The 71,499-nt window shown below is 43.6% G+C and overlaps 1 protein-coding gene across 1 annotated transcript; it reads right to left on the bottom strand.

Moving 5' to 3' along the window:
* Positions 1-35,239: 35,239 nt before the first annotated feature.
* Positions 35,240-41,629, bottom strand: lipt1 (lipoyltransferase 1; the record flags this gene model as incomplete). Its single annotated transcript, XM_080720140.1, has 5 exons — positions 35,240-35,697; positions 36,768-36,989; positions 38,660-38,888; positions 39,934-40,115; positions 41,533-41,629. The coding sequence occupies 5 exons, from the start codon at positions 41,627-41,629 to the stop codon at positions 35,240-35,242; spliced, it is 1,188 nt and encodes a 395-aa protein (XP_080576266.1).
* Positions 41,630-71,499: the final 29,870 nt, after the last annotated feature.

Below are 71,499 nucleotides of genomic sequence, written 5' to 3'. Positions count from 1 at the left end.
CTGCTGACAAGAAATTAAGACAAAAAAAAGGTTTTGATACTATGGTGTCTCAGTGCGGGAACGACCGCCAGGTAGGCACGTCACCAGAGAGAGAGGTGGAGGGTAGAGCGAGCCCAAGAGGACCGCACCTCCACCTAGGGAGTGTCATCAAGGGACGGTCCTGCGGTGCCCACATTCCTCCTTCATCAGCCTGATGCATCCACACCTGCGCTTACCGGCTAGAATGGTGGCCCGGGCCGGATCTAAGCAGGCGCGTCACCACCATTCATTGTGAGTACGACGGGAAACCCCCACTTTCATAAAAACGTGATCTCATCCCCCCCACCTTTTTTGCCGGCCGGGGTGTTTTTTTTTCTCCCCTCCCCTGCGCTGCAAGCTGGCTCTCACCAACACAAACGTAACCTCTCAGTGGCATGTAGGGGCTATAAAGGCGGGCATAAAGGAATATAAACGGAACACCAAGACAAGACCATGTAGGCGAAAGGCATTAAACATCGTCCTGCTCGTCTCATCGTCACTCAGTCAGCAATTGGTGAGTCGTGGCTGTGGCTATATTAGAGTTTGTGGACACTTTGTATGGGTCCTGAAAATAGCCGATCTAGAAGTTCACAACGCAGCGCGAAGCGACTCGTTGTGAGCTTGTAGATCGGCTATTTTCACAACTACTTGTTAGGGTTTAGTTTCTCTTGGTTCACGGGCTAAAACGTTTGGGAACCATCATGCTTGCTGTAGTAGACAGAGTGGTGTAAAATTAAGTAGATTAAATGAAAAGCTTTTGGAACTGAATGATTATATGATACTGGTGTTGTCTGTCTGTTGGAGTGTTGGTACCAAAAAATCCATCTGATCTACTATAACTATAGACTATCTTGCTGGCTGGTGCATGTGGAGAGAGGCAAAGGGAAGGTGTAGTGTGCGTTCCCGATTGTTTAGCAAAGAAATAAACCGTGGAAACCCGAATAAAACACGTTCAAAACTGCAAAAAAGTGTGCGCGTGCATGAGAACGCGGCATGTCATACCCCCCACTATTCAGACGTTATAACGCCCCTGGATCTAAGCATAGGCAAGGGGGGGGGCAATGCCCCACTAAATGCCCTGACTGCCCCACCAAACAAGATGGCATAAAAAAAAAATAATAATAATCAAATATATATAAAACTATTTTAAATATTATGCTATAGCTGTCGCACCACCATTCATTATACATTTTAAAAACTCTGATCGCCATCTCTCTCCCTCTCTGCAGCTCAAAACAAGCTCCGGCAGCTCCGCCCTGATTTTCGTAGCGACGAGGAGCGAATAGAAGTCAAGCAGTCTCTCGTCTGTCTAACCCTCTTAGTCAGGAAATAGTAATAATAGGGCCTATCCCGTGTGTGTGCCTGCTTGCTTTACAGAAGATCAGCCCATTTCACAGAAATGGGTGTGCATGCACGTGTGCGTGTGTGCGTGCATGCAAGCGTGTACGCGCACACTCCGCAACCGCAACCCAGCTTCGATAAACCCTCTTCGACAGGAAGTGTTCGTATACGGGGCCTGTCCTGTTTTCCATGTGATATGACACTACAGCTGATAAATCAAACGGCATACGTGCAGCCCACACATGGTCTCACAAAGAAGCTGAGCTATGCAGACTAATATCCCTATAATCATTAAAAAGCCCATGCAGTCGAGCGTCAATTCCTTGATCGTGACCAATCACGGCACTGAAGAACAGAGCAATGTTCTTCCCCCCTCCCCCCAAATAAAAAACAGCCAGGCATGCTGTCCATGGTAACTAAGGTGGGATAACTTTCATGAAACCGAGTTCAGGCTTAACATATCCAGGTTAACTGGCGAGGCTAATCTGCCAAGGTAATTCAGCTTTCATGAAACCGATTGAGCTCTGACTCAGGCTTACTAAAGCCAGGATAGCTGATAAAGCCAGGCTTTATCCCTAATCTAGGTTTCGTGAAACGGGCCCCAGGTCTTTTGTGGGTATGTAAGTAAATAAATAATACATAACAAATTGATAGAACACAAGAATACACTGAATTGATGTAGTGGAGTAGAAGTAAACATATTGAAAATACTCAAGTAAAGTACAAATACCTCCAAATTGTAGTACAGTACTTAAAGGGATATTCCACTTTCAAAAAAACTTTTTGTCATTGTATGGTCTAATCAGGCTTGTATGAACACCCTGAACAGTTTTTAATTTTCTTCATTCAGTATTTAGATATTTGATGTAAATGTTACTAGGCCCTCCGGCAGGCACAGGCCCCAGGGCCTCTCCCCACACACACTCATTGTAACTTCAAACTCCATTTTAACCATGATAGATTCATTAAAAACACCCATTATTTTTTCTGGTGACTCATACTACCCTCCTAATACGTGAGCAGGCCGTGTTTTTTCCATAACGTTTTTCGTGTATTTTTAATAATTCTTTGGGAAAATGGAAACAATTAAATGCAATAAAAATATATAAAAAATACGCGAAAAACGTTATGGAAAAAACATGGCCTGCTCACGTATTAGGAGGGTAGTATGAGTCAGCAGAAAAAATAATGGGTGTTTTTAATGAATCTATCATGGTTAAAATGGAGTTTGAAGTTACAATGAGTGTGTGTGGGGAGAGGCCCTTGGCCTGGAGGGCCTGGTAACATTTACATCAAATATCTAAATACTGAATGAAGCAAATTAAAAACTGTTCAGGGTGTTCATACAAGCCTGATTAGACCATACAATGACAAAAAGTTTTTTTGAAAGTGAAATATCCCTTTAAGTAAATTTACTTAGTTACTTTCCACCGCTGCGGCTGCGGCGGCGGCGGCGCGGGGGGGGGGGGCAATTGGCCAAAACCTGAGGGCAAGTAGAACATGACCTGTACTTGTGCCTCTGAGACCTTAGTGTCAACCCCTGACATGTACAGTATATGTTGCAACATATTTGTTTTTGAAGGCTAAATTCCTAAATGGAATAATTATATTATTTATCATTGCCGTTTTCAGCGCTCCGCATGCTCTGTAGCGTGCGGAGCGCCCGACTTTGCATTGCGCGATATCCATATTTGGCTTATGCATACGTTCTATGACAGTCTCGTGCTCTTATACGGAGACTCAACTGAGCTTGGACTCCATATTAGGAAGATAGATTATTCACTGTGACCTCATCTTGATGAGCTTTAATCTATAAAAATGTAGGCGAAACCCCATCTTTGAGTTCTTCAAATTTATAACTTAACCGTGAATTTTAGCCAACTCAATCATTCAACAATGTTGAGGCTAATGCTAATCCGTGTCATTGACACATGGTTTGTAAACGTACAGGGCGGTCAAAGTACCCCTAGACGTGAGCAACAAGTAACGTTACCATACAGAATTAACGACGGTAGCTCATTGGATGATGTGTTTAACCATTGCGATCAGGTTGCCAGACGACCTGTTCCTCAGGTCATCATCAACGCAGGCACAGTTCCAATGCAGATTTTCTATGAGACAGTTGCTGATTTCCAGGCTGGGACCCCCATGTATTCTGTACCAGGAGGTTTGGGAGGTGTCGTTGTAGGAGGAAACATTGCTGTAGACAATCTCCATGCAATAGCCTTGTTGGATCACCGTGTTGTGAAACGATGGTGGAACACTGCGAACACTGCGATTTGACCACAAAGGGTTCCAGAGGGGTTCGCGGCGTGATGTGATGTGACGGAGCCCCGCCGTCTCAGGCGCCGATGAACCCCGTGAGACGCCGCCGAGTGAGCGGTAGCGACCGATTCGCCGCGGCGAACGGTGTGAACCTGTCTGCTGACAAGAAATTAAGACAAAAAAAAGGTTTTGATACTATGGTGTCTCAGTGCGGGAACGACCGCCAGGTAGGCACGTCACCAGAGAGAGAGGTGGAGGGTAGAGCGAGCCCAAGAGGACCGCACCTCCACCTAGGGAGTGTCATCAAGGGACGGTCCTGCGGTGCCCACATTCCTCCTTCATCAGCCTGATGCATCCACACCTGCGCTTACCGGCTAGAATGGTGGCCCGGGCCGGATCTAAGCAGGCGCGTCACCACCATTCATTGTGAGTACGACGGGAAACCCCCACTTTCATAAAAACGTGATCTCATCCCCCCCACCTTTTTTGCCGGCCGGGGTGTTTTTTTTTCTCCCCTCCCCTGCGCTGCAAGCTGGCTCTCACCAACACAAACGTAACCTCTCAGTGGCATGTAGGGGCTATAAAGGCGGGCATAAAGGAATATAAACGGAACACCAAGACAAGACCATGTAGGCGAAAGGCATTAAACATCGTCCTGCTCGTCTCATCGTCACTCAGTCAGCAATTGGTGAGTCGTGGCTGTGGCTATATTAGAGTTTGTGGACACTTTGTATGGGTCCTGAAAATAGCCGATCTAGAAGTTCACAACGCAGCGCGAAGCGACTCGTTGTGAGCTTGTAGATCGGCTATTTTCACAACTACTTGTTAGGGTTTAGTTTCTCTTGGTTCACGGGCTAAAACGTTTGGGAACCATCATGCTTGCTGTAGTAGACAGAGTGGTGTAAAATTAAGTAGATTAAATGAAAAGCTTTTGGAACTGAATGATTATATGATACTGGTGTTGTCTGTCTGTTGGAGTGTTGGTACCAAGAAATCCATCTGATCTACTATAACTATAGACTATCTTGCTGGCTGGTGCATGTGGAGAGAGGCAAAGGGAAGGTGTAGTGTGCGTTCCCGATTGTTTAGCAAAGAAATAAACCGTGGAAACCCGAATAAAACACGTTCAAAACTGCAAAAAAGTGTGCGCGTGCATGAGAACGCGGCATGTCATACCCCCCACTATTCAGACGTTATAACGCCCCTGGATCTAAGCATAGGCAAGGGGGGGGGCAATGCCCCACTAAATGCCCTGACTGCCCCACCAAACAAGATGGCATAAAAAAAAAATAATAATAATCAAATATATATAAAACTATTTTAAATATTATGCTATAGCTGTCGCACCACCATTCATTATACATTTTAAAAACTCTGATCGCCATCTCTCTCCCTCTCTGCAGCTCAAAACAAGCTCCGGCAGCTCCGCCCTGATTTTCGTAGCGACGAGGAGCGAATAGAAGTCAAGCAGTCTCTCGTCTGTCTAACCCTCTTAGTCAGGAAATAGTAATAATAGGGCCTATCCCGTTTGTGTGCCTGCTTGCTTTACAGAAGATCAGCCCATTTCACAGAAATGGGTGTGCATGCACGTGTGCGTGTGTGCGTGCATGCAAGCGTGTACGCGCACACTCCGCAACCGCAACCCAGCTTCGATAAACCCTCTTCGACAGGAAGTGTTCGTATACGGGGCCTGTCCTGTTTTCCATGTGATATGACACTACAGCTGATAAATCAAACGGCATACGTGCAGCCCACACATGGTCTCACAAAGAAGCTGAGCTATGCAGACTAATATCCCTATAATCATTAAAAAGCCCATGCAGTCGAGCGTCAATTCCTTGATCGTGACCAATCACGGCACTGAAGAACAGAGCAATGTTCTTCCCCCCTCCCCCCAAATAAAAAACAGCCAGGCATGCTGTCCATGGTAACTAAGGTGGGATAACTTTCATGAAACCGAGTTCAGGCTTAACATATCCAGGTTAACTGGCGAGGCTAATCTGCCAAGGTAATTCAGCTTTCATGAAACCGATTGAGCTCTGACTCAGGCTTACTAAAGCCAGGATAGCTGATAAAGCCAGGCTTTATCCCTAATCTAGGTTTCGTGAAACGGGCCCCAGGTCTTTTGTGGGTATGTAAGTAAATAAATAATACATAACAAATTGATAGAACACAAGAATACACTGAATTGATGTAGTGGAGTAGAAGTAAACATATTGAAAATACTCAAGTAAAGTACAAATACCTCCAAATTGTAGTACAGTACTTAAAGGGATATTCCACTTTCAAAAAAACTTTTTGTCATTGTATGGTCTAATCAGGCTTGTATGAACACCCTGAACAGTTTTTAATTTTCTTCATTCAGTATTTAGATATTTGATGTAAATGTTACTAGGCCCTCCGGCAGGCACAGGCCCCAGGGCCTCTCCCCACACACACTCATTGTAACTTCAAACTCCATTTTAACCATGATAGATTCATTAAAAACACCCATTATTTTTTCTGGTGACTCATACTACCCTCCTAATACGTGAGCAAGCCGTGTTTTTTCCATAACGTTTTTCGTGTATTTTTAATAATTCTTTGGGAAAATGGAAACAATTAAATGCAATAAAAATATATAAAAAATACACGAAAAACGTTATGGAAAAAACATGGCCTGCTCACGTATTAGGAGGGTAGTATGAGTCAGCAGAAAAAATAATGGGTGTTTTTAATGAATCTATCATGGTTAAAATGGAGTTTGAAGTTACAATGAGTGTGTGTGGGGAGAGGCCCTTGGCCTGGAGGGCCTGGTAACATTTACATCAAATATCTAAATACTGAATGAAGCAAATTAAAAACTGTTCAGGGTGTTCATACAAGCCTGATTAGACCATACAATGACAAAAAGTTTTTTTGAAAGTGAAATATCCCTTTAAGTAAATTTACTTAGTTACTTTCCACCGCTGCGGCTGCGGCTGCGGCGGCGGCGGCGCGGGGGGGGGGGCAATTGGCCAAAACCTGAGGGCAAGTAGAACATGACCTGTACTTGTGCCTCTGAGACCTTAGTGTCAACCCCTGACATGTACAGTATATGTTGCAACATATTTGTTTTTGAAGGCTAAATTCCTAAATGGAATAATTATATTATTTATCATTGCCGTTTTCAGCGCTCCGCATGCTCTGTAGCGTGCGGAGCGCCCGACTTTGCATTGCGCGATATCCATATTTGGCTTATGCATACGTTCTATGACAGTCTCGTGCTCTTATACGGAGACTCAACTGAGCTTGGACTCCATATTAGGAAGATAGATTATTCACTGTGACCTCATCTTGATGAGCTTTAATCTATAAAAATGTAGGCGAAACCCCATCTTTGAGTTCTTCAAATTTATAACTTAACCGTGAATTTTAGCCAACTCAATCATTCAACAATGTTGAGGCTAATGCTAATCCGTGTCATTGACACATGGTTTGTAAACGTACAGGGCGGTCAAATTACCCCTAGACGTGAGCAACAAGTAACGTTACCATACAGAATTAACGACGGTAGCTCATTGGATGATGTGTTTAACCATTGCGATCAGGTTGCCAGACGACCTGTTCCTCAGGTCATCATCAACGCAGGCACAGTTCCAATGCAGATTTTCTATGAGACAGTTGCTGATTTCCAGGCTGGGACCCCCATGTATTCTGTACCAGGAGGTTTGGGAGGTGTCGTTGTAGGAGGAAACATTGCTGTAGACAATCTCCATGCAATAGCCTTGTTGGATCACCGTGTTGTGAAACGATGGTGGAACACTGCGAACACTGCGATTTGACCACAAAGGGTTCCAGAGGGGTTCGCGGCGTGATGTGATGTGACGGAGCCCCGCCGTCTCAGGCGCCGATGAACCCCGTGAGACGCCGCCGAGTGAGCGGTAGCGACCGATTCGCCGCGGCGAACGGTGTGAACCTGTCTGCTGACAAGAAATTAAGACAAAAAAAAGGTTTTGATACTATGGTGTCTCAGTGCGGGAACGACCGCCAGGTAGGCACGTCACCAGAGAGAGAGGTGGAGGGTAGAGCGAGCCCAAGAGGACCGCACCTCCACCTAGGGAGTGTCATCAAGGGACGGTCCTGCGGTGCCCACATTCCTCCTTCATCAGCCTGATGCATCCACACCTGCGCTTACCGGCTAGAATGGTGGCCCGGGCCGGATCTTAGCAGGCGCGTCACCACCATTCATTGTGAGTACGACGGGAAACCCCCACTTTCATAAAAACGTGATCTCATCCCCCCCACCTTTTTTGCCGGCCGGGGTGTTTTTTTTTCTCCCCTCCCCTGCGCTGCAAGCTGGCTCTCACCAACACAAACGTAACCTCTCAGTGGCATGTAGGGGCTATAAAGGCGGGCATAAAGGAATATAAACGGAACACCAAGACAAGACCATGTAGGCGAAAGGCATTAAACATCGTCCTGCTCGTCTCATCGTCACTCAGTCAGCAATTGGTGAGTCGTGGCTGTGGCTATATTAGAGTTTGTGGACACTTTGTATGGGTCCTGAAAATAGCCGATCTAGAAGTTCACAACGCAGCGCGAAGCGACTCGTTGTGAGCTTGTAGATCGGCTATTTTCACAACTACTTGTTAGGGTTTAGTTTCTCTTGGTTCACGGGCTAAAACGTTTGGGAACCATCATGCTTGCTGTAGTAGACAGAGTGGTGTAAAATTAAGTAGATTAAATGAAAAGCTTTTGGAACTGAATGATTATATGATACTGGTGTTGTCTGTCTGTTGGAGTGTTGGTACCAAGAAATCCATCTGATCTACTATAACTATAGACTATCTTGCTGGCTGGTGCATGTGGAGAGAGGCAAAGGGAAGGTGTAGTGTGCGTTCCCGATTGTTTAGCAAAGAAATAAACCGTGGAAACCCGAATAAAACACGTTCAAAACTGCAAAAAAGTGTGCGCGTGCATGAGAACGCGGCATGTCATACCCCCCACTATTCAGACGTTATAACGCCCCTGGATCTAAGCATAGGCAAGGGGGGGGGCAATGCCCCACTAAATGCCCTGACTGCCCCACCAAACAAGATGGCATAAAAAAATAATAATAATAATCAAATATATATAAAACTATTTTAAATATTATGCTATAGCTGTCGCACCACCATTCATTATACATTTTAAAAACTCTGATCGCCATCTCTCTCCCTCTCTGCAGCTCAAAACAAGCTCCGGCAGCTCCGCCCTGATTTTCGTAGCGACGAGGAGCGAATAGAAGTCAAGCAGTCTCTCGTCTGTCTAACCCTCTTAGTCAGGAAATAGTAATAATAGGGCCTATCCCGTTTGTGTGCCTGCTTGCTTTACAGAAGATCAGCCCATTTCACAGAAATGGGTGTGCATGCACGTGTGCGTGTGTGCGTGCATGCAAGCGTGTACGCGCACACTCCGCAACCGCAACCCAGCTTCGATAAACCCTCTTCGACAGGAAGTGTTCGTATACGGGGCCTGTCCTGTTTTCCATGTGATATGACACTACAGCTGATAAATCAAACGGCATACGTGCAGCCCACACATGGTCTCACAAAGAAGCTGAGCTATGCAGACTAATATCCCTATAATCATTAAAAAGCCCATGCAGTCGAGCGTCAATTCCTTGATCGTGACCAATCACGGCACTGAAGAACAGAGCAATGTTCTTCCCCCCTCCCCCCAAATAAAAAACAGCCAGGCATGCTGTCCATGGTAACTAAGGTGGGATAACTTTCATGAAACCGAGTTCAGGCTTAACATATCCAGGTTAACTGGCGAGGCTAATCTGCCAAGGTAATTCAGCTTTCATGAAACCGATTGAGCTCTGACTCAGGCTTACTAAAGCCAGGATAGCTGATAAAGCCAGGCTTTATCCCTAATCTAGGTTTCGTGAAACGGGCCCCAGGTCTTTTGTGGGTATGTAAGTAAATAAATAATACATAACAAATTGATAGAACACAAGAATACACTGAATTGATGTAGTGGAGTAGAAGTAAACATATTGAAAATACTCAAGTAAAGTACAAATACCTCCAAATTGTAGTACAGTACTTAAAGGGATATTCCACTTTCAAAAAAACTTTTTGTCATTGTATGGTCTAATCAGGCTTGTATGAACACCCTGAACAGTTTTTAATTTTCTTCATTCAGTATTTAGATATTTGATGTAAATGTTACTAGGCCCTCCGGCAGGCACAGGCCCCAGGGCCTCTCCCCACACACACTCATTGTAACTTCAAACTCCATTTTAACCATGATAGATTCATTAAAAACACCCATTATTTTTTCTGGTGACTCATACTACCCTCCTAATACGTGAGCAGGCCGTGTTTTTTCCATAACGTTTTTCGTGTATTTTTAATAATTCTTTGGGAAAATGGAAACAATTAAATGCAATAAAAATATATAAAAAATACACGAAAAACGTTATGGAAAAAACATGGCCTGCTCACGTATTAGGAGGGTAGTATGAGTCAGCAGAAAAAATAATGGGTGTTTTTAATGAATCTATCATGGTTAAAATGGAGTTTGAAGTTACAATGAGTGTGTGTGGGGAGAGGCCCTTGGCCTGGAGGGCCTGGTAACATTTACATCAAATATCTAAATACTGAATGAAGCAAATTAAAAACTGTTCAGGGTGTTCATACAAGCCTGATTAGACCATACAATGACAAAAAGTTTTTTTGAAAGTGAAATATCCCTTTAAGTAAATTTACTTAGTTACTTTCCACCGCTGCGGCTGCGGCGGCGGCGGCGCGGGGGGGGGGGGCAATTGGCCAAAACCTGAGGGCAAGTAGAACATGACCTGTACTTGTGCCTCTGAGACCTTAGTGTCAACCCCTGACATGTACAGTATATGTTGCAACATATTTGTTTTTGAAGGCTAAATTCCTAAATGGAATAATTATATTATTTATCATTGCCGTTTTCAGCGCTCCGCATGCTCTGTAGCGTGCGGAGCGCCCGACTTTGCATTGCGCGATATCCATATTTGGCTTATGCATACGTTCTATGACAGTCTCGTGCTCTTATACGGAGACTCAACTGAGCTTGGACTCCATATTAGGAAGATAGATTATTCACTGTGACCTCATCTTGATGAGCTTTAATCTATAAAAATGTAGGCGAAACCCCATCTTTGAGTTCTTCAAATTTATAACTTAACCGTGAATTTTAGCCAACTCAATCATTCAACAATGTTGAGGCTAATGCTAATCCGTGTCATTGACACATGGTTTGTAAACGTACAGGGCGGTCAAAGTACCCCTAGACGTGAGCAACAAGTAACGTTACCATACAGAATTAACGACGGTAGCTCATTGGATGATGTGTTTAACCATTGCGATCAGGTTGCCAGACGACCTGTTCCTCAGGTCATCATCAACGCAGGCACAGTTCCAATGCAGATTTTCTATGAGACAGTTGCTGATTTCCAGGCTGGGACCCCCATGTATTCTGTACCAGGAGGTTTGGGAGGTGTCGTTGTAGGAGGAAACATTGCTGTAGACAATCTCCATGCAATAGCCTTGTTGGATCACCGTGTTGTGAAACGATGGTGGAACACTGCGAACACTGCGATTTGACCACAAAGGGTTCCAGAGGGGTTCGCGGCGTGATGTGATGTGACGGAGCCCCGCCGTCTCAGGCGCCGATGAACCCCGTGAGACGCCGCCGAGTGAGCGGTAGCGACCGATTCGCCGCGGCGAACGGTGTGAACCTGTCTGCTGACAAGAAATTAAGACAAAAAAAAGGTTTTGATACTATGGTGTCTCAGTGCGGGAACGACCGCCAGGTAGGCACGTCACCAGAGAGAGAGGTGGAGGGTAGAGCGAGCCCAAGAGGACCGCACCTCCACCTAGGGAGTGTCATCAAGGGACGGTCCTGCGGTGCCCACATTCCTCCTTCATCAGCCTGATGCATCCACACCTGCGCTTACCGGCTAGAATGGTGGCCCGGGCCGGATCTAAGCAGGCGCGTCACCACCATTCATTGTGAGTACGACGGGAAACCCCCACTTTCATAAAAACGTGATCTCATCCCCCCCACCTTTTTTGCCGGCCGGGGTGTTTTTTTTTCTCCCCTCCCCTGCGCTGCAAGCTGGCTCTCACCAACACAAACGTAACCTCTCAGTGGCATGTAGGGGCTATAAAGGCGGGCATAAAGGAATATAAACGGAACACCAAGACAAGACCATGTAGGCGAAAGGCATTAAACATCGTCCTGCTCGTCTCATCGTCACTCAGTCAGCAATTGGTGAGTCGTGGCTGTGGCTATATTAGAGTTTGTGGACACTTTGTATGGGTCCTGAAAATAGCCGATCTAGAAGTTCACAACGCAGCGCGAAGCGACTCGTTGTGAGCTTGTAGATCGGCTATTTTCACAACTACTTGTTAGGGTTTAGTTTCTCTTGGTTCACGGGCTAAAACGTTTGGGAACCATCATGCTTGCTGTAGTAGACAGAGTGGTGTAAAATTAAGTAGATTAAATGAAAAGCTTTTGGAACTGAATGATTATATGATACTGGTGTTGTCTGTCTGTTGGAGTGTTGGTACCAAGAAATCCATCTGATCTACTATAACTATAGACTATCTTGCTGGCTGGTGCATGTGGAGAGAGGCAAAGGGAAGGTGTAGTGTGCGTTCCCGATTGTTTAGCAAAGAAATAAACCGTGGAAACCCGAATAAAACACGTTCAAAACTGCAAAAAAGTGTGCGCGTGCATGAGAACGCGGCATGTCATACCCCCCACTATTCAGACGTTATAACGCCCCTGGATCTAAGCATAGGCAAGGGGGGGGGCAATGCCCCACTAAATGCCCTGACTGCCCCACCAAACAAGATGGCATAAAAAAAAAATAATAATAATCAAATATATATAAAACTATTTTAAATATTATGCTATAGCTGTCGCACCACCATTCATTATACATTTTAAAAACTCTGATCGCCATCTCTCTCCCTCTCTGCAGCTCAAAACAAGCTCCGGCAGCTCCGCCCTGATTTTCGTAGCGACGAGGAGCGAATAGAAGTCAAGCAGTCTCTCGTCTGTCTAACCCTCTTAGTCAGGAAATAGTAATAATAGGGCCTATCCCGTTTGTGTGCCTGCTTGCTTTACAGAAGATCAGCCCATTTCACAGAAATGGGTGTGCATGCACGTGTGCGTGTGTGCGTGCATGCAAGCGTGTACGCGCACACTCCGCAACCGCAACCCAGCTTCGATAAACCCTCTTCGACAGGAAGTGTTCGTATACGGGGCCTGTCCTGTTTTCCATGTGATATGACACTACAGCTGATAAATCAAACGGCATACGTGCAGCCCACACATGGTCTCACAAAGAAGCTGAGCTATGCAGACTAATATCCCTATAATCATTAAAAAGCCCATGCAGTCGAGCGTCAATTCCTTGATCGTGACCAATCACGGCACTGAAGAACAGAGCAATGTTCTTCCCCCCTCCCCCCAAATAAAAAACAGCCAGGCATGCTGTCCATGGTAACTAAGGTGGGATAACTTTCATGAAACCGAGTTCAGGCTTAACATATCCAGGTTAACTGGCGAGGCTAATCTGCCAAGGTAATTCAGCTTTCATGAAACCGATTGAGCTCTGACTCAGGCTTACTAAAGCCAGGATAGCTGATAAAGCCAGGCTTTATCCCTAATCTAGGTTTCGTGAAACGGGCCCCAGGTCTTTTGTGGGTATGTAAGTAAATAAATAATACATAACAAATTGATAGAACACAAGAATACACTGAATTGATGTAGTGGAGTAGAAGTAAACATATTGAAAATACTCAAGTAAAGTACAAATACCTCCAAATTGTAGTACAGTACTTAAAGGGATATTCCACTTTCAAAAAAACTTTTTGTCATTGTATGGTCTAATCAGGCTTGTATGAACACCCTGAACAGTTTTTAATTTTCTTCATTCAGTATTTAGATATTTGATGTAAATGTTACTAGGCCCTCCGGCAGGCACAGGCCCCAGGGCCTCTCCCCACACACACTCATTGTAACTTCAAACTCCATTTTAACCATGATAGATTCATTAAAAACACCCATTATTTTTTCTGGTGACTCATACTACCCTCCTAATACGTGAGCAAGCCGTGTTTTTTCCATAACGTTTTTCGTGTATTTTTAATAATTCTTTGGGAAAATGGAAACAATTAAATGCAATAAAAATATATAAAAAATACACGAAAAACGTTATGGAAAAAACATGGCCTGCTCACGTATTAGGAGGGTAGTATGAGTCAGCAGAAAAAATAATGGGTGTTTTTAATGAATCTATCATGGTTAAAATGGAGTTTGAAGTTACAATGAGTGTGTGTGGGGAGAGGCCCTTGGCCTGGAGGGCCTGGTAACATTTACATCAAATATCTAAATACTGAATGAAGCAAATTAAAAACTGTTCAGGGTGTTCATACAAGCCTGATTAGACCATACAATGACAAAAAGTTTTTTTGAAAGTGAAATATCCCTTTAAGTAAATTTACTTAGTTACTTTCCACCGCTGCGGCTGCGGCGGCGGCGGCGCGGGGGGGGGGGCAATTGGCCAAAACCTGAGGGCAAGTAGAACATGACCTGTACTTGTGCCTCTGAGACCTTAGTGTCAACCCCTGACATGTACAGTATATGTTGCAACATATTTGTTTTTGAAGGCTAAATTCCTAAATGGAATAATTATATTATTTATCATTGCCGTTTTCAGCGCTCCGCATGCTCTGTAGCGTGCGGAGCGCCCGACTTTGCATTGCGCGATATCCATATTTGGCTTATGCATACGTTCTATGACAGTCTCGTGCTCTTATACGGAGACTCAACTGAGCTTGGACTCCATATTAGGAAGATAGATTATTCACTGTGACCTCATCTTGATGAGCTTTAATCTATAAAAATGTAGGCGAAACCCCATCTTTGAGTTCTTCAAATTTATAACTTAACCGTGAATTTTAGCCAACTCAATCATTCAACAATGTTGAGGCTAATGCTAATCCGTGTCATTGACACATGGTTTGTAAACGTACAGGGCGGTCAAAGTACCCCTAGACGTGAGCAACAAGTAACGTTACCATACAGAATTAACGACGGTAGCTCATTGGATGATGTGTTTAACCATTGCGATCAGGTTGCCAGACGACCTGTTCCTCAGGTCATCATCAACGCAGGCACAGTTCCAATGCAGATTTTCTATGAGACAGTTGCTGATTTCCAGGCTGGGACCCCCATGTATTCTGTACCAGGAGGTTTGGGAGGTGTCGTTGTAGGAGGAAACATTGCTGTAGACAATCTCCATGCAATAGCCTTGTTGGATCACCGTGTTGTGAAACGATGGTGGAACACTGCGAACACTGCGATTTGACCACAAAGGGTTCCAGAGGGGTTCGCGGCGTGATGTGATGTGACGGAGCCCCGCCGTCTCAGGCGCCGATGAACCCCGTGAGACGCCGCCGAGTGAGCGGTAGCGACCGATTCGCCGCGGCGAACGGTGTGAACCTGTCTGCTGACAAGAAATTAAGACAAAAAAAAGGTTTTGATACTATGGTGTCTCAGTGCGGGAACGACCGCCAGGTAGGCACGTCACCAGAGAGAGAGGTGGAGGGTAGAGCGAGCCCAAGAGGACCGCACCTCCACCTAGGGAGTGTCATCAAGGGACGGTCCTGCGGTGCCCACATTCCTCCTTCATCAGCCTGATGCATCCACACCTGCGCTTACCGGCTAGAATGGTGGCCCGGGCCGGATCTAAGCAGGCGCGTCACCACCATTCATTGTGAGTACGACGGGAAACCCCCACTTTCATAAAAACGTGATCTCATCCCCCCCACCTTTTTTGCCGGCCGGGGTGTTTTTTTTTCTCCCCTCCCCTGCGCTGCAAGCTGGCTCTCACCAACACAAACGTAACCTCTCAGTGGCATGTAGGGGCTATAAAGGCGGGCATAAAGGAATATAAACGGAACACCAAGACAAGACCATGTAGGCGAAAGGCATTAAACATCGTCCTGCTCGTCTCATCGTCACTCAGTCAGCAATTGGTGAGTCGTGGCTGTGGCTATATTAGAGTTTGTGGACACTTTGTATGGGTCCTGAAAATAGCCGATCTAGAAGTTCACAACGCAGCGCGAAGCGACTCGTTGTGAGCTTGTAGATCGGCTATTTTCACAACTACTTGTTAGGGTTTAGTTTCTCTTGGTTCACGGGCTAAAACGTTTGGGAACCATCATGCTTGCTGTAGTAGACAGAGTGGTGTAAAATTAAGTAGATTAAATGAAAAGCTTTTGGAACTGAATGATTATATGATACTGGTGTTGTCTGTCTGTTGGAGTGTTGGTACCAAGAAATCCATCTGATCTACTATAACTATAGACTATCTTGCTGGCTGGTGCATGTGGAGAGAGGCAAAGGGAAGGTGTAGTGTGCGTTCCCGATTGTTTAGCAAAGAAATAAACCGTGGAAACCCGAATAAAACACGTTCAAAACTGCAAAAAAGTGTGCGCGTGCATGAGAACGCGGCATGTCATACCCCCCACTATTCAGACGTTATAACGCCCCTGGATCTAAGCATAGGCAAGGGGGGGGGGCAATGCCCCACTAAATGCCCTGACTGCCCCACCAAACAAGATGGCATAAAAAAATAATAATAATAATCAAATATATATAAAACTATTTTAAATATTATGCTATAGCTGTCGCACCACCATTCATTATACATTTTAAAAACTCTGATCGCCATCTCTCTCCCTCTCTGCAGCTCAAAACAAGCTCCGGCAGCTCCGCCCTGATTTTCGTAGCGACGAGGAGCGAATAGAAGTCAAGCAGTCTCTCGTCTGTCTAACCCTCTTAGTCAGTAAATAGTAATAATAGGGCCTATCCCGTTTGTGTGCCTGCTTGCTTTACAGAAGATCAGCCCATTTCACAGAAATGGGTGTGCATGCACGTGTGCGTGTGTGCGTGCATGCAAGCGTGTACGCGCACACTCCGCAACCGCAACCCAGCTTCGATAAACCCTCTTCGACAGGAAGTGTTCGTATACGGGGCCTGTCCTGTTTTCCATGTGATATGACACTACAGCTGATAAATCAAACGGCATACGTGCAGCCCACACATGGTCTCACAAAGAAGCTGAGCTATGCAGACTAATATCCCTATAATCATTAAAAAGCCCATGCAGTCGAGCGTCAATTCCTTGATCGTGACCAATCACGGCACTGAAGAACAGAGCAATGTTCTTCCCCCCTCCCCCCAAATAAAAAACAGCCAGGCATGCTGTCCATGGTAACTAAGGTGGGATAACTTTCATGAAACCGAGTTCAGGCTTAACATATCCAGGTTAACTGGCGAGGCTAATCTGCCAAGGTAATTCAGCTTTCATGAAACCGATTGAGCTCTGACTCAGGCTTACTAAAGCCAGGATAGCTGATAAAGCCAGGCTTTATCCCTAATCTAGGTTTCGTGAAACGGGCCCCAGGTCTTTTGTGGGTATGTAAGTAAATAAATAATACATAACAAATTGATAGAACACAAGAATACACTGAATTGATGTAGTGGAGTAGAAGTAAACATATTGAAAATACTCAAGTAAAGTACAAATACCTCCAAATTGTAGTACAGTACTTAAAGGGATATTCCACTTTCAAAAAAACTTTTTGTCATTGTATGGTCTAATCAGGCTTGTATGAACACCCTGAACAGTTTTTAATTTTCTTCATTCAGTATTTAGATATTTGATGTAAATGTTACTAGGCCCTCCGGCAGGCACAGGCCCCAGGGCCTCTCCCCACACACACTCATTGTAACTTCAAACTCCATTTTAACCATGATAGATTCATTAAAAACACCCATTATTTTTTCTGGTGACTCATACTACCCTCCTAATACGTGAGCAGGCCGTGTTTTTTCCATAACGTTTTTCGTGTATTTTTAATAATTCTTTGGGAAAATGGAAACAATTAAATGCAATAAAAATATATAAAAAATACACGAAAAACGTTATGGAAAAAACATGGCCTGCTCACGTATTAGGAGGGTAGTATGAGTCAGCAGAAAAAATAATGGGTGTTTTTAATGAATCTATCATGGTTAAAATGGAGTTTGAAGTTACAATGAGTGTGTGTGGGGAGAGGCCCTTGGCCTGGAGGGCCTGGTAACATTTACATCAAATATCTAAATACTGAATGAAGCAAATTAAAAACTGTTCAGGGTGTTCATACAAGCCTGATTAGACCATACAATGACAAAAAGTTTTTTTGAAAGTGAAATATCCCTTTAAGTAAATTTACTTAGTTACTTTCCACCGCTGCGGCTGCGGCGGCGGCGGCGCGGGGGGGGGGGGCAATTGGCCAAAACCTGAGGGCAAGTAGAACATGACCTGTACTTGTGCCTCTGATACCTTAGTGTCAACCCCTGACATGTACAGTATATGTTGCAACATATTTGTTTTTGAAGGCTAAATTCCTAAATGGAATAATTATATTATTTATCATTGCCGTTTTCAGCGCTCCGCATGCTCTGTAGCGTGCGGAGCGCCCGACTTTGCATTGCGCGATATCCATATTTGGCTTATGCATACGTTCTATGACAGTCTCGTGCTCTTATACGGAGACTCAACTGAGCTTGGACTCCATATTAGGAAGATAGATTATTCACTGTGACCTCATCTTGATGAGCTTTAATCTATAAAAATGTAGGCGAAACCCCATCTTTGAGTTCTTCAAATTTATAACTTAACCGTGAATTTTAGCCAACTCAATCATTCAACAATGTTGAGGCTAATGCTAATCCGTGTCATTGACACATGGTTTGTAAACGTACAGGGCGGTCAAAGTACCCCTAGACGTGAGCAACAAGTAACGTTACCATACAGAATTAACGACGGTAGCTCATTGGATGATGTGTTTAACCATTGCGATCAGGTTGCCAGACGACCTGTTCCTCAGGTCATCATCAACGCAGGCACAGTTCCAATGCAGATTTTCTATGAGACAGTTGCTGATTTCCAGGCTGGGACCCCCATGTATTCTGTACCAGGAGGTTTGGGAGGTGTCGTTGTAGGAGGAAACATTGCTGTAGACAATCTCCATGCAATAGCCTTGTTGGATCACCGTGTTGTGAAACGATGGTGGAACACTGCGAACACTGCGATTTGACCACAAAGGGTTCCAGAGGGGTTCGCGGCGTGATGTGATGTGACGGAGCCCCGCCGTCTCAGGCGCCGATGAACCCCGTGAGACGCCGCCGAGTGAGCGGTAGCGACCGATTCGCCGCGGCGAACGGTGTGAACCTGTCTGCTGACAAGAAATTAAGACAAAAAAAAGGTTTTGATACTATGGTGTCTCAGTGCGGGAACGACCGCCAGGTAGGCACGTCACCAGAGAGAGAGGTGGAGGGTAGAGCGAGCCCAAGAGGACCGCACCTCCACCTAGGGAGTGTCATCAAGGGACGGTCCTGCGGTGCCCACATTCCTCCTTCATCAGCCTGATGCATCCACACCTGCGCTTACCGGCTAGAATGGTGGCCCGGGCCGGATCTAAGCAGGCGCGTCACCACCATTCATTGTGAGTACGACGGGAAACCCCCACTTTCATAAAAACGTGATCTCATCCCCCCCACCTTTTTTGCCGGCCGGGGTGTTTTTTTTTTCTCCCCTCCCCTGCGCTGCAAGCTGGCTCTCACCAACACAAACGTAACCTCTCAGTGGCATGTAGGGGCTATAAAGGCGGGCATAAAGGAATATAAACGGAACACCAAGACAAGACCATGTAGGCGAAAGGCATTAAACATCGTCCTGCTCGTCTCATCGTCACTCAGTCAGCAATTGGTGAGTCGTGGCTGTGGCTATATTAGAGTTTGTGGACACTTTGTATGGGTCCTGAAAATAGCCGATCTAGAAGTTCACAACGCAGCGCGAAGCGACTCGTTGTGAGCTTGTAGATCGGCTATTTTCACAACTACTTGTTAGGGTTTAGTTTCTCTTGGTTCACGGGCTAAAACGTTTGGGAACCATCATGCTTGCTGTAGTAGACAGAGTGGTGTAAAATTAAGTAGATTAAATGAAAAGCTTTTGGAACTGAATGATTATATGATACTGGTGTTGTCTGTCTGTTGGAGTGTTGGTACCAAGAAATCCATCTGATCTACTATAACTATAGACTATCTTGCTGGCTGGTGCATGTGGAGAGAGGCAAAGGGAAGGTGTAGTGTGCGTTCCCGATTGTTTAGCAAAGAAATAAACCGTGGAAACCCGAATAAAACACGTTCAAAACTGCAAAAAAGTGTGCGCGTGCATGAGAACGCGGCATGTCATACCCCCCACTATTCAGACGTTATGACGCCCCTGGATCTAAGCATAGGCAAGGGGGGGGGCAATGCCCCACTAAATGCCCTGACTGCCCCACCAAACAAGATGGCATAAAAAAATAATAATAATAATCAAATATATATAAAACTATTTTAAATATTATGCTATAGCTGTCGCACCACCATTCATTATACATTTTAAAAACTCTGATCGCCATCTCTCTCCCTCTCTGCAGCTCAAAACAAGCTCCGGCAGCTCCGCCCTGATTTTCGTAGCGACGAGGAGCGAATAGAAGTCAAGCAGTCTCTCGTCTGTCTAACCCTCTTAGTCAGGAAATAGTAATAATAGGGCCTATCCCGTTTGTGTGCCTGCTTGCTTTACAGAAGATCAGCCCATTTCACAGAAATGGGTGTGCATGCACGTGTGCGTGTGTGCGTGCATGCAAGCGTGTACGCGCACACTCCGCAACCGCAACCCAGCTTCGATAAACCCTCTTCGACAGGAAGTGTTCGTATACGGGGCCTGTCCTGTTTTCCATGTGATATGACACTACAGCTGATAAATCAAACGGCATACGTGCAGCCCACACATGGTCTCACAAAGAAGCTGAGCTATGCAGACTAATATCCCTATAATCATTAAAAAGCCCATGCAGTCGAGCGTCAATTCCTTGATCGTGACCAATCACGGCACTGAAGAACAGAGCAATGTTCTTCCCCCCTCCCCCCAAATAAAAAACAGCCAGGCATGCTGTCCATGGTAACTAAGGTGGGATAACTTTCATGAAACCGAGTTCAGGCTTAACATATCCAGGTTAACTGGCGAGGCTAATCTGCCAAGGTAATTCAGCTTTCATGAAACCGATTGAGCTCTGACTCAGGCTTACTAAAGCCAGGATAGCTGATAAAGCCAGGCTTTATCCCTAATCTAGGTTTCGTGAAACGGGCCCCAGGTCTTTTGTGGGTATGTAAGTAAATAAATAATACATAACAAATTGATAGAACACAAGAATACACTGAATTGATGTAGTGGAGTAGAAGTAAACATATTGAAAATACTCAAGTAAAGTACAAATACCTCCAAATTGTAGTACAGTACTTAAAGGGATATTCCACTTTCAAAAAAACTTTTTGTCATTGTATGGTCTAATCAGGCTTGTATGAACACCCTGAACAGTTTTTAATTTTCTTCATTCAGTATTTAGATATTTGATGTAAATGTTACTAGGCCCTCCGGCAGGCACAGGCCCCAGGGTCTCTCCCCACACACACTCATTGTAACTTCAAACTCCATTTTAACCATGATAGATTCATTAAAAACACCCATTATTTTTTCTGGTGACTCATACTACCCTCCTAATACGTGAGCAGGCCGTGTTTTTTCCATAACGTTTTTCGTGTATTTTTAATAATTCTTTGGGAAAATGGAAACAATTAAATGCAATAAAAATATATAAAAAATACACGAAAAACGTTATGGAAAAAACATGGCCTGCTCACGTATTAGGAGGGTAGTATGAGTCAGCAGAAAAAATAATGGGTGTTTTTAATGAATCTATCATGGTTAAAATGGAGTTTGAAGTTACAATGAGTGTGTGTGGGGAGAGGCCCTTGGCCTGGAGGGCCTGGTAACATTTACATCAAATATCTAAATACTGAATGAAGCAAATTAAAAACTGTTCAGGGTGTTCATACAAGCCTGATTAGACCATACAATGACAAAAAGTTTTTTTGAAAGTGAAATATCCCTTTAAGTAAATTTACTTAGTTACTTTCCACCGCTGCGGCGGCGGCGGCGGCGGCGCGGGGGGGGGGGCAATTGGCCAAAACCTGAGGGCAAGTAGAACATGACCTGTACTTGTGCCTCTGAGACCTTAGTGTCAACCCCTGACATGTACAGTATATGTTGCAACATATTTGTTTTTGAAGGCTAAATTCCTAAATGGAATAATTATATTATTTATCATTGCCGTTTTCAGCGCTCCGCATGCTCTGTAGCGTGCGGAGCGCCCGACTTTGCATTGCGCGATATCCATATTTGGCTTATGCATACGTTCTATGACAGTCTCGTGCTCTTATACGGAGACTCAACTGAGCTTGGACTCCATATTAGGAAGATAGATTATTCACTGTGACCTCATCTTGATGAGCTTTAATCTATAAAAATGTAGGCGAAACCCCATCTTTGAGTTCTTCAAATTTATAACTTAACCGTGAATTTTAGCCAACTCAATCATTCAACAATGTTGAGGCTAATGCTAATCCGTGTCATTGACACATGGTTTGTAAACGTACAGGGCGGTCAAAGTACCCCTAGACGTGAGCAACAAGTAACGTTACCATACAGAATTAACGACGGTAGCTCATTGGATGATGTGTTTAACCATTGCGATCAGGTTGCCAGACGACCTGTTCCTCAGGTCATCATCAACGCAGGCACAGTTCCAATGCAGATTTTCTATGAGACAGTTGCTGATTTCCAGGCTGGGACCCCCATGTATTCTGTACCAGGAGGTTTGGGAGGTGTCGTTGTAGGAGGAAACATTGCTGTAGACAATCTCCATGCAATAGCCTTGTTGGATCACCGTGTTGTGAAACGATGGTGGAACACTGCGAACACTGCGATTTGACCACAAAGGGTTCCAGAGGGGTTCGCGGCGTGATGTGATGTGACGGAGCCCCGCCGTCTCAGGCGCCGATGAACCCCGTGAGACGCCGCCGAGTGAGCGGTAGCGACCGATTCGCCGCGGCGAACGGTGTGAACCTGTCTGCTGACAAGAAATTAAGACAAAAAAAAGGTTTTGATACTATGGTGTCTCAGTGCGGGAACGACCGCCAGGTAGGCACGTCACCAGAGAGAGAGGTGGAGGGTAGAGCGAGCCCAAGAGGACCGCACCTCCACCTAGGGAGTGTCATCAAGGGACGGTCCTGCGGTGCCCACATTCCTCCTTCATCAGCCTGATGCATCCACACCTGCGCTTACCGGCTAGAATGGTGGCCCGGGCCGGATCTAAGCAGGCGCGTCACCACCATTCATTGTGAGTACGACGGGAAACCCCCACTTTCATAAAAACGTGATCTCATCCCCCCCACCTTTTTTGCCGGCCGGGGTGTTTTTTTTTCTCCCCTCCCCTGCGCTGCAAGCTGGCTCTCACCAACACAAACGTAACCTCTCAGTGGCATGTAGGGGCTATAAAGGCGGGCATAAAGGAATATAAACGGAACACCAAGACAAGACCATGTAGGCGAAAGGCATTAAACATCGTCCTGCTCGTCTCATCGTCACTCAGTCAGCAATTGATGAGTCGTGGCTGTGGCTATATTAGAGTTTGTGGACACTTTGTATGGGTCCTGAAAATAGCCGATCTAGAAGTTCACAACGCAGCGCGAAGCGACTCGTTGTGAGCTTGTAGATCGGCTATTTTCACAACTACTTGTTAGGGTTTAGTTTCTCTTGGTTCACGGGCTAAAACGTTTGGGAACCATCATGCTTGCTGTAGTAGACAGAGTGGTGTAAAATTAAGTAGATTAAATGAAAAGCTTTTGGAACTGAATGATTATATGATACTGGTGTTGTCTGTCTGTTGGAGTGTTGGTACCAAGAAATCCATCTGATCTACTATAACTATAGACTATCTTGCTGGCTGGTGCATGTGGAGAGAGGCAAAGGGAAGGTGTAGTGTGCGTTCCCGATTGTTTAGCAAAGAAATAAACCGTGGAAACCCGAATAAAACACGTTCAAAACTGCAAAAAAGTGTGCGCGTGCATGAGAACGCGGCATGTCATACCCCCCACTATTCAGACGTTATAACGCCCCTGGATCTAAGCATAGGCAAGGGGGGGGGGCAATGCCCCACTAAATGCCCTGACTGCCCCACCAAACAAGATGGCATAAAAAAATAATAATAATAATCAAATATATATAAAACTATTTTAAATATTATGCTATAGCTGTCGCACCACCATTCATTATACATTTTAAAAACTCTGATCGCCATCTCTCTCCCTCTCTGCAGCTCAAAACAAGCTCCGGCAGCTCCGCCCTGATTTTCGTAGCGACGAGGAGCGAATAGAAGTCAAGCAGTCTCTCGTCTGTCTAACCCTCTTAGTCAGGAAATAGTAATAATAGGGCCTATCCCGTTTGTGTGCCTGCTTGCTTTACAGAAGATCAGCCCATTTCACAGAAATGGGTGTGCATGCACGTGTGCGTGTGTGCGTGCATGCAAGCGTGTACGCGCACACTCCGCAACCGCAACCCAGCTTCGATAAACCCTCTTCGACAGGAAGTGTTCGTATACGGGGCCTGTCCTGTTTTCCATGTGATATGACACTACAGCTGATAAATCAAACGGCATACGTGCAGCCCACACATGGTCTCACAAAGAAGCTGAGCTATGCAGACTAATATCCCTATAATCATTAAAAAGCCCATGCAGTCGAGCGTCAATTCCTTGATCGTGACCAATCACGGCACTGAAGAACAGAGCAATGTTCTTCCCCCCTCCCCCCAAATAAAAAACAGCCAGGCATGCTGTCCATGGTAACTAAGGTGGGATAACTTTCATGAAACCGAGTTCAGGCTTAACATATCCAGGTTAACTGGCGAGGCTAATCTGCCAAGGTAATTCAGCTTTCATGAAACCGATTGAGCTCTGACTCAGGCTTACTAAAGCCAGGATAGCTGATAAAGCCAGGCTTTATCCCTAATCTAGGTTTCGTGAAACGGGCCCCAGGTCTTTTGTGGGTATGTAAGTAAATAAATAATACATAACAAATTGATAGAACACAAGAATACACTGAATTGATTAATGTTCCAAGTGGAAATGTATCAGGAAGAAACACCAGAGTTTCTAGTCATATCTTATTTCACAATTTATTACACGTTACACTTTAATCCTTTACATTGCATGCGCACACAGGCGCACACACACGCACGCACGCACACACACACACACACACACACACACACGTGCGAAACAGTCCATCGTGTATAAAACGATAATACTATTACAGTGTCACACATTGTCCCTGTTCAGGAGTAGACTTAGGGCAGGACCACACTGCAAGATGTTGAAGTGGTCGGGGAGTCATCGGATCAATACAGTATTTCACACTACACAAGTGTCTTTCTTGATATCGTCTGTCATCGTTGTGGTTTTCACTACACGATTGATCCCTGAGAAGGGATCACACACTGCAAGTTGTAGACGAGACGAAAGCGACCCCTTTGGGTGTTTTTGGCCAATGGGGGGGGGGGGGGGGGGGTGATGTTGGGGGAATGGACATTAGCAGCATGAGACTCAGGGATTGGTTGTTGAGAGGGATGTTGGAAGTGCTGCTGGAAGTTTGTGTGAAACTCAGGGAATAAATCGTGTTGTGCATTCTTTGTTTTCTGCAGCGCTTTCTTTGGAAACATGCTGCATCATCTTCTCCTGTTTGTTTTGGTTTTGATGCACAAAACAACAAATGGACCCAAGGAAAGGAAGATCGCCTGGTACTGTTCTCTCACTGGTTGAAACTGATGCTTCTCGCAGTGCTCATCTCAGCCCAATAAGAGCCAAATATCTAACAAGCCAGATATTCAGAAACGCGCGGAGCGCCGGAATCGCACAATGATCTTGTCAGAGAGGCTTTCACACACAAAGAGCAAAACCTTGGCGAGTAAAGCCCGATCAGATTGCGTCAGACGGGGTTTTTTGTCGGTGAGCGCCAATAATGGTCGGCGACAGCACAATCAGAGCAAATATCTTGTGTGTACGAGCCCATACATCAATGTACAGAACAACATTTCATGTAAATTTAAATTGGACGACTTCACCAATTTTCAACTTATCTTCATAATTGGTCTTCACTAATGTTCATGATGGGCTGTGGGCAGTTCAGAAACCCACCTACCAGCCCCATCATCGATGGGAATCCAAGCTAATAGAAACTGCGGGCATTCCTTAGAAGTTGCAATAATAAAATCATAAATAATTCTATAATGAAAGCCATTGTATGTACATTATTGTACATAATCTTGAAAGACAAAGTTTGCATATTTTTGATAGATTTTTACAAAACTCGGGGTCCCACCCTGGAATGAAACCTTTTCAGATGGGGGTCCGCGCTGCCATAATCATATCATTTTGGGGGTCCTTGTGGCACGAAAAAGTTTTTGAGAACCCCTGATTTAGAAGGCCTCTGGTCTTAAAGGAATATTTCATTTTCAAACATCTTTGTAACGGGGCAGACGGAGGGAACGCGCAGCCACAGCGCGCGTCCCAGAGACACACATCATTGAGGAACCAACCGAGGAAACAATATCCTCGGTGAACCTCTCACAAATCAACCTCAGTAAAGACCAACTGAGTGTTCTGTCCAAAGGTATGTCCTTTGCCCCTACACACAGCACCTCCTTGTTTAACACCAGAATTGACTTATTCCGTTTTTATCGGAATCTACATTTAAGAACTTGGTATCACCACCAGGGAGCGCATACACATAATCATCCAAACCCAGGCGCCCCGGTCCCCTCCTCCCACACAGACTCTACTTCCACTGGGACTGAGGTACAACCTGGTGTATTCCCTGCTCCAGGTCCTGATTTCAAACCGAAATCCCGTTTTGCTCCCATTGTGTCTAATCCTTCCTTGCTAGCATTTACCAAAAAGGTGGATTTTGATATTGAGAAACTTTTTGTGGACTCTTCTGTGTCTGGCTTTAAGCCTAAATTCAATCTCACACGTACTGAGCGCCTTGCGCTTGATGATTTGGCAAAAAATGACACTATTGTGATCCGTCCTGCCGACAAAGGTGGTGCCACTGTGATTTTGTCTAAAGAGAATTATATTTTGGAAGCTAAGCGACAGCTACATTCCAAACATTATATCAAGCTTTCCTCCAACCCCTTGCCTATGTGGTGCGAATACAGCAGAGTCGGACAACTTCTTTGTGTAGCAAAAGATTAAAATCAATTTTATTTCCTATACGTTTAACAATACTAAAAGCAGGGGAAAGGGGAGGTGGAACAATGTGTTGGCATCTGGTTCAACAAACTGATACAATCCTAATCTGAATGCAGGTGTGTCTGTCTGTCTGATAAGCACTTCCATGGGTTGTCCCCCAAATCACTTATTCAATCACTTAACTAGGGAAGACACCTATGACAATGGTCAATGTCAGGATGTCTTAAAGTGACAGTGCTATAAATAAACATTGCATTTAGTCCATAAACACATTTCCTAAAACTATCTTCAACAAACTCCGGCCCGATGAACTATGGCATCAGTAGTTCATCCATCCTCTTCAATCCACTTCAAGATGGTAGAGTAGTTGAATAGGTCTTCTGATGAGCATCTTAGAAGATAGTCTAATAGAACATGCTCTCACATTATTGTCTCTTCCATGGAAAACTTCTTCTACTCGTCCCATTTTCCACATGTGACGTGGTAGTTTGTCTTCATGGATCAGAACTAGATCTCCAACCTTGAATAGAACTGGTTTTACTGTGTTCGTACAGTGTGCTGAACGCAGCTCCATCAGATATTCTGTTTTCCATCTGTTCCAAAAGTTGTTTACTAGTCTTCTTCGGTAATTCCATCTTCTTGTTAGTTGCTCTCCATCCACTTTTCTTGTCTCCGAAACATGAATGGGTCCTGTCGAAGGCAACGTTGTTATTCTTCGTCCAATTAAGAAATGAGCAGGAGTGAGCGGTGATGGGTCTTGACTGTCTGTGTGCAGGTAAGTGAGTGGTCTTGAGTTGATCACTGCCTCTGCTTCTGTCAACACAGTTTGCATCTCTTCGTAGGTCAGATAGGCTCTCCCGAGCACTTTTCTGATACATGTCTTTGTAGATCTTACTAAGCGTTCCCAAAATCCGCCCCACCATGCAGCTCTTTCCACTATGTATTTCCATGTGATTTTCTTTCCTGAAAAGAATGTTTGCATTTCCTTTCCTTTCATCACGTTCCACATTTCCTTTAAGTCCTTTTCAGCTCTTTTAAAGGTTTTTGCGTTATCTGAATAAATGGTACTGCACACTCCTCTTCTGGCAATAAATCGCCTGAATGACAGTAAGAATGAGTCTGTAGTCAAATCTGAAACAAGTTCCAAATGAACTGCTCTTGTAACTGCACATGTGAATAATGCTATATACACCTTTTGACTGTGCGGTTTGACATATAATGGTCCTGCAAAATCTATACCTACTACATCAAAGGGCTGTGTCTCTGTGATGCGGTCACGTGGTAAGGGTGCTGTATGTTGTTGTCCAGCCTTGACCTTGTACTTGCGACAGATAAAACAAGACTTGATTATCCTCTTGATTAGTTGTCTGCCACGTACAATCCAGTACCTTTCTCTGACTTGTGTCATTGTGTCCTGTAAACCTGAGTGCATTACCTCAGTATGGCATCTTTTGATGAGCAACTCGGCATACGTGTACTCAGCCGGTAGAATCCATGGGTGCTTTTGTCCATATTCCCAGTTGGTTCTTTCTAGCCGGCCTCTCACACGCATGAGGTTCTCTTCATCCAAGAAGGGTTTTAAAGAAAGCAATTTTGAGTTTCTGTCCAATTCTTTTCCATTTCGTAGGGCTTTCATTTCTTTTGGGTACATTTTGTTTTGCGTCCATTTTATCCAATATTTCTCTGCAGAATTGATTTCTTCAGTGCTCAACTCTCCACTGCGCTTCTCTGGTGCGCTCCGTGCGTTATGCACAAATCTCTGTACCCATGATGTAATTCTAAGCACTCTGGTTAGATTGCTGTATTTCTCAAGCAATAAAATGGGTTCAGTTGTTGAGTCATTTGTGTTTTCTGCAGAGATTTGGTATTGTGAGATACTCTCATCATCATCAATAGTCTTTTCATCTGTCTGCGCACTGTCCACTTCACTCACCAGCTGCGGGTCCGCTCTGTCCGCTCCCAGCCAGGTCGGTCCACTCCACCATAGTGATTCAGCTTTCAGCGCGACTGCAGTGATTCCTCGTGTTCCTCTGTCTGCAGGATTTTCCTTCCCACTGCAGTGGTTCCAATGTTCAGGCAATGTCATGGTTTGTATTTCTGCTACTCGGTTTGCAACAAATGGTTTCCATTGTTTTGTTGCACTTTTGATCCAATGCACAGCGATCATAGAGTCCGTCCAGTAATGACATTGTAGGTTACTTAATTTCAGATTTTTGCTTACATAGCTGCCAAGTCTTGCGCCAATTAAAGCTCCCAGTAACTCCAATCTAGGCAAAGATACTTTTTTCAATGGAGCTACCCTTGTTTTGGCAGATATTAGACTAGTAGTGCATTCCCCATCTGTACTGATGGTACGTAAATAGGCAGTAGCACAATATACACTTTCACTAGCATCGCAAAATACATGAATTTCTTGGCTTTGCTGTGACTTATCACTTTGTTTTAACTTTAAATCATAACGTCGGTCTATGCACATTTTACTCACTTCTGGTAATTCTGCGCACCACTGTTTCCAACGTGTGGCTAGATCTATAGGAAGATCTTCATCCCAATCCAGGCCTCTTTCCCACATTTCCTGGAATAGAATTTTCACTCTGATGATGAATGGGGAAAGGAATCCAATGGGATCGAATATTCTTGAGGTGGTTTGGAGCACTGATCTTTTAGTGGGTCTTTTGTCTTTCACATACTCCAGCAGATCTGTCATGTCGAACACGAAATCGTCAGTTCCAGGTCTCCAGACCAAACCTAAAACTTTCAATATTGAAGATGAGTTTAACTCCTCTGTGTCCTCCTTGGACCATTCCGCTTGTAGATCCGTGTCATTTGTTCTCCATTTACAGAGATCCATTCCAGCGCTCGCCATAATCTCTCTGGCTTTTACGCGCAGCTCCGAGGCTTCTTCTTTAGTTTCAGTTCCACTAATATAATCATCCACGTACAGACATTCGTTTAGTGACTTGACCTCTTCAGGATATTGTTCTTCGTATTGTCTGAGGTGATGTCTAATTGTGGCTGCTAATAGAAATGGGCTTGATGATACTCCAAATGGCACTCTAGTCATTCTCAGTGTTGTCACTTTAATTTCATTTTTCAGCATTGGCCTTTCTTGGGTCCACAGAAATCTTAAGACATCTCTATCCTTTTTAGCCAATGAAATTTGGAGAAATGCCTTTTTGATATCTGACATCATAGCAATTTGGTGTTGTCTGAATCTTATCAAAATGGCCAAAAGGTCAGGATTTAAATTTGGTCCTGCCAATAAGCATTCGTTCAATGAACAGCTGTCTTTCTCATGGGAAGATGCGTCAAATACAACTCTTAATTTGGTAGTTGTTTTCTCTTCCTTTAACACTGGGTGATGAGGCAAATAATAAATTGGACCATTTATCTCATCACTTTCTACTGGCTCTACAATGCTCTGTGCCAAGTAGTCCTGAATAACCTCATTATATTTATCATACAGTGCTGGGTTATTTCTGAATCTTCTGATAAGTGAATCAAATCTGTTTTTGGCTGTGACATAGTTGGATGCTATAGTCACCTGTTCATTTTTCCAAGGTAGGTTGACTTCATATCGGTCTCCAATGAACTTCACATTTTCTTCAAACAGTTTCACAGCCATTTCTTCTTTCTCAGATTGCATTTCTTTCATGTGAATTCCAAGTGATTCGATCTCCCAGAAATTGCGTAATTGGTCTGAGAGTGCTTGCTCTTCTCCAATGCTGACATGCATCACATCAACGTCCACAACTTCAGTGATGATATTTAGCGTGGTGACTTCTCCTTGCACCAGCCATCCAAACACACTTTCAAGTGCGACTAGGCCTCCATTGAGTCTTTCCATTTTTCCAGTGACGATTTTCCAGTATTGGTCTCCGCCAATTAAGACTCCTAGTTCCATTGACTCCATCCCTATGATGGGTACATCAGCTATGGGCATCCTTTTAGCTTCCAAGTCCTTTCTTATTTTCTCATTTGGGGCTTTAATCATAGATGAGCTCAATTTGGGTGTTTCCAATAATTGCACATCAATACTTTGATTATTTTTAATATTTCTCAAACAAGCTTTCACTTTTCTGCAGGTAATTCTTTGTGGCGTTTTAGAACCAAATACATAAACATTTAATGTTTCTTTACCCATCACCGGCAGGTTAAGTGCTCGGGAAATATCTTCTTTAATAAAACTGCGGGTGCTACCCCCATCCAATAGGCACCTTGCTACTTGGCTATGTGATGGTGCGTCTATCCAAATCGTAGCCGTCTGCAGTAATACTGTACTGTGTTCAGAGTTGCTTGGTGAACTTGCTACAACTGCATCTGAGGGAATATTGCTCTCAGCCCGTCTGTCGCCACCGTGATTAACATCGGAGCGTCTATTTTCATTAGAAGAGTGATTGGCTGTTTGATAGCAAACTGTTTTGTGATGTCTGCGCCCGCACTCTTCACAGGTAACGTTGTGCGCTCTGCAATTACGCGCAATATGTCTGCTACCCAGACACACAAAACATCGGCCTTGTTTCTTCAGTTTCTCTCTCCTCAGTTCAACAGTTAGCTCTGTACAGTTCTTAGATTTATGATCAGTTCCATTACAGAATACACACCTTGGGTCATCTCCGTGGCTCGCAGCATGAAATGCAGCGGTGGATGATGCGCCACTGTAGGTTTTCCTTTTTTCTGTTCTTTTCTCCCAGGAGCGATCCCTGTTTTGTTCTCTCTCTGGGGGGTCATGGGTCTTTTGCACAAGATTGGCCGTTCTTTCACGGCTCTCCACTTCTTTTTGCACAAAGGACATCAGGCTTTTTACACTGCACGTAGTGTCCGTTTCTTCACCCTCGTCTTCATCACGGCCAGTTTGACGCGTGAACGCTAGGGCTATTTCCTCCGGTATCATTTTCATTAAGATTGGGCATAATAGATTTCCATAAGTATTGGATACAACTCCCATTGAGTCTAGGCTTCTTACTTGTATCTCAATGTCATCATATAGTTTGCGTAAAGCAATAACATCTGTGGCCCTTTTAACTGGAGTTAGATTTAACAATTTATTCATGTGGGCATTGATTATTAAATCTTTGCGCCCAAAGCGACTGGCAAGCATTTTAATGGCATTGTCATAATTTTGATCTGATAAAGCCAATCCCGCGACCACATTAGCAGCCGTGCCACTTAAGAATGACTTCAAATATGTGAATTTATCAGACTTACTCAGACTTGTGTTCTTATCAATTGCAGTTTCGAATTGACTCCAAAAGCTTTGCCATTTACTCACATCTCCAGTAAACTTCTCCATGATCAGTTTAGGCAACTTCACAGACTGTTGTCTTCTCATTGTGTTCTCTGAGGCCGCATTAGATGCGTTATCTCCGGCCTCCGCACTCCTCCTCAGAATGCGTCTTATCCTCGTTTTTCTTTCGCAGATTGAATCCAGATATTCCAATGCCGTATTCACTTCATCCTCCAATTGATCCAGCTCCGTTTCAGCTTCAATTTCCCTATCAAAGTCTATTAGAGTTCGTTCTCTTGCCAACAAGAGTTCCAAATACTCCTCCAATACATCTCCATCAGGCCGTTCCTTTGCGATCTCCTGATCGATCTTCGTTGTCAACCTTGTAGTTGAACTTCTCACGGCTCCCCTTTGTCTTTTGCTTCTTTGTAGGTCCGTCGCCATCGTTTCTGTTGTCTGTGTATTCGCGTCTTCTTCAAGCACTACAATATCTTCTTCAAGCATAGATCTTGTAGATCAATTCCTTTGTGGATTTCTCCCTCCCGGGTTTCGGCACCAGAACTTGTGGTGCGAATACAGCAGAGTCGGACAACTTCTTTGTGTAGCAAAAGATTAAAATCAATTTTATTTCCTATACGTTTAACAATACTAAAAGCAGGGGAAAGGGGAGGTGGAACAATGTGTTGGCATCTGGTTCAACAAACTGATACAATCCTAATCTGAATGCAGGTGTGTCTGTCTGTCTGATAAGCACTTCCATGGGTTGTCCCCCAAATCACTTATTCAATCACTTAACTAGGGAAGACACCTATGACAATGGTCAATGTCAGGATGTCTTAAAGTGACAGTGCTATAAATAAACATTGCATTTAGTCCATAAACACATTTCCTAAAACTGTCTTCAACAGCCTACAATGCAAATCCAATTCCATGATTTGTTGGTTAGAGCTAAGGAGGCTGAATGGATTTCTGAAAATGAGTTCAAATATTTGATGGTGGAACACCCCATGTTAGCTTCATTTTACTTACTTCCCAAAATCCATAAAGAGCCTTTTGATAACCCCCCAGGTCGTCCCATTATTTCTGGTATAGGTACTCTAACTGAACAGGCTTCTAAACTTATTGATTTTCATATTAAACCTTTTGTCCATAAGCTTCCATCTTTTATTGAGGATACCACAGATGTACTAAACAGATTAGCTATGCTTAACAATGTACATTCTCAGTTCTTGGTTACTATGGATGTAGAATCTCTATATACCAACATAGATCATAATGATGGTTTAGAGGCTATGGAATTTTTTCTCTCAGACAGAAACAGTTTGCCACCCACTCAGTTCATTATTGAACTTACGAATTGGATTATCAACAATAATGTATTCATGTTTACGGATGAGATTTACAAACAATGTATTGGTGTCCCTATGGGCTCGTGTTTTTCTCCTAACTATGCATGCCTATATTTGGGGTATTGGGAAAACAGATTTGTACTGAACCCACTGAATCCGTTCTTTAAGTGCATTACATGGTATGGCCGTTATATTGACGACTTATTACTCATATTTAATGGTTCTGAGACACAATTATTGAGTTTTCATAAATATTTAAATTCTTTGAATCGTAATATCAAACTCACAATTGAATATTCTCAATCCAGCATTGATTTTCTTGACCTCACCATGTGACAGCGAGGAAGTTTTTGAGACCCAGGCCTCTGATATGACCAACCGCTTTTGTGAAAGAGGGTATAATAAAGGTGTTGTTTCACGCGCACTTAACAAGACTAAGAGCATTAAGCGCTCAGACTTGCTAATAAAAAAGAAACGCGCAAACTCTTCCAGTCCGCGGCCCTTTTTTGTCACACAATATAGCACGGTTGCTAACCAGGTTGGTCACATCATTAAAAATAACTGGGCGATAATTGAAAGTGACCCCACTTTAAGATCAGTATTCCCTGAGCCGCCACAGGTTTCCTTTAGAAGAGCCCCTACTTTACGTGACAAGTTGGTACATAACCATCTGCTCCCCACTAGAAAGGAAACCTGGCTCAAAAGACCCATTGGGTCTTTTAAATGCATGAACAGCCCTCACTGTTCTAATGTACAACAAACTAAAACTTTTACAGACCTCAAAACCCAGAAGGTATACAAGATAAACGATTTTATAAATTGCAATACTACACATGTAATCTATAGACTCACATGTACCTGCCCAGATATATGTTATGTTGGAAGAACGAAACGCCGGCTCAGAGATAGACTGGCTGAACATAAATACGCTATACGCATTAATAACTTGGACTACCCCATAGCTAGACATTTCAGGACTGTCCACAATAGTAACGATTCCCTTTTACGCATTACAGGTATTGAACACGTCAAACCCCTCACCAGAGGTGGAGACCGTCTCAAAAAACTGAATCAACGTGAAACTTTCTGGATACATTCCTTAGACGCTCTAACCCCTCCTGGTTTAAATGAGGACATAGACTTCATGTGTTATCTATAGTATGTTTGGGTTTCTTTCTTATTTGATATGATACACAATGTTTATTTCTTTGTTTGCTTTTTCTTTTTGATTTATTTGTTTATTATTGTTGGCATGTATTTTCTTTGTTTATTTTGGTTATTTGTTATATAATTAAGATTTTGAGTATTTCTCCTGCTTTTGCAGTGCAGGCTCATTCTATCTTGCTCAGTAGGCTGCTGTAGGTATGTAGGTGTGCAGGCTACACAATCAGTGTGCATGCACACACACACTTGCTTAATTTGGGTGTTGCCTTGATTACAATGGTCATTAATTGCCTGTGTATTAGTAACATCACGTGAATAGCCACTATTTAATGGATCTGTATGTCTGGTGCTCCAGTTCTTTGCCCTGATGAAGACCGCAAGGTCGAAACATGTTGGTTTTTAGACAATAAACTTTGTTTTATTTTAAACTCCTCGAGTGCTCGGATCTCATCTCCTTTTTCTACAAAGTTTTAATCCCACCGATCCTCGTAGCACCATTTACACACTTTTTTACTATAAGATTTTATTCTCCCTTGAGCACCCGGTTAATCTCTGCTTTTTGATCTTTGTAACGTACTTTGTAAATTCCGATTCCGTTAATTCCAACATCCCCACCCAACAGTACGTGTGTGTTGTTAAGCCTCGCCCATCAGAGAGGCCACACTGTGGCACAGCTCGTTAAGTCTCGCCCTGTTCTCGTCCCCGTGCGCCGGCGCGCTCGCTCTCGACATCGCCGCGGCGACCGCCGCCACCGCCCCCGAACAGAACCTGCAGCCAATCAGCAGCGAGGAGAACTCGTCGCACGCCTCCGCCGGCAGCCAATGGGGCGGCACCCAGATCTGGCAGCTTTCTATGAGGCCGTTCTTCACCTCCATGGAGGCGGACGGCGCCAGGCTGTCATTGGTGGAGGAGGAGGACGCCGTCGGGCTGTGATTGGTGGAGGGGAGATGCAGGGGGGCGTGGACGGTGAACTTGGGCGTGCGTCCGAACGTCCACTCCCACGAGCGCAGCTCATTGGCCAGCCGGGTGATGCCAGGAAACGAGCCCTCGTCACTGGGATCCACCCGTTGCACCGGTACACTGCAAGAAAACTCTGAGAGGAGAGGAGAGGGGAGGGAAGATTACTACTACTATCAGACTTTTCTGTTTGGATGTTCTGTCTGTATGTTCTGTCAAGGCCAAAAAGTATTTTTTTGCCACTCAGTAGGAGTTCCTGCATAACTTCCGGGTATGATGATGATGTCATGTGCATATCCTGTATAGTTGTAGGAGGGGAGAGTATTTTTTGCAGGTCTTTCAGTCCGAGTGTATCAAAAAAGAAACTGGGTTAAGCAGCGTTGGTCCGACCAATTTAACATTCACCAGTTAACTTTCACCAGCATCGGCAGGTTAGCATTTCACCAGGTTAGCATTCACCAGCGTCTGAAGGTTAGCATTCACCAGTGTTAGTTTTACTGAGGTTAGGGTTAAGGTCCCCCCGACTTTTGGCACCTCCGCACAGCCAATCACAAGCTTCCGCTGCCTTAAACCCAGTTGCTTTTTTGATACACTCGGACTGAACGACCTGCAAAAAACACTCTCCCGTTGTAGGACAGAGATGACACTGAGGCAGCTCAGACAGTTGAAGTCTTTTTACTCAGGTGCTGCGTTAACAAGAATGATGTTCTGACCTCTTCCTCATGATGGAGACGTCAGTCATTCTGGTTATAGCAGCACCTGAATAAAAAGGCTTCCACTGTCCCAGCTGCCCCAGTGTCATGTCTCTCTCAAAGCACTTTTTGTAGGCATTACATTTAGCAGATCTACACCGTGTATACTTATACTGTATGTTAGTTTGTTTACTGCTGAGAGAGAAAACCATGCTGCACATTACATCAACCTATTAAGTCCTGGAACGCGTCTGCTGCACTTGATAGATATTTTATACTTTAGCTATTCAAAAATAGCAGATAATACAAGCCCGTAGCGCTGCACTTTTTTAAAGAAAAGATGTTTTACTAAAATCTTTGCTTTTGGGGGTCCCTGGAACATCATATTTTGGGATGGGGGTCCGTGGCCAAATACATATAATTTTGGGGGATCCTTGACATGAAAAGGTTTGATTTTGTAGAATCGTGTTAGGCTAATCATGTGGGGATGTAGGGACCTACTGATGTTACCTACCTGTGTTGTACTGCGCCGCCACTGCGCTCATGACGGTCCGGCAGTCCAGTGTCGGGTCTTCATCCTGCAGGTTCCTGACGGGGGAGGGGACGCTGGGCGTGGCGTTGCTCCGGATGCCCTGACAGGTGGGCCGGAGGACCGCCGACAGCAGAGCCCGGTCCGCACTGCACAGCACCGTGCAGTGGTGGTAGGACACGGTCCGGCCCAGCTTAGCTGCTGTACCTGATGAGACAAAACAACACTTATAGGACACACTACGACCCAGCTTAGCTGCTGTACCTGATGAGACAAAACAACACTTATAGGACACACTACGACCCAGCTTAGCTGCTGTACCTGATGAAGATAAAACAACACTTATAGGACACACTACGACCCAGCTTAGCTGCTGTACCTGATGAAGATAAAACAACACTTATAGGACACACTACGACCCAGCTTAGCTGCTGTACCTGATGAAGATAAAACAACACTTATAGGACACACTATGACCCAGCTTAGCTGGTGCTCCTGATGAGACAAAACAACACTTATAGGACACACTACGACCCTGCTTAGCTACTGTTCCTGATGAAGCTAAAACAACACTTAAAGGAGTCATCCAGATCAAAACACATATAGGGCTTAAATCTGTCTTTTATCATACCCCTTTATACCTGCTTTAGTCGATCTTTTGCTAGATTTCGGCTGCCCCTGTTGCTAGATTTTGCGGGCCCTCTCATAACTAACAGAGTGTATAGCCTTTATACTAGTGCGGTTATTTCTTCAGCTTCAAAGTTAGTATTTTTTTATTGGATTGTTTTTACACAACGTCCTGAGACCAACCAAACCGCTGTTTTGACCTCACAGGCACCCTTACTTGTCAAACGACACATAAGAGTATTAAATAATTCAAAGAGCACATATACTATTTACACTATTTACACCCAGAGTCCCACTCCACAGGGCCGGACAAACGACCGCAGAGGGAATGCAGCTACCCCACACCTGGTTCCTCCATTAAATACGAGAGATCATTGCCCTTGACATACTGGATAAAATGTCCCCATATTTTCTCAAATAGCTCTTGTTTGTTCTTGACCGTGTATGTGATCCTTTCTAAGGAAAGATAAAAGACTTATAGGACACACTACGACCCAGCTTAGCTGCTGTACCTGATGAGACAAAACAACACTTATAGGACAGCGGTTCTCAACCTGGGTGGTCCCCAAATTATTTTGGGGGGTCCCACTCCCCAGATGATTGACTTAAATGTGCAACACTGTTTTCTCACTCAACAGTAAACAAACCAACATAGTGTATAGAGGGATTTATGCACATGTCTAACGTGACACTTTAAAATACCTCTAAAACTACCCTGAAAAATTAAACATTGGCCAAATTGTCAAATATTAGAGGCAGAAAGTTTGAAAATAGCAGATTTACATGCTCACAACGCCTCGCGTTGTGAGCATGTAAATCTGCTGTTTTCACAATAGTTATACAAACTATAATTCCTCAACTCTTGGTGCTCGTAAGGTCCACAGTTAAAATATATTTATTTTGGGGGTCGCAGCCTGAAAAGGTTGAAATCCACTGTTATAGGACACAACCCAGCGTAGCTGCTGTACCTGATGAGACAAAACTTTAGTTATCCTCCTCATAGTTATCATTATAGTTATCGTGCCTAGTGGTAATGACGCTTTATGACATTCAACCCATTAAAACCGGGAAAGCGTCTGTAAAAATAGCATATCTACAAGCTACGAATAAGTAGCTGTAGATCTGCCATTTCTGAAGAAAATATATTTTTAACTCAAATAATTTCTTCTGGTTGGTCTCCGAAAACAAAAGAAAGTCATTATGTGGAATCGGCCTGGGTTGATAAAAACACAGGCATGGACGAGGCGTACCGGAGATCTTGAAGTGTCCGTTGAGCAGCACGTCGAAGCGCTCGGTGCTGTGGACGTCCAGCGCAGGACGGAGCTCCTTCAGAGCGCTGGTCAGCAGCCTCAGGTTCCTGTGTCTGTCGTACTGCTTCCTGGACGTGAAGAAGGTCAGGTTGAGGTTGCCCAGGTCATGGAACACCGTCCCTCCTCCACTCCTCCGCCTGGCCATAGGAACCTCGGCGCTCCTCACAACCTTTAGGTAGGGAGAGATGAACCTGAGCGCTTCTCACAACCTTTAGGTGATCGTATCGTGGAGATTGCACAACCGGGAGCCAGTGTAGCGACGCTAAAACTGAAGTAATATGTTCTAGGCCTAGGGAGAGATGAACAGTTTAACCTGTTCATATCCTCAGAACCTGCTAACCGGGAGCTTTTTGTGTTCTCCTTTATACTATAGTATAATCAGGCATTGACACTAAGGCTTGCCCACCTGCCCCCGGCAGGTAAATAAAACGTCAGGGCAGGTGAAGTTGGCTTTTAGGTTGCCCGACAGGGCAAGTGCTCATTTGAGATAAACACAACACAAGATATCTGTCTAAACACCTGAGCGTGGCCAGTGCGCTGTGTCTTCTGGTCTGTGGAATGTAAAATAAGAGCACTATTTACCTATAATGTGCCGTTTTTACTGTTGCTACATTTAAAAATATGAAATAACAAGTGTGAAACCATAGACATATTCAATCATAGCTAAAGTATTTGGTATTTGGATTTGGAGGTATTGAGGTATGATGATTTTATCGCACAGCCCCAGAAAGTAAAGAAATAAGTGTTAAATTGAGCGGTACCGGTAATTAAAATCGTACCTATCATTTTATGGGCGATTTACTTTTCGGGCAAGTGGGCATTACCTTCGGGAAAGTAGAACATGACCTGTACTTGCCCAATGGGCAAGTGCCTCTGAGACCTTAGTGTCAACCCCTGGTATAATATTTGACTATTACCTGTTATTGTTTAACAACACACCTCCTAATAATATAGTTATTAAAGTATGAAGGTGTTCAATCATTCAATCAATCAATGGGAACCACAGCTCTGAGTTGCTTACGGCCAGCTGCAGCCCCCCCTGCCTTCAGGTCACACTTCTGCCAGGGGTTCTGATGCCCAATGCTGAGTGCCCACCACCACCACACAGAGAACCAGGGGTTGTGATGCCCACTGCCCACTGCCATACAGGGGAACCAGGGTTTCTGGTGCCCACTACCCACTGCCCACCACCACCTCACAGGGACGGTGCCTACCTTCAGGTCACACTCCTGCCAGGGGTTCTGGTGGCGTCCCACCACCACACAGGGGGAGTTCCTCCACAGCAGCAGCACATGGGGGTTTCTCTGGAGGTCCATGTGGTCGTGGATCCAGTCCTCCAGGGCCAGGTTCTGGTAGATGTCTGTGGAGACGGACTCTAGGACCAGGCCTGGAGACTCTGTGGTGATGGAGGTACAGGGTTAGGGTTAGGTTCTGGTAGATGTCTGTGGACATGGACTCTAGGACCAGGCCTGGAGACTCTGTGGTGCATGGGGAGGTACAGGGTTAGGGTTAGGTTCTGGTAGATGTCTGTGGACATGAACTCTAGGACCAGGCCTGGAGACTCTGTGGTGCATGGGGAGGTACAGGGTTAGGGTTAGGTTCTGGTAGATGTCTGTGGACACAGACTCTAGGACCAGGCCTGGAGACTCTGTGGTGCATGGGGAGGTAGAGGTACCAGGAAGGTGTAAGTCATTGCTTATCAACCTTTTCAGACCGTGACCCTCAAAATAATCATATTTTAACTGTGGACCCCCCACCCTGACGAGCACTAAGAGTTGAGGCATTACATGTTGTATAACACAGTTCTATTGTGAAAATAGCAGATCTACATGCTCATGTAAATCGGTTATTTTCACAATTTCTACCTCTAATATTTGGCAAATGTTTAATTTGGCAATTGTCAGTATTAAAAAGTCCATAAATTGTCACTTTAGAAATGTGCAGATACCCTTAAGTCTATACACTTAAAGTTTATGTTGGTTTATTTACTATTGAGAGAAAACAATGTTGCACATTAATCTGGGGACCCCCCAAAATAATTTGGTTCCGACCCACAGGTTGAGAACCACTGCACTGCTTCTCAAACATTGTTTTCTATTTTGTATCGAGGATCCCCAAATGTATTTGGCCGTGGATCCCGTCCCGTCTGATTTTTTTGTTTGTGTTTAAAAAATAAATAAATAAAAAGAATAGCAGATGTAAAAGCTCACAGTGTGGCACCAGGCCCATTGAGTTTGTACATCTGCTAAAATGTAAATGTTCTGTTTAATAGCGCTGTAGGGACAGGGGCCCCTGTTACTGAACAAACTCTCTATAGCAATGATTACTGTCACACTATAGAGCTATTTAACACTGTTACTGAACAAACTCTATAGCAATGATTACTGTCACAATATAGAGCTATTTAACACTGTTACTGAACACACTCTCTATAGCAATGATTACTGTCACAATATAGAGCTATTTAACACTGTTACTGAACAAACTCTCTATAGCAATGATTACTGTCACACTATAGAGCTATTTAACACTGTTACTGAACAAACTCTCTATAGCAATGATTACTGTCACACTATAGAGCTATTTAACACTGTTACTGAACAACCACTCTATAGCAATGATTACTATCACAATATAGAGCTATTTAACACTGTTACTGAACAAACACTCTATAGCAATGATTACTATCACAATATAGAGCTATTTAACACTGTTACTGAACAAACACTCTATAGCAATGATTACTATCACAATATAGAGCTGTTTAACACTTATTTTAACTAAATAAATGAATGAATAAATCTCTACTGTACCTTTAAACACAGAGGTCATGGTCCTGCGGGCTGCCAGCCGGTGGAGACACACCGCGGTACAGAGAAGTACACACCGCACGCTCCCTAACGACGTCATGATCGATCGATCGATCCGTCGATAGATCGATCAGTGATCGGTTGTTGTTGTTGTTGTCATCGGTAGGATTTTAGTGTGTTGACGTGCTTGTAGAAGACATGTGAGTGTGTGAGTGGGAGGTTCCGTTCTGCTGCTCCATGGTGGGGTCTTCCGGGTCACGTGGTGACGTCACTGACCGGCGTGCTCGTCCATTGGTTTAGGTTTTGTTCTGGTGAGGCTTTTTTGGAGATACTATTTAAATTCTATTGAAGAGAAATGCTTTACAAACTATTTAGTAGCATTTCTCTTTTCTCACTAGGATTTAAATAGTATCATCACTGTCTGGCCAAAACCTATTTTTTTTTTAGGTTTTAGATTTTTTTTGGCATAAATCAGGGCTATTGAACACCATTTACATCTGTGTGTTGGTTAAAATAATATTGAACCAATGGAAAGTAGTAAAAAGTGCTTGGGACAAAACCTCCTAACTTCACACTTTCTGCCAAACCAGCTAACTCCACCCAATTGGCCCTTTCTGTTCAAAAAAATAATATTGAACCAATGAAAGGTATAACCCTTCGGTCAAAACCTCCTAACTCCACTTGAGGTCATTTTCCAGAATAATTAACATTTTGGACTGGAGTTAGGAGGTTTCGGCCCGACAGCACAGCAGAGATATACAATATACAGGGCTAGGCACATATAGGCACAACATTGGTGATCACTGGTACACAGGCAGAAGTGTGAGAGAGGTGTTTTATTTTAGAATCAAATATATCTTTTAAACGTGGTGTCGTGGTCAGTCAAATCGAAATTAAGTCACCTCTAATGTGCCGAAAATTACATCCTGCACATTATTCTACATTCATTAAAACTCTGAACTCTGGGGAGGGAGTCAGTGAGATTAGATAGGTGGATTATTGCTTGTGTCCAATGATCGTTATAACAATGTCCTGCCAATCAAACAAAGTATGTCAGAATGTTTTATGAGTCATTAAAATGTATGTTAATATGTCACACTGACTATCTAGAAAATAAAAACATGGCATTTCATTTCAAAAAGGTTGCTGACTGACCCCTGCTATAATCATCACGGTATCAGCAGACATTTATAGTGCAATTCTGATGTTTTGTTTTGAACTATGTCCCAATTACTGTAACTGGATACAGATTTTTTGTGTAAATTATAAGGATTATTACATTTATAGTCCACTCAAGAAATTTACATCATCTTTTCTCAAATTCATCTGATCCTAGTAAAGTAATCTTATCTATAATATTTCTCAATTCTTTATTCTCTGCTTTTTGCTGTTAATATCTTTGCTGTTATCAATTTCAAGCACCTGAGGCCGAAGCACCCCAGTGGTAGTAGTAGGAAATCAACATCATTTAAGTGTTGGTTGTGTGTATGTTAGTGGGGAATGAAGGAGGAAGGATGTGGTAGAATATCATAGATCATGTTGAGCACACAATGGCAGTTTCAGGGTTGCTTAGGGAGAGCCCCCACACACAGAGTACAAATTCACCGTGCATGGTGCACCCGGCTTTGTCGAACGTACACAAACACGATTGGTACAAACTTGCACTGTGGCACATATATAGCTACAATATGTACTGTGTCGTCAAGACCCAAAGCCAATACAAAACAGTTGTGCAAGCCAACAGGCGAGTTTATTAACATACGTGAGTTTACATGGGCAGGAGTTGCAATGGAGCAGCAGGTAAGCACATTTCTTTTATAATGTTATTCAACTTTCTTCAAAGGATTAAATAATGTCTTTTCTTCTTCTTTCAGGACTTTCAACGTTTCTTCTTCTTCCAGGACCAGGCCAGGTAAGGTGAGTATAACGGTAAGTATCTTAGAATAGGGCTTTAACTTAGAATAGGGCTTTAACTTAGAATAGGGCCTCAGGTGAGTAATTTAGCGTAGCCAAAGGTAAGTATTTTAGAATAGGCCAAACATGGGTATTCAAGGGGAATCACTGGGCTGGTTTGTTACCGGGCTGGGGTAGCGGGGTTCCACAGGCACACGTGAGTAGGCCTACTGTAGAGAGCCGGAGCGCCAGGGACTCACGTAGGCGAGACATCAGCGGAGGACCTCGTACTCAGGTGGGGTTTGGAAACGGGATGGTGTTTTCCTCTGGTGTTTCAGTCCGAGTTTCAGTCCGAGTGTATCAAAGGGTGCGTTCGGAAATGCGCACCGGACTGCGCGGGCGTTTATCGTGGGCTTGCCCAGGCCGTAAGGCCTGGGCAAGCCCACGATAAACGCCCACGATAAACGCCCGCGATAAACGCCCGCGTAAATATAACGATTGCATTCACCACGGCTTCGTAACTCGCGCGGCCCGCTCTTCGCGGCCACTCGCGCCTGCGGCGCTCGGGGGCGAAGAGCAGGACCAAGGTCCGCTGGCCTTCGCGCCGCTTGCAATGTCGTGGACAATAAAACGAGCGCACCCTTTGATACACTCTGACTGAATCACCAGTAGAAATCACTCTCTCGTTTGGAAACAGCGAAGGAACCCGGAGGTCCGGTGGGTTTCGGAAACAGCGGAGAAACCCGGAGGTCTGGTGGGTTTCGGAAACAGCGGAGAAACCCAGAGCTCCGGTGGGTTTCGGAAACAGCGGAGAAACCCGGAGGTCCGGTGGGATTCAGAAACGGGCCTGGTTAACCAGCAGCTCAGGTGGCTTTCTCTTACTCAGTCATTTTGGGCCATTATAAAGAAGCGCTTCTCCTCTGGCTTCTCTTTCCTCCTCCTCACTTTGGCCATGGGGAATCATTTAGTTATCGTGCTCCATATCTTGCCTATGGGAAAAGGGACAACGCAGTGTCACTGTCATGTTCAACACATATAACATTGGGAAGGGAATGAGTGGTGATATCGCTTCTTACCGCCAGCACGCACAGGTCTCTTCCACACAGGTCTTCTCACACAGAGATTCAGAGAGTGAATGAGTAGAGAGCAGAGCTCCTTTTATAGTCCGGGAGCCAAATGGTGATTTTTGGCTGAACGTGGATTCGCCTGTAAAAGTTTTTTTCTCAACTGATTCTTGTAGCTTGGGGTCACCTCTTAAGGATTCAAGATGATGACCAGTGATATCCATTGAGCATTTTTTATTATTAACCCCTTAATGCCTGAAACACAAGAAATCCACCCAGGAGGAAAATACCCAGAAAAAGTTTTTTTTTTCTGGGTATTTAAGGAGGATCTGAGGGGTCTAACTAGGGGTTTGTCATGATGCTGAATCCATTGCAGGCATTTGTTTTGCACAAAAAAACATTCTGTGGGCTAGAAATGGCCTCAGAAAACAATACACGTATGGGTGAGTATTCATGTTAGTCGAAGGCCTTAGGGTTTTTTTTCTCGTGCTAATCAGTCTAAAAGTGCAAAATTTTGCACAGATGTAGCTCAGGGCATGCTCTAATGATTTAGCTAGGGCGCCCGAGTCTGCGACATTCGGGGTCGCCACAGCAGGCAAATCAAGTTGGGCTCCCATCGACTTTAATGATGAGGGTTAGTTAGTATGAATGATCACAGACATTCTAGGGCTAAGGTGAAGCCATGCCAGCAGGTTGTGGACTGGTGTCCGTGGCGGGTGCAGGGGCTGCTGTAGCTCTGGTCCATCGCGTCACCTCCCGGGGTGAGCATTCGGTACAACTGCCAATCAAAGTGACTGTACTGGCCAATCACAGGGCTTCTTTTCCGGGACTTGGCAAAACAGATAAAAGCATAGCATCTGTTTAGCAGAGTGTGAGGGCTGTGTGGGACAACGATGACATGGATGTGTTTGTAATGACAACTAGTAACACATTCATGAAAAATAAAAACACTTTTGACTACAAATAATAGTGTAATATTGATAGGCTTATAGGCTCCACTCTATGCTATGAGAGCTGCTGGGTTCTGCTGGGGAAACTGGACAACAGTGGCATTTCTGCCCAATAGACCCCATGGACAGTCTTTTAGGATCAATATAAGTAGGAAAATGAGCCTAGAAGTGATTTAGGGTGGAGTTGTCCTTTAAAGGAGTAATTCAGACCAAAACACATATGGGTTAAATCTGACTTTTATCATACCCCTTCATACCTGCTTTAGTCGATTTTTTTCATAGTTGCCCCTTTTGCTAGATTTAACTAACTAATACAGTTGATTGTCCTTATGCTAGTGCGGTTATTTCTTTAGCTTCAAAGTTAGTATTTTTTTATTGGATTGTGTTTACACAACGTCATGAGAGCAACCAAACCGCTGTTTTGACCTCACACACACACCCTTACTTCTGCTCTGCACCAGAGCAGGGAGAGGAGAGCCTAGAAAGGGAGGGGAGGAGCAGAGGATCTTCTCGTCTGTTTGACAAGTAAGGGTGCATGTGAGGTCAAAACAGCGGTGCGGTTGGTCTCAGGACGTTGTGTAAACACAATCCAATAAAATAATACTAACTTTGAAGCTAAAGAAATAACCGCACTAGCCTAAGGACAATCCACTGTGTTAGTTATGAGAGAGCCCGCGAAATCTAGCAACAGGGGCAGCTATGAAAAGAAAATCGACTAAAGCAGGTATGAAGGGGTATGATAAAAGGCTTTTTTATGAGGTTTCCCCCGGGAGTTGAATTTCAACCTTTTAGTACATATTATTACACACCTTTAGAAACACATTGGTGAAGAAATGTCTTGGTAACGATTTACTTTGTAGATTTTCTTATGTTCCTCTTATTACAGGGACAACAAGTCTGCTCTCCCGCTTCCCTACAAGATTCTGCCATGCAGTCACAACAGTGAGGGGTCGGTTGCGGCTTGACCAAATCGACAGTGCTTGTTAATGTGGTTGGCCATAAAGAAACTCCTATTGTTATTGGTCCGAGTTTATGGACTAAGTTTTAGCCATCACCTTTGTGCAGCTTCCTCATTGGCTAAAAGCAGTTTTTGCTGCTTCTTCATTGGCTAAAAGTTACTCCATAAAGTAACCCCATTGACAAATGCAAAAACAGCAAACACACTCACAATTTCCCAGAATTTCATCTCCAGCAGAGCGTGAAAGTACTACGATTGGCTGGGTATATATGTCGGTGTCCTTCTTTGTTTAAACTGGTAACCCAATCAGGGACCAGCTCTAATGAGGACCCCATTGAAAGGACCCCACTTTGAGAATCTCTGATATATAAACCTACTTAGAATCCTTTAGGGAGGCAGTTTAAGCTCGACGATTTTCAGGACGGCAACACCAGGAGGAGTACGGCTGCTATGACGTAATCACCGTAGCAGTCAGAATCGTTAAGCAAACAGCCGTCAGCGACGGGGTCCCACCTCTTTTATTGAAGTCTTTGGTTCCCATGGCGACGCGTCCATTCAGCAGACGTTGCAGCCACACTGTGGAAAGGGAGCTTCTGGCGTTGTAGAGACGGCTGCGACCGCGGCAGGTTTATCTAGCGATCGCTGATCATTTCCTATGCTGTGGTCGACAGTTGACAGCGGAAATAGATGATCTACAAGTTGTGACTCTTATCCATCTGCTATATGGCCTACATCCTGGCACAAGTGGCTCAAAGTTTGTTGCCTGGCAAAAACTGGAGAGAAATGTGTTCAAAATGTCTGGGGCTCAGGGTTTGTTGGACGCCACGGTCCCATTTGCCAAGATTTGTGTGATGTTTGTGCTGCTATATATACAGTATATATATATATAGTGGTAATGTTCAATCATATTCAATTCTACTGCAGAGGAAGTCTCCAACAAGCTTCTTTAGTGTGTGTCGTATACAATTTTACTTTAATAATCTAGAATCTACAGAGTTGCTGGTTCTTAAACATTTCCGGTGTACAGAATGTTCCAGTGGGCGGTGCACCTCAACAGAGTACCAATACAACATAGTGTTCCTCCTCCTGCTGTGTGTGTGGGACACAACGTCTACTGCTTTGAAGGGAAACGGGTAAGCAGTGATGAAGTCGTTGTGCACATCTTCAACACGGTGTCTTTGCGTTGGACGACGTTACCCCCAGTGAACACTGGGTTAGAGGAATGTCCCCTTGAAGTTCCCCTCAGTCACCATGGCCACACAGCTGTGCTGATCCAAGATACCGTCTACCTCTGGGGAGGCCTTCCCCTTTCCAATGTACTCTATGCATTTGATGTGGACGCACACACATGGTTCAAGCCCAAGCATTCTGGGACTGTTCGAGAGTGTTGTTGGCATTCAGCCTGTGTCTTGGAGAAGGTCATGTATATCTGTGGAGGATATGACACTTATATTTCTAATGTCTATTCTTGTTCTCATGCTAGTCTTGACAACATGTGCCAGTTAGACACCACCACAATGGTCTGGTCTTTAATTAACACCAGAAACATGATCCAAGGTATTGATTTTTCTCATTCTTCCACCATCATTGGGACAAAGATATATGTATTTGAGGGACGATTGAACTTAGATTCAATTAAAATTGGTGTGTTTGACACAGAGACCAACTGCTGGCTGAGCACGCCTACTGCACAGCCTTTTCCAGTAGTATTATATCACTCAGCCTTTGCCTACAATGGAGAACTGTACTTATTTTGTTGCAGAGGCGAGAAAGAGACCTTCGGTGATCCGATCACAGATGTACCGATCATCAATGATCTGTGGAAATTCAATCCAGAGACCTTCAACTGGAAGAAGGTTGAGACCAAGGGGAAAGGCCACTGTTCACAGAATGCTAGATCTATTTCTAATATGAGCTGTTGCATGGTGGGAGATCGTATCATCCTCTTTGAAGGATGTGTACGTAATTCTGTAATCATTGATAACCTGTACATCCTAGACTTAAATCCTAGTCTCAAGACGGTATGTATGCTAGCAGTTATTCAGTCCGGTCTGGAGCGGTCAGGACTCCCACACAACATCAGATGGGAACTGGCAGCCATGACGAATAACATGGTGTGAAAAATATCATTCAAGAGTTAATTTCATTACCCCCACGCCAGACATACGTGCATGTGAGCAGGCATATAATACATTATTTTCCTATTTATTTTGCTGTGATTATTTTTGGGTATTTGTAGTGTTATTTGCTATTTTCTTTTGCTTATTGGTTGCTGTGTTTATTTGGATATATTATATCATCTGACCTGCATGTATTTGGGTTTGGTTATTTCTGTGCATGGTTTGTATTGATTTATTATAATTTGTGTGTGTGTGTGTGTGTGTGTGTGTGTGTGTGTGTGTGTGTGTGTGTGTGTGTGTGTGTGTGTGTGTGTGTGTGTGTGTGTGTGTTATTTTTTTGCCACGGCACCCAGGACACTGATATTGTGCCTCAGACATGAAAGTGTTAATTGTCCAAAGTGCCGACCATTTTATCCATTTGTGGCCACTCTTATTTTGAAGGCCGGAAGTAGATCGAGCTCACAATTCCCACTTGACGACCTTCACGATTCACCCACCCTTAGTTCCAGTTCAGATTGTAAACAGGAAGGAGGATCTATGTTATCATGGTTGTGCTATTTTAGCGATGATGCCATGCCATCCTTGGCCTCAAAAGTATTTTTGGGAGAAAATGGACTGTAAAGATGAGAAGAGCCTTGTTTTCTATGGAACGCGGCACTTTTGCATGCACGTGGACGTGCGATGGAAACGAATCGTGGACTTCACCTGTGCCAGCCTTATTCACCGGACCGAAGGTAACCAGCGCCAGCTTTCCTGTATATACAGTATATTTCGCGCGACATCACAGGATCGGCACTTTAGACACGTTTAATATTTCACGAGACATCGTGGGATATAACCTGACTTTCGTCAGATGGTGGCAGTAGTGCGTAGGCTACCGCACTACTTTACCATCTGAGCTCCCTCTGGGGGAGTTGATAACGCTCGTAAAGCCCCGGGCTGGACCAATCAGCGGCAGCTACGGGCGGGCTCTGAGCGGCTCTGAGCCAATAGAGTCTGATTGCAGACCACGTGGAAACACAGGAGGCGGATTCTGGGTGTAACGTCATGCAGACAAGCCAATATGAGTGGTTGGAGTTGGCACTCCCAGACTGTGATAGACAGACGGCCCCATCCAATCACCTGCTGGATAAATTAAAAAAATGGCCCGCCCCTTATATCGAGTCTGCCGGACCGATCCCAGATGTTAGTAGCGAGGCGGTATGCAGCCAGGCAAACGCACTGCTGCTATCATCTGGCGCAGTCAGGTTACGTGGGATAGGCGCTAGATGAGTTCATGAACAGCAGCGGGTGTCTAGATAGACGTCAATCAAGAGCCATGTTGGACATGGGGGCGGGTTTTCCCCAGGGAGCAGGAACCTCATAAAGTTTGTAGCTCATTAGCACGGAGGCCGACGGCAGAGACGCGGAGAGGCAGAGACCAGCACAGAGAACGAGAAGGCGAGGAGAATTAGCCTGGCGGTGCCAGCCTCTATCACATACTTCGTTTTGGGAAGAGAGTCTGGGGTTGCAGGGAGAGATTCCATTTCTGAAAGCCTGGTGAGCTCTTAATTGCTCCCTTAGAACTTCAAAGGGGTTGTACAATAAGGTAATTGATTGGGCCATCCAAGTGTCAAGACCTCGTTTGTGTTCTCTCTAATCAATGAAACATCAAAGACAACTACCTGTTTAATGTATGTCATAGAGGGGAGGGGGAGGGAGGAATGTTTTTGTGTCCACACAGCCTACAGCCCTGATTGGCTAACCCTTTCTGGTGGCTGGTGGAAATGGATTCTCAATTGTGAGGCTCCAGACCACACTACACCACGGGGTGTTGTTGTGTGGGCTGGTTTATTAACCAGGCTAGAGGAAAATAGCCAGGACAAAGACGACGGCGACCACCTGGAGAGACATCGGCCCTGTGGAGGACCGGAGGAGAGAGCCACGACCACAAGTGCTGACGTGAAGTCAACGCCGCGCCAGGCTTGCCGGTAGGTTTAAAACCTCCAACAGTACTTGTGGTCCCAGAGTGGTTGCCGTGGATGTGAGGCTGGACCTGGCTGCATTTTCACAGTGATCTGGCAGCTCTCTCTGTCCTCCACAGGTGCCTTGGAGGAGCTGTGCTGTGGTATTGAAGTGGCGCCGTCCATCCCTGGCTGTCCCTCCCCCGTTCCAACTGGTTTTATCTGTTATATCCTTTTATTTCTTTTATAGTTAGAGGGCCCTTTTAGGTTGTTTTTATTGTTAACTCTGGCTTTTTAGATGCCCATGTAAACTTTAGATAATAAAATTCTGTTCACCTTTTTGACATCTGACTCTGTTTTAAGTTATTGCCTTTTAAATTTAACGTTGTCCTAAAGAACCTGTTTTGCCTTATAACACTCTTTAATCTTTAGCAAGTGTGGACCAAACCTCTCAAAGGTGGCGTTGTCGGTTTTGGGTTGATTATTATTATTATTTATTATAAGTTGAGAGCACTTGGCACTTTATCCCTTTTACTTATATTTTATTTTAATTTATACGTTTATTTTTTTAAGTGCAATAGTGTTTTTAACAAGTGCCACATGCACAGACAAAGACAGATGTAGGAGCTCATAAAACAACACAGATGTGAATGCTGAATGGGAGGAGTTGGCGCTACCTCCTCCCGGTGGGGGATCCTCACTGGCAGGTGAGCCAGTATAGGATACAACACATTCACAACAGTAGTGGTAACGCAGAAATGTGTGGAGAGGGTTTATCAATTGGCAGAATGACTACTTTGTGGAGGAAAAAGTGTAAGCATAGCGTGCTGTTTAATTTTTTGATGCGGTGAAAACCGCTTCCAATGAGTGGCTTTGTGTGTCCCACGCCCATATATGGTCATTTCAGTCCAGAATGAACAGGTTTTTTCAAAAACAAAATGTATGTCACCTCATGTCCATATATGGTCACTCCAGTCCAGAATGATATAGGTTTTTTTTCTGTCCCTTACGTCCAGAATATCAGTCCAGAATGAATAGGCTTTTTCAAAAAGTCCCATGTCTACATATGGCCATTTCAGCTCAGAATGAACAGGTTTTATCTGTCCTGTACGTCCAGAATATGTGTGTAGTGTCCCTCCCGGTCTGATGAATGGATACTTTGAGGATTGGTCAAGCTTCACATGATAATTTGGCCCTCCATTCTTTATACCTATATTCATTCAGAATATATAAAGAATGTAGAATTCAGAATATATAAAGAATGAATAGTCCATAACTGTATAGATGTATAGATCACAGAGTTCATAACTCTAGAACACATAGAACCAATCAGATTGCAGAGGTGTGTCACACCGAATTCGTTGACGTCATGACGCAGCAGCCTTCTCTGCACTGAGCAGAGGAGCAGAGGGGTATGGGGGGAGGAGAACACATGCTATTGGCCGGAGACTCCCAGAAAGATACTCCGGGTCCGCCCATTTACATACAGAAAGTGTCTGCGTTGCCTCAGAGTGGTCAAAAGGTGACTTGAGCTGGGCCGCACCAGTTGCGAGCATGCATGCGCGCTCACATGCATTCAGTTAAGTGCCATTCCAACTGAGAATGCATACTGTATACTGTATATATATATATATATATATATATATATATTGTGGCGTCTCGCTAAGAGGAACACTGCCAGGTGGGCACGCCGCCAGGAGGAGGCAGAGAAAGTGGCATGAAGGCAGAGTAAAACCCTGAGGACCCTGCCCCCGGTTGGGCTGCATTATTGAGGGCCGCTACGTTCCCACCAAGCCCCCAGAACCACAGACATAGAAAGGTAGACGCCTCTTCCGACTGGGGGGTGCTGGTCCAAGACTCCTGGCAAAAAAAATAAAAAGAATTACGGAATTCTTCCCTGTGCGTCACAGAAGCGGAAATTCGGTCGGCCAATCAGAGGCAGATGGGGCGGGTTTTCTCATACGCAACGCTGAGCCGCGCAACATCAGGAACTGGATGGAAACAAAACTGGAGCTGTCACCAAACACTCAGAGATTTGTGAATTAAGTTCCCAGAGAGAAACATGGTCGTTTCATGTACAGCTCCGGGTTGTACAAACAGATGCACATTGGAAAATAGAACGCTGGGAATCACTTTCCACAGGTAAGTAACATGATTCATTAATCTGTCTAATGAATGTAGACGGGAATGTGACCAAATCCTGGATCCAACGCCATGTCTGGTATTGACACTTGCTTTGGCCATGTAAACGTGCCAATAAAGCTCCTTTGAATTGACTGGGAAAAGTCCCGGAAAAGACGCGCTGTGATTGGCCAGCAGTTTTTTTGAGTGACAGTCTGTCTTCCACACTCCGCCATTTCTGCCAGGACTCCTTGACCAGGCGCGCCAATGAACTGCAGCGGCGGGGGAGGTATCTAGCTTTTTATATCTGTGCCCAGAACCCTGGTGGAGCCCTGAAGCGCAATGGACATGGTGGCCGTTTTGAGGTACTGCAGTTGGGGCCAGAAACATGAACGCGCATCTAGGCTTCTTTGTATTGACACGCGTTCATACCAGAAGTGCTCGTTCATGAATTGGAGCCCCAGCGCGTCCATGAACACAAATTATGATGCAATATGCGTCACAAAGGCCCCACTACGTCACGGTTTTACTACTCGGAAGAAGGGGTGAAAACGCCTCATGCGCTGGGTGAGCAACTCAATGCAAGTGGACGGGTGGGGATATCTGGTGTCCTCTCTATTCTTCTTAGGCTGGACTCACACAGCTGCGTGAAACATCTTCTCTGTATCGTCTGAGAATGGCCACTGGGGGCGCCGTACTAATGCATTGTCAATGGAAGGTTGTTTGGTGTTTTGTCGTTGCCGTGTCTCTTGGCCAAAAGACAGGCTGTGGTTGAGCTAGAGACACGGCAACGACAAAACACCAAACAACCTTCCATTGACAATGCATTAGTACAGTGCTCCCAGTGGCCATTCTCAGAGGATATAGAGAAGATGTTTCACGTAGATGTCTGTGGTGCGCCTTATAACTCTATGGTTCCCACTTACCTGCTCAATCAACCTGAACTGACGTCAGCTGTGCAATGCTGCCAGGTGAGGCGGGGTACAAATAGCACCGTCTTCCTCTGCCTTCAGATCTTGGCATTCTCCTGGCTGCTTTTGCGTGCATTGGGAGGTACGAGAAAACTCCACACACTCTTGCTCATTTCTGAATGGAAGTTCCATATATTCACTGACTCGTATCCTATCCTAGGAAACCTCACGGCTGTGAGCCGACCTGGCTAAATGGAGGAAAAGGTGGTCTGGAAATGGACTGCACTGGAGTGCTTTGGAGCTGAGGCTCGGCCCCCTTTTAGTTGAGAAATACAGAAAGAAAATCTTGTATTTGTCAACCTCTGTTTGAAAATAAGTATAAAGTACAGGTTCTTGCACTGTTGGGAGTCGCTGTCTGACAGCGAGTCACTGTGTGTCATTAATAAATTACCTTTTCATTTCATGCAACAGCAATTTTGATGAATGAATTTGATTTGGATTTAGGATTCTTTCCTGTGAGAAGTCTTTGGTGATTTTGTTTTTAGATTAGACACAAACATGCATGTTGACATGCCTGGTGCTAACAGGTGAACGAAAAAAAAAAAATAAAGAAAATGACGTAGCATACATCATGCTTTTTCTCACAATAGCATATACCATCTGAGAAGTGTGTGGGGTCAGTTTAAACCTGAACATGCAATATGCTTTACAAGTTTACATGGTCTGCTGTCCTGAACAAATGTAAAAAGGAAGGGTTTTGCCTTTACAAGTTTGTCCTAGCAAGTAAATTAACCAATTAATGCTGGTGTTTTTTCCCCCTCAAGGTACTGGCATTCTTAATCAAGGTTTACAGTCCAGAATGTGGGTTTAGAGTACCATTAGCATTCATGCATATGACATCTATATTTTTCTTTTCTATATGAAAAGTGGTCTTAGTTATTTATTGACCTGCGAAGGCCAAAAGGATTTTGAGTCGTAAGGGTCAAGGAATGAAAATAATCCATGTTGTAAATCCATCCTATTTTGTACCCACAGCAGGAGAATGTTGACCTTTTTGTCCGTTACATGACTTGTTGAATAAAGTTGTTGCTCTTTGTCTTCGCAGAACATGGTCCAATAACTGCCAGCTGAAACTTGTAGGGGAAGAAAATACACACACACACGCACACACACACGCACGCACGCATGCACGCACGCACGCGCACGCACACGCACGCACACACACAGCTTTCTTTAAAATACGCTACTTTCACAACATTTTGACAGTTGTATACAGTTGTTGGTTTCAAACCTTTTCATGTTGGCTTAATTTGTTACTGTGCCAAAATTGGGCTTCATTTCAACGTGCATTTTGGGTGGTTATTGATATTGAGGTAAGGCGAGTTCTTTTTATGGTCATGTTTGTCAACAGGTGATTCAATCCTCAGGGACAAAGTCAGTTCATGATTTTTTTAGATGAATGTGTTATGCTTCCATCATGAGTAGTGTGAATATATCTCGTTTGGAATGAACCCATGGCCAAGATCCCTGATGTCATAAATATTAAGCTCATATCTGCCTGTACGGATAATTCCGAGCCCACGTTGGTGAACTGGGAAAAGGCCCCTCCGAAAGGGCAGGCTGACCAAAGTAGGTTTATCTGGAAAATACTCGTGCTGCTTGCTTTTAATGTTAGTCGTCTTAATAACGTTACTGCGTGTCTTTATATGCTTTTATTATAAGATTACAACAACAAACATTTACACTTACAGAAAATCATTAGCCCTTATCATCCTAATAAGTTTATTTGACCCACACTAATGAAGCCTACTTAGTACTGATGTTGGAACTTTTATATAGCCCTTATCATCCTAATATGTTTATTTGACCCACACTAATGAAGCCTACATATTGATGTTGGAACTTTTAGATTAACGCTACTTGAACTAACAATAAAGCTGGATATAGATGCCTTAATGGTCCACGTCACACTGTTAAAAACCAGCATACGCACGCAGGTAGGCACCGAATGAACCCCACCGCTCATAGGATGCAATGGATGGCACTTAAATGGCACACTTAAAAATGCATTCCATCAAACTTTCAGATGCCGTTTTTCTCCCAGTGTGGAGGAAGAATGCTCGGTATTTTACCGCGGTGGAGTACTGTCATTTCTCACTCTTGAAATATATAATCCTTAGTTTCTGTTGATTGTAAACAATAATAGCGATTCAAAACAGTTGTCCTTCAAACCCCACCTTCATTCACCGTCATCAGAACAGAGGGAGCGCTCCTCGTCCTCATGATTACCAGAGCGTCTACTGCTCGCCCAGCTGCAGTCCATGAAGCCTAATTTATGCTCCGTCCTGCGACCGTGTCGCGCGTAGACCTCCAAGCTCAGAACGGTTGCATTGGTGACGGGATGTGAGTTTGTATATCAGCTACTCTTGACGCGGAATACCGTTGCGCAATGAAGTATATATGTCTCGATAAGGGCGCACCTCACTAGCACACAAGAGGAGGTTGAATAACCAGTGCTCCCCAAAACAACAGGTTTGGGGATCTGTTGGGAATTGATTACATGATACAGTCACCTGTGCAGTCAGTCTCAATGTTAGTAAACAAATAATTGGTCTATAAAGTCTCCCATAAAAACATCCCACCCGCAAACACAATAGGTTTTTTCACTACCATAAACAATAGGAGAAAAGAACAATGCACACATGCAGACAAATTAGTTACACACATACACCAGTAAGACTCTCCGTCACACTGCTGACATCAGTATGACATCACACCGTACACAAATGACCCTTATATAAGACCGGCATTATCTACCGACAGATTAGTAACAAGATGTCAACATCGTTGAAGGTTGAATCTCCAGATATGGAGATAACCAACATATCACTCCATATATGGAGATAACCGACAAATCTCACTAAGTCTGACCTCACAAGCCCCATATTTGGACACGAACAACATATAACTCCATATATAGAGACATAGCTGCTGACATCAGTATGACATCACACTGCTGACATCAGTATGACATCACACCTGACCGTACACAAATGACCCTTATATAAGACCGGCATTATCTACCGACAGGTTAGATGCAAGCAGGATCTCGACTCTGACACAACTCATCGGCTCATAAGCTGGTTCTCCCTCCATATATGGAGATAACCGACGAATCTCACTAAGTCTGACCTCACAAGCCCCATATTTGGACACGAACAACATATAACTCCATAAAGAGACATAGCTGCTGACATCAGTATGACATCACACTGCTGACATCAGTATGACATCACACCGTACACAAATGACCCTGACGGCACACACCAAGCAGTGTGATGTCATACTGATGCGGAGCTATGAGCAGGGCAAAGGTGTGACGTGTGACCGACGGACGGACGGACGGACGGACGGCCGGTGGAGGTTTTGATACTAAACTGCGACCTGACGGTCACAATTAAGGCATTAATTATTAGCTAATACAGTACATCAGTTTCATATTCACCATTAGTCTATCTTCGGTCGCCCATCTGTTGTTCAGACCTTTCTTGCAAGGTCGGCACTGCCTCTTTGGTACATTTTTGAATCTGGCTAGGTTACACCCTTGCATGTGTTTAAATCACCTTCTGTGTGGACAAACCCCTCCTCTTTCGGGCTATACCATTTCCTTCACATTCAGACTGTTCCTGGCATAAGTTGAAATAGCAGGGGTAGAAAAACCATTAACGCTAACCCCCCAAACAGAGCAGCATTCCTTACACAGCCCTGTCATCCCTTTCTGGTGGTAGCCTCGCCTACCAGGCTTTCTCCCGGGAGAGAGCCTGGTGTTCGTTCACAACAGACCGTTTGGTTTCCGCCTAAAGCGCGGAAACCACTAGAAGAAGCGGCGTCGCTTTGATTTGGTTCCCACCGTTTGTTTCCCCAATCCCTATTAAAATGCTCCAGTAGCCTAGTGTAGTCTTGCCGGTCGCTAAAAGTTGGACTAAAACATGCATATACCAAACAAATTTTTCAAAAGCAAAACTACTCCGCATCGAGGAGTTTATTAGGTAAGCCCTAAAAGTATGTCCTTGAGCGCAGGGGAATTATTTTGGGTTAAAACTGTTTCCGGTGGATAGTTCCGGCGAAATTGTAGTCCTTGAGTACTACAAAACATGACGTTTTGTGGTTTCCGCTCCAGACCGGTTACAAACCCGAAAAGTGAAGTGATCCCAGACTATTCTGGTGGCAGAGCAGATCTCTCAAGACCGGTTCACTCTCCTTCAGTGAGAGTTGCATGACTTCTCAACTGACCCACATCGACACAAATCAGTAGTTTTCATATCAAGTCAAAAGTACTCATATTTATATTCATATACTACATATTCATAAAAGCAGAAATAAACCAAACAATGCCCATAATATGGACATATTGTGTCAGTCAGTCTCAAGATAACCAGTGTGGTTGTCGCGACGTAAGTCACACTTGCAAATTAATTCCGTCCTTGTCCCTTTTATGCCCTTTTACATCTGAGTGTTGATTAAAATAATATTTAACTAATGGAAAGTAGTAAAAAGTGCTTGGGAGCAAAATCTCCTAACTTCACACTTTCTGCCAAACCTGTTTTATGGGGCCAATGAATGTTTTTGTGCAAAACAAATGCTTGCAATGGATTCAGCATCATGACAAACCCCTAGTTAGACCCCTCACATCCTATTTAAAGCAATTATTTTTCTGGGTATTTTCCTCCTGTATAGAAAGTCGATGGGAGCCCAACTTGATTTGGCCACTGTGGGTATTTGCAGTGAGCAGATCATGGTAGATTTTTTTTATCCTGGCTAGTAGACCTAATTTCCTGTCAGAATCAGTTGAAAAACTAAATAATACATTTTTGTCCAACCTCAGCCTTATTTTTACTGGACTAAACTCCACTTGAGGTCATTTTCCAGAAAAAAATACATTTTGGACTGGAGTTAGGAGGTTTCGGCCCGACAGCACAGCAGAGATATACAATATACAACAGGGCTAGGCACATATAGGCACAACATTGGTGATCACCTGCACACAGGCAGAAGTGTGAGAGAGGTGTTTTATTTTAGAATCAAATATATATTTTAAACGTGGTCAGTTGAATGAAGTCACCTTAATGTGCAGAAAATTACATCCTGCACATTATTCTACATTCATTACAGCTCTGAACTCTGGGGAGGGAGAGTCAGTGAGATAGGTGGATTTTTGCTTGTGTCTAATGACCGTTATTGATTGATTGGTTGATTGATTGATTGATTGATTGATTGATTGATTGATTGAAGACTTTATTAGGAGTTTGCATAGGAAAGGTACAGTTTCATGACAGTACAGTTCACTGGTAGCCTACAAGGTCTACTAAAAGGAGATCCTAGAAAAGACTATTATTTCCACAGGAAACCATTTGTCGTTATAACATCGTTATAACAATGTCCTGCCAATCAAAATATGTCAGAATGTTTGATGAGTTACTAAAATGTATGTTAATATGTCACACTGACTATCTAGAAAATAAAAACATGGCATTTCATTTCAAAAAGGTTGCTGACCCCTGCTATAATCATCACAGTATCAGCTGATGTTAGTGCAATTCTGATGTTTTGTTCTGAATCATCCCATGTTATTGTAACTGCAGCTTTTTGCGTGTAAAAGGATCTCACCAATTAATTATAAATTCGCTTGAGATTCAGATTAAGCTTTTAATGACAAGCCCATTAGCCTACATTTATAGTTGAGGTCAGTTTTTCCACTCGAAAAAAGAAATTGACAAAATTATCTTTTCTCAAATTCATCTGATCCCAAGTAAAGTAATCTTAACTATATGTTTTACACAATTCTTTATTCTCTGCTTTTTGCAGTTAATATCTTTGCTGTTGTCAATTTCAAGTGGAAACATACTATGTTACTCACCAGTTAAGAGTGGGGTGACTCAGAGTAGATGACAGAGTACAGCAACTTGCAATGGGCCTGGTGTACAAGATACACTACACCACTATGATACCCAAGTACCTGTCAAAATACTTTATAAACATTAAGGATGTCCATAATTACAACACCAGAGGCAGCGCCACAGATCACTTTCAACCCAGAGTCAAAACCAACAAAGGGTCAAACTCTTTTTTTCCGCTATACCACCAAAATGTGGAAAGCCTTACTGAAGGCCATAAAGGAGTGTGGATCACTAGCATCTTTTAAAATTGCCCTGAAAAACCACTTACAGGCAGCAGCCGTTCGCAACTGGTAAAAAAAACTAACCTAGCCCAACCCTATACCCTCCCCTGCCCCTTCTTTGTATATACTTACTGTTTGTTTAGACTCTTTTTTTTTGTTCTCTAATTTTTCTTTTCTTTACATATCTACTGCATAGTACTGTGTTCTATTCGTCTGTCATTAAATGTTATATGAGATAGGCCTACTTAAATGGTTTCCTGTGGAAATAAGCTTAGTCTTTTCATGGATCTCCTTTTAGTAGACCTTGTACCAGTGAACTGTACCGTCATGAAACTGTACCTTTTCCTATGCAAACTTCTGAGGCCGGCTACACACCTACAAGCACAGACAAGCACAAAATGCTTGTGAGAGTTGTGTGGGGGGAGCGGGGGGCAGAGACAGCACAATGCATTCCGGATGGAAGTCACATGATTTTTGTGCTTGTGAGAGTCCTGTGGTGTTGCTTCAAGCACAAGCACACACACAACACGCACAGGGACTGCTGTAGGCAAGCATTAGAGGGCAGACAAGCTGCACTTGATGAGACAGAAGGGCAGGGTTCAACTGCCAACCAATAGGACAGAGAGGCCATGATGCAATCCCACACAGGTGTGTTCACTTGTAGTTTGTACTCCACAGCAGCAGAGCCTGTCTGCACTGCAGTGACATGAAACCTCCATTTCAGAACGAAAAAGAATATTATAAATAAAATGTAAGCTTTATACAGTGGTGGAGAAAATACTCAAATTCATTGCTTAAATAGAAGTATCAATACTGAAAACATACAAATACTTTGTTACAAATAAAAGCCTGGAATTCAAAATGTATTGAGTAAAAGTATTAGTGTTGGCATTAGAATGTACTTCAAGTGCCTAAAGTAACTTTTTAAAATAGCAGATCTACAAGCTCACAACGTGTTGCATGGTGGCACGCTGTGAGCTTGTAAATCAATTTTACGTGTCACCAAAAAGCAGCAGGAGTGCCTTCAAAAGAACTACATGGCCAAATACCATATCTGCTTCCTCCTCAAGCGGAACCGCCCACTTCCGTGAAGCTTTGTGGGAAATGTATTCTTTTTTGGAACAGACTTTGACTGAACACACAACTTGGACAGAACTTTTTTTTAAAGTGCGTCTCAGTGTGAGTGCAGCCTGAGGCTGCACTCACACTGAGACGCACTTTTTTTGTGTGTGTGTGTTCAGTCAAAGTCTGTTCCAAAAAAGAATACATTTCCCACAATGCTTTGCGGAAGTGGGCGGTTCTGCTTGAGGAGGAAGCAGATATGGTATTTGGCCATGTAGTTCTTTTGGAGGTGTCATCGGGTGAAGGCAGAGTACCTGCTGCTTTTTGGTGACAGGTAAAATGGATTTACAAGCTCACATTGTGCCACCATGCGACACGTTGTGAGCTTGTAGATCTGCTATTTAAAAAAGTTTCTTTAAACAAAATATTTGTATGTTTCAGTATTGATACTTTTAATAAGCAATAATTTTGAGTATTTTTTTTCACCATTATATAAAGCTTATATTTTATTATGAATAGCACATTCAATCAATTGCATCTGTGTAGGCATCACTGTCACCATGTATGACATGTAAAGAAATATTTGTAATATTCATTGTTATTGTCGAATGTTTACTGTTACACACACTTAACTTTAATTTATTTATAATATTTTTCGTTCTGAAATGGAGGTTTCATGTCACTGCAGTGCAGACAGGCTCTGCTACTGTGGAGTGGAGTACTAAACTACACGTGAACACACCTGTGTGGGATTGCATCATGGCCTCTCTGTCCTATTGGTTGGCAGTTGAACCCTGCCCTTCTGTCTCATCAAGTGCAGCTGGTCTGCCCTCCTACAACAGTCCCTGTGCTTGTGTGCTTGTGCTTGTGTGCTTGTGCTGAGCAACACCACAGGCACACCACTAGCACAAAAACCATGTGACTTCCATCCGGAATGCATTGTGCTGTCTCTGCCCCCCGCTCCCCCCACACAACTCTCACTAGCACTTTGTGCTTGTCTGTGCCTTTAGGTGTGTAGCCGGCCTAATAAAGTCTTCAATCATTCAATCAATCAAACTCCTGAGGCTATTACATGGTTGTGCCAGTAGATGTCACTGTAACCCCACAAACCAGGCTGAGGCTTTCCAACACAGCAGAGCCTAGGTTTCCATTCAAACCTGACCACTGACCAGTGTGATCCGGTTCTAGAGCCCGCCCTCCGTAGTCAGCCCTTTGTACGTCATTTACACGCAGCGTTTCCGTATCCGGTGAGCTGGTTGCACACTGCTGCGTTTTTCGGGCCGAATATCGGAGTGAATTTCGGAGCACGCAAATAAAAAAATCAACCTCACGTTGTGTCAGTCACGTTTGCACACTGCCGCCCGTTTCGCGCACCACTCAGTCCCTTGCTCTCTCTATCTCCCTCTCTCTCCTTGTCCTGAAAAACGCATTTCGCAACGAAAAACGCAGCAGTGTGCAACCACCTTAGACGCAGACCGGATCAACCTCCAAAATTAACTAATCCCGATCTAGTCGCTCGCTCGGCGGATGGAATCCAAAGTAAATTCAACATTTCAGTGAACAACAAAGTGTAATCGTTGTAACTTTTCAGGGAGGGGCAGGAAGATAGAAGATGGCGGGTCGCTCTGTCTCACATCGTTCCTTCCAAATCACTCTGTGGACTCTGAAGTCATGGATGGTGATTTATCTCTACATGTCATGGACCGACTGTTACAGTGCTTCTGTCACAGGTAAAGTTACCGTTATCAGCTGAACCTCTCCCTCTGCTATAGACCGTTTTCCTGAGCTCTGTCCTGGAGAGAGCGAGCAGCAGCCAGTGGTGGAGTAGAAGTATTGAAATGGGAAATAGCCTACTCAACAAATACTCAAACTTGTACTTAAGTAGGCTACAACTGTACTTAAGTATGTAGGCTACTAGTCAGTCACTGTCAGTGGTGTAAAGTAACTGAGTAGATTTACTTATGTAATGTACTTTTCAGAGACATTTGTGGAGTATTTCCAATTTACAATACTTCTACTCCACTACATCTCGGATCCAAATATTGTAGGCCTACTACTTTTACTCCACTACAATTATGTGAACACTTTAGTTAGGCTACTATACTTTGCAGAAATTACTGATTGTATTGTAAAACATACCTTAATCCAAATGTGTCCCTATATTTTTATTTTGTGCTTGTAGATCAGCTATTTTCAACTTTTATTTTATTGTAGCCTACATTTTGGTGCATACTTTTACTCAAGTACATTTTGAATTCTAGACTTCTCCTTGTAATAGAGTATTTCTAGATTGCAATAACAAACTAATGCGAGTAGCCTACCCTTTCCATCTCTGCTATTAGACGTTATTAGAAGGACAACTCCGCCTAAATCACTTCTAGGCAAATTTTCCTACTTATATTGATCCAAAATGACTGTCCATCCATGGAGTCTATTTGGCAGAAATTATCCTGTTGTCCAGTTTCCCCAACAGAACCCAGCAGCTCTCATAGCCATAGGCGCCGGCAGGGGTAAAATAGTGAGGGGACGGTGGTGTGGGCGTGGCCAGGTGGTGACGTCATAACCGTAACCAAACGTACATCTCTGACTTTAGTATAACTATCACAATCACTAGCACAATGTGTTGTTAGATGACAATTGTATAAGTAGCTCTGGATAAATAATTTAATTCAACTTTTTCACAATATATAACTCGTTTTATGCGTCTGTTTTTATTTCAATATTAATGATTATGCCCTACAATGTTGTAGGCCTATTATGCCTTCTGTAATCTCGGCATTATGAATGAGCTAGGGCTCTGCTGCGCTCAATGTATTTTCGAGAAAATAAATTAAGTTTAAATGTGAATAAAATTTAAGCTACTGTATAGTGAAAGTTAGAACTCAGACATGAACTGCTTGCATCGCACTGCAGCACTGACTACAGTGAGTGAGGAGAGAAAGAGAGTGAGTCGACGCCGATTAGCAGCCCGGCCGTCAGTGAAGAAAAAAGAAAAGTACTCAAAAGGTTTTACTTAAGTAATTAAAAGTAGAAATACTCTGTTAGAAGTCCCATGTCCAAAATGTACTTGCATAATGACGTTATGGTATCAAAATGTAGCCTACTGTATAAATAAAACGTAGTCATTTGCAGAATGTCCCATTTCACTAGCCTGACTGCAAGCGTCAGACTCTATCACACAACACCACCACTACCAACAGGGGGTGGTGTTGTGCAGTCTGGTTTATTAACCAGGCTACCATTTCACAGGTTTTCACAAATGTAGCCTACCATACAAATATTTTAGCAGATTTAAGCTCACAATTATAGCTAAGCGTCGCATTGTGATCTTGTATTTTCATTTCTAATGGCCTAAATATACACTCTAAGAAATCTAGCCCTAGCTGAACTTAATATATTAAGGCAGCTTTTTGCATGGATCTTTTTAAGTAGTTCCAACTTTTTAGTTTGACCCACTCAAACATGCAGTAATGAATGGACAAAACAAGAACTGATGATGACTTTATTTCTGACAAAACAACAGCAAGCAACAAAATGTAGGTTTTTCTATTTTGCTGTACATCTATAAGAACACCACACTTCAAATTAATCAACACATTTAGTGTTAACTTTGACAAAAAAAATAAACTCCTGCTGTACACTCAATATAGAAGAATAACACTATACAGCATAACAATATAGTCTTTACTCTTTATAACTTCTGCTCTACCACAACTCAGAAGCAACTATTGCACTTTTTAATCTGCTGTAATTGTTTGACATGCAGCTTTAGTTACTCTGCAGATTTAGATAAATTAGCTCTATTTTACACTTTAGCCATTCAACCTCACAATGGTCATGATTTGAGCTTGTAGCTGTTTTTGAAAAGGTTTGACAACATTTGAAAAAGAATATAGGCCTATATAATTGCCTGTGTTTATGTACTCAGTAGTACAGTGCATTGCCATGCCTCTCTTCCCTAAAAAATAATAGCACTAACAGCATAACAAGAGCTTAGCTTCTGTAGGCTATATGAAACAGTATAGCATGAAAGCTAACCGCTATGCCAAGTATATTGAAGCTTCTGTACATGACCAGAATATGAATCTATCAGTATATCTATCTAACAGTATAATAAAGAAAGAAAATATTGTTTTGCATAACCATAGACACAGATCTTGCTGCCCAAAGTCCAGTTTCTCTTCATTCACAGAGGTTGTTTTGTGTCAGACTGACTTGAGAAATTCAACCCATTCTCATCCCCTTTGCGTCACCCTCCCTACGCCGTGTCTTTGCTTTTCTTTGCATCACCCCTGTGAAGTTTTGGGAGTGACTATTGCGTCTAGGGTGCGACGCGGACGGAGAGTTTTTGGACAAGACAGAGTCTTAGTACGCATGCGCCGACATGTATTTACTGGAATAGTTTTCACTGACGGCCGTCACGGGGAATCGAACCCCGGTCCCCGGATTTGCATCTCCATGCTCTACCGACTGAGCTAAGCAGAGTGACTGGGAAGTTCCTTTTTTTTTGTGCTTTTATCTTTGACAAAACGTGGAATGATAACGTAGTCCCTTCTTTGAGCCACATTCGGAGGCGGAAGCAGTCCCCTGGTCAAGATTTACTATTCTGTCCATAACGGCACGTAATTCGGTAACGCGGCTGAGTCGGCTCATGCGCCGTTCCCACCGCTCGTCACGGCGACTCGGCTCGCTATCGCTCGCCTCGGCGGTGACTCACGGGGGTCATCGGCGCCTGAGACGGCGCTGCTCTGTCGTTTATAGTGGCGTGAACGGTAGCGACGGGTGGCTGGTAAACCAAGAAGCCTTCAGAGCGGTATCGAATCCCGCATCAGGAACTACTTTTTTTTCCTTTCTTCTTAGACCACCCAATGCGTCTAACCCTTCAGACATTAGGCCATTTAAGATCACGTCGGTTGTATGACGCATTAGGGGTGAGAACCTGTTGAGAAATTGTAAGCAGCTCTGAGCTAAAAAAAAGAGGAAGTGAGGATGCTGCAGAAGTTGCACTAACTTAATAAATTGCTGTTGTTGAATGAAGGCAAAAATGTTAACTCGAAATCCACACATATTTAAGTTGGGACAACTTTCTTAAATTTTAATTTGGAGCAGGTTAATTTAATAAGTTACCAACTCACCGAAGGCAAAAATGTTAATTCAAAATCTAAACATATTTAAGTTGGGACAAACTTCTTAATTTTAATTTGCACCAACTTAATTTAATAAGTTCAAACTCACTGAACGCAAAAATGTTCATTCAAAATCGAAACATATTTAAGTTCGGACAACTTTCTTAATTTCAAATTGTACCAACTTCATTAAATGAGTTACCAACTCATTAAAACATGTAAATGTAACAAAGGTCATTTTATTAGTTGAACAAACATACCATTTTAAGCTTTTGAAACTAAAGCCAGGAATCATTTGAAAGAGTGTATAGACTGAACTGTTTAATGTATGCCTTTATAATAATCGAAATCTGCAAAGTAGCCAATTTTAACCGTTTTCAAATATTTGTAGTGGAGTCAAAGTAGCCTACAATATTTGCCTCTGAGAAAGCCTCAAAATTGTACTTACAGTAGGCTACTTGAGTATAATGTAGGCCTATTTGTTACTTACACCACTGCAGCCTCGCCTTCATCAGAACCGGTTGAACATGCAGACAGACTTGTGTATTGGAAGCAATTAGCATGACTGACTGGGGGTCGCAACGACCCCCAGCAGCGATTTAGCAAGACAATGGGGACAGTGGGACTTTAGCGCCGTTTGGGGGGAAAAACGGACCAAAAGACAGAAGAAATAGGTCGACAGCCTGAAAAGTGGGGTGGCAGTCCGGTCCAAAGACCCGGCTCCGGCGCCTATGCTCATAGCATAGAGTGGAGCCTATAAGCTGTTAAACACGGACATGTAATAGATTAAAATTATACCGTCACTTGGGTGGCCAAAAAAGGGAATATTGACTGGTAGGAATGACAGCTGAGTCATTATGACCACTCACTGGTTGCACTTGAGAGTTGGGCAACTGGTAAGAAGAACTTCTGGGAACTCAGATTAAACAACAAGTAGCTACCGGCAGGGGCCTCTTTGTCCTAAAATGGGCTTCCCAATTTCCACTTCCTCTTCATACTGCTTACGTGACATGTAACCTATGTATTTCTGTTCAGAAAAATGCTGAGGATGTCTGAAAAGGTGCAAAAGGGGAACTTCTTTGAGATCTGACCACCGTATAAAAGGGCTCACACAAGATCATCTTTCAGGCTTTTTGGGAGGATTTTCCATCTCTTGTGGCTTTCAACAAGGTGGTTTTCAACATTTTACCCTGAGAGGGATCTCTTCAAAGCCTATCGCTTTTACACTATTTTTTGTGGTCAAAAGTGCTTTTTTATTTTTCATGAATGTTTTGTCATTACTAACACATCCATGACGTGGTTGTCCCACACAACCCACTTACCCACCACAATCACATAATCATGTTTTGGGGTGAGCCTTCGGCAAAACTGCCAATCAAAGTGACACTGACTGCATGTACTGGCCAATCACAGCATCTCTTTTCCGGGACTAGGCAAAACACATAAAAGCATAACATCTGTTTAGCAGAGTGTGGTGGCTTGTGTGGGACAACGATGGCATGGATGTGTTTGTAATGACAAATAATAACAGATTGATAAAAGAAGAAAAAAAAAACACTTTTGACCGCAACAAATAGTGTAAAAGCGATTGGCTTATGTGCTCCATTGTATGCTATATGAGGACTGCAGGGTTCTGCTGGGGAAACTGGACAACAGGAGCATTTCTACCTAATAGACGCCATGGACTCATTTTGGATCAATATGAGTAGGAAAATGAGCCTAGATGTTGTTTAGGGTGGAGTTGTCCTTTAAGGCTTGTCAACCAACAAGAGGAGTCCATCATACTTCACGGTGATGTCCTATCACCCTCCTCCCTCTGGTCAGTGGTGGAAAAAGTACTCAAAAAGTAAAATTATCAATACTGCAATGCAGAAATACTCTGTTACAAGTAAAAGTCCAGTATTCAAAATGTACTTGAGTTAAAGCTTGTGAGCTTGTAGATCTGCTATTTTCAAATGGCCAAAATGTATACAATATATACGACTGAACGCTGAAGTGGTTACTATGTTTTGTAATAAGAATCCACATCTACAAAGTAACTAGTAACTACAGGTTTCAAATAAATGTAGTGGAGTACTGTGGAGTAAAAGTACAATATTTGGATCTGAGATGTAGTGGATAGAACAAAAGGTATTGGAGCATCCGGGCTATTATTCTGGTACCCTGGTACGTCAAACTCCCCTGTGTGTGTGTGTGTGTGTGTGTGTGTGTGTGTGTGTGTGTGTGTGTGTGTGTGTGTGTGTGTGTGTGTGTGTGTGTGTGTGTGTGTGTGTGTGTGTGTGTGTGTGTGTGTGTGTGTGTGTGTGTGTGTGTGTGGTAGTTGTTTCATACCGCAGTTCAAGCCAAACTGATCTGGAGTCAGTGTTGTGTAACATGTAAGATGGCTGTAGAGAACAGACTGGTTTGTTGTTTCTCTGTGGAGTCACTTGAGGACATGTTGAGTTTGGAACAGAAAATGGAAGAGCATATGCGTCATAAGGGATGGAAGAGAATCTATTGTCCACACCATGTGATGGTGTGTGTGTGTGTGTGTGTGTGTGTGTGTGTGTGTGTGTGTGTGTGTGTGTGTGTGTGTGTGTGTGTGTGTGTGTGTGTGTGTGTGTGTGTGTGTGTGTGTGTGTGTGTGTGTGTGTGAAGAGTGTTTTAGTTACTAGTAAGACACCTAAGGGCGACAAGCGACATGTCACCATGTCTTGGCCATCTGGCCAGTGATGTATATCGGACCAGTTACCATATATGGAGACCCCTGGTACCCTGATATGGAGATCCATGTACTGTATAGGGAGATATATGCTGTGAGAGCCCAAACATGCTTACTCAGTTATTCGTAATGTGAAAGACCTATGACGTCTATGACATCTGACATCTTACATACAATCCCTTTGATGCCCATATATGGAGATTCCTGTCCAACCAGAACCAGCCACACAGATATGGGCTGTCTTCCTCCATATATGGGCTTTCAAATATGAAGTCCTGTTAGATATGGGCTTTAATATTGATGAGATCACAGTAGGGTTGGGGACGGTAACCCACCGTACCGCGGTATCAGGGTCCTTACCGCGGTCAAAAAAGACAATAAAGAGGCAATTTTATTGAGAGCGAGCAAGTTTTAAAACGGGGGAGAATCAAGGACCGCATGCGCTCCATGCCACTCTGCTCTGGGCTGCGTACCACATGTTTGGAGGCTTAATGGGCCATCAGTTTCATTTTCAGCGAAAATGAAACTAACACTAGGTTTTGCCTTCACACGGAGACAGAGAAATCCCCACTGGACGCTGACTGGAGCAGCAGTCTCGTAGCAGGCAGCAGCGTTAAACTTTCTCCATTATCCACACAACACAAGTATGTTTATACATACCTCCTTGTGGCAGTTTCTTTTTTATTCATACGGACAGAGCGCGAGCCACGAGGACTAAAACCGAAAATGTCAGTGGTGCGCGTTCCCCACACTCCCAAGCCCCCACCGTTGCGCTTAGGTTCACCGGGAAATACTCGGTCGCGTGAAATACAGAGAGTATAGAGATAACTCTCTGAGACAGCCCTGCTGCGCTGCCAAAACATCTACCTAATGGAACAAACATGTTAAACACTTCCATATGGAGGACAAACTAAACTATGCATCACAAAACAGAACGCAGAGCAGTTTGGTTGTGACTTGAGAATTAAAGGTGATACACCATGAAATTTCACTTTTCCTATTTTAAAACCTTTTTTTGGGGTCCCACTAGCACCTTCTACCGGTATCCTCAAAAAGCCCCATTTCTGACCGTTGTGTCTTTCTCTGGTTTTGGGAAGGCGGAGGATAAAAGCATCCCACGGGTTCTCAAAACAGGCTGTCCAGATTTGCTGCCGTCGCTTTTTCTTAAAATTTCTTTTTTTTTTTTTTTTTTTTTTTTACTTTTGTTTCTTGTTTTTTTTTAACTCATACAGTGCCAGGCGACTTTTAGAGCAACTTTCTCACTATGGGCTTCCCTGCCAAGCGACTTTGGGCGACTTTTACTTAGAAAAAAAACAAAACAAAAAAATTTTTCAAAAAAAATTTTTGGACCCCAAAAAATGTAGTAGGCATGATAGAAATCGCGAAATTGCATGTTTAACCCCCATTGCAACCCCATCTATCAAACATGGCAGCCATCTTTGTTTACATTTTAGGAAAACATAATGGCTATTATCTCAAGAATGCCTGAACGGATTTCCAATCTTTTTTTTTTGTTTGAAAGCTGTGAACAGCCTGCACAAACATGGTGCATGATCTGTGCATGGGTGTGCATGATCTGTGCACTACAAATTACATGGAAGTCTATGGAGAGGGCTGGCACTAATGCCACTCGAGGGCATTTTTAATTGGCAGTATAGCATTCATTGCATGAATCAAGAAAATATTTTAACAATGCTTCGTATATCCCCATTATCACAAAAAACATCTTAATTAAGTGTGCCTGCTATGCAATAGCAGAACACTTATTGTAATCCGCCATACTTAAGTCAGTCAGTCAGTCAGTAAGTAATGTTCTTGCAAATTTCTGCTCGTAATAACTGCCGCACAATTTACGCCACCGCCGCAATATATACATCAAAACGTGCGGCTCGGCCGGGAATGGTGTGCTATTACTTTTCTTTCCGATCCGCGTTACCATTGCGACGTAATTCGCAAAAAACGACGCCAAAAAACCCCATTCACTTAGAATGGGGGAAATTTCGGCACGTAATAACTGCCGCACGATTTACGCCACCCCCGCAATATACACATCAAAACGTGCGGCTCGGCCGGGAATGGTGTGCTATTACTTTTCTTTCCGATCCGCGATACGATTGCGATGTAATTCGCAAAAAACGACGCCCAAAAACCCCATTGACTTAGAATGGGGGACTCCGAAAAAAAAACAGAAACTTTGGCGCCACATAACTCTGCCATACTTTTGCCTTGCAACGTGATTTAAACTTTAAAATGCACACACAACTTTGGTCTTTTTCCGGCCAATAGGGATGAGCTGTAATTGATTAAGCCCCGCCCCCTCTGTAACAGGAAGTGCCTCTATAACTCATGAACCGTTTGTCGTACAGACTCGCGGCTGGTGTCATAATTTTTTTTTTTCTCAAAATTTTTTTTTCTCAAAATTTTTTTTTCTCAAAATTTTTTTTTCTCAAAAATTTTTTTTTCTCAAAAAATTTTTTTTTCTCAAAAATTTTTTTTTCTCAAATTTTTTTTTTCTCAAATTTTTTTTTTCTCAAAATTTTTTTTTTCTCAAAATTTTTTTTTTCTCAAAAATTTTTTCTCAAATTTTTTTTTTCTCAATTTTTTTTTTCTCAAAACATTTTTTTTCTCAAAATTTTTTTTTCTCAATTTTTTTTTCTCACATTTTTTTTTTCTCAATTTTTTTTTTCTCAATTTTTTTTTTTTCCTCAAAAAAATGTTTTTTTCTCAAAAAACTTTTTTTTTCTCACAAAACTGTCGTTAAAGTGCGACCCGTGATAACGGCCAAAAATGCGCCAAAACGCCACTAATTAGTCGAAATGGCTGACTTCCTGTTTGGTTTCTGATTGGCTGCTGGCCTTGTGACGTGGGTAGAGCTGCGAGGGCCCGGTCATCGCTGCTTGCAGCTTTAATTCATTAATCGTCCATGACCTTAATTGGGGCCTA

The sequence above is a fragment of the Nannobrachium achirus genome, assembly GCF_963921795.1.
Source record: "Nannobrachium achirus genome assembly, chromosome: 24".
NCBI classification, from domain to species: domain Eukaryota; kingdom Metazoa; phylum Chordata; class Actinopteri; order Myctophiformes; family Myctophidae; genus Nannobrachium; species Nannobrachium achirus.
The sequence above is the reverse complement of the archived record's forward strand: the minus strand, read 5'-3'. Positions and strand labels throughout refer to the sequence as shown.